The following is a 58247-nucleotide window of genomic DNA, read 5'->3' as shown; positions in this document are numbered from 1 at the left end:
TCATGTTTTTTTTCTCTGTTCCTTCTATTTTCTCCGAACCCAAACCTCCCTGGGATCTGTTCAGGATAAACGGCAGCAAGAAATAATAATAATAATAATAAAATGGTGAGATTTCAAACGGGTCAAGGAATGCTGATCTGCGGTTGTTTTTGCAACTCCGTTATATCGAAGGAGATATTAATACTGTGAACAGTTGATCATAAATAACGCGCAGCAGCCCACTGAAAAGCCAAACAATTAAATGAAAATTAAACCGAAAGCCTCATTGATTTTCTCTTGCCAACGAACGCCGCTGGGACTTCATTACTTAACGCTGTGGGTACTTACATATTAATATTTTATACAGTCTGAAATCTTCTCATTGGCCTACTGAGTCACATCAAATTTTAATGCCGCTGGTAGCCAATAGGTGCACGGACCTGGAGCCCTCGGTTCAGACGTAGGCCAATAAATGATCATCCGGGACAGGAGTGATATGAAATGCAATCATGCAGTATAAGGCGGTATTTGGAGACAATCAGCTGGTGTTTACCATTTATCTTCTGCATAATCGATAACGTTCATTTCAACGACCAACCGGTTTTATTCGCTGAATTCAAAACATGACGGTAATTCTATTTTACCGGGACGTTTTAAATCCTGTTGAGCTACAAAGTTTGTCGGTCAAATTCAGCTCAGAATGACATGTTTTGTTTTTTTTTTTGTTTGTTTTTTGTTTTGTTACAAACGTTGTACTTCGTAACTGTGAAGTTCAAGTCAGAGAGAAAAATCCAAGGGGATTTGTATGTAGTCTTTAACAAATACAACAAAGCTGTTACACCTCTTCCAATTTTTAAGTAAACAAAAGTTGTATTATTTGAGTCACACTTAAAAAACATCTTACACTTATAGTTTTGCCCAAATGACCCAAACCAAAATAGTACAAACCAAATCTGCATACCTCTGTCCGAATAAAAGTACTTGCGAATATTTCTTCGTCACTCACAGGCACCCCTTCACAGATTCCATACAAGTCACAAAATATAAAAGCTCTGCTCTAATATTTTAATATCAAATTTCACTCAGTCCAGTATATTTGGAGCAAAACTAATTCAATCAGTAGACACATTTTTTAAAATATTATTTTTCCTTAACACAGACACACAAGTCAGTAAATGCGACTACACGCGAATCTGCTGATGTGAGTCCCAAATCCTGCTTTACGAGCAGAATTTATTCACGCGCTACGATCATAGACATAATGTATATGGCTACTATAGTTACACCAGAACGTCTGGCTGCACTTCCGGTGTGTAGCACATATTAAATGGTCAAAACACTCCACCAGCTCATAAAGATGCATAAATTAAAATCGTATGCGCTAAATATTGTTTTAAGGTTTACGTAGCCTCTTGGGATCACCTAAATTGAGTGACGCCACGCTGAAATTACAAAATTATTCACATCTCAGCCAGAGTTCTGACATAAATTTGTTGTCTTTTACATTCAAAGTTACAGTTATATAAAACAACTAAAACAAATGAGATGTACTATCTCTCAATTCCAAGGTCTTATGTAGCCATCATAAATATACTCTGTTCTTAACCAATTTCAACATTTGTTTAAAATCTGTCCTCAGGTGTAAAAAAGACCCCAATGTCATTATGTAGAGAAATGAAGTGAAAACAACATAGCCTCTGTCCAAAACTAAGTACACCCTTTGTGGTTCCACAGGCTTAAAGTTTAGCATTCACAATTTTACAGAAAGAAAGATTATTCACAAGAGCAAAAGATTTTACACAGTTGACAACCTTCCTAGCTGTGGTCCCAGCAACCTCATCTCAAACAAATGCAGCGTAACCCCCCCCCCCCCAAAAAAAAAACTTTAGGTCTCCATCTCTTAAGGGTGTTAGTGGCTGAATGTTAAAATTCAATACAGCAAGTTAGAAAAATGCTGAACCAGTTTGACTGCTTGTAAGGATTGAAGGAGAAAGTATTTTCTTCAGAAACAATAGGGCAATAGGACTTGCTGACCTGCAATCATCTCTGTCAGGTGTGTTACAGCAGGGATGCATCTAGAACATTCGGGGTAATGTGCCTTGAGGACCAGGATTGGAAAACACTGCTCTAGACAGACAGATGAGACCAAAGTAAGAATGTTTGGAAAAGATGCAGAGCTTCAATTCTGGAGAACACAAAACACATCCTTTCAACAGAAATGCCTCATCGACTTTCGAGCACATCGGTGGAGGGTTGATGATTTGGGCTTGTTTTTCCATCTATGACAAAGTGTCAGAAAATTAAAACAATGTGATACAGTCATAGTCCAAGACGTCAACTTGATTTGAAATGCTGAGGCGGGAAGCTGTGAGGGAATGAATGTCTGGAAGTCTCGATGAACTGGAGCAGCATCTGGAAGAAAATTGGGCCAAAGTTCTTCCACAACCTCCACAGTATACTCCACATGACTTCAGGCTCTTACACGTACCATTCCAGTTTGACTTCTTTCATGTTAAATCATGACAAAGTGGAATCAGTCGGGTTAACTGAGGTTAAACAATATTGGCATTTGGTAAACACTGATTCAATCTGATCATGTCCTTATTCGTTTACTTCATTTTACACCGAGTGGTTATCACACTGTCAGGGAACTTGGCTGGAATGGTAGTTAGCTGCGGTCTGCTGCTCTGTTTGTCAGATGCTGACATCACAACTATTAAAACTCATGCATCGCTCTGGTATATTGAGGTAATTCGCCTATTTTACCAGTTATGAGTTCTGTTTTGTCTGATATCCCATCACAATTACAAATAAATGTTATCTTTGAAGGACTTATTTTAGGTTTAGTTTATTTACGAATCCAGTTAGTTACAAATAAGTACAAGAAAACTACATTGCCAGAGACTTTTACAGTGCATGTGCCGCTGTGGGATCAGATTTTCTGCGTAAGCAGATGGAAATTTCCTTCTCAATAGCTGTCCAAAAATCTGTAAATACAGAAATGATGTACTTCCGTCACAGTCTTTCACCAAATTAGTTTTTAGTAAAGGTGCTAAACTAAACCAGCATCTCTGCATAGTTAATATTCAGGTCACAGTGTCACACTGGGTCAAAAGAACGGTGAGACTGGGGTGCTGATATGAAGAGCTCAACATCCAGGTAATTTGTTGGCCAATGCCAAAGGTAGCATTTGGATTCTGATGGGTTTTTTTCATCCAGTCAGATCATTTCTAACAAAAATAGCAAAAGCATTTTTGTAAAGACTCCACACAACTCTTCCTGCTCTCTTCGGACATTTAATTTTCCATTTGGGTTCAACCAAAACAGCGGCGAGGAAGTCTTCCCAGAACTGCATATACGAGCTCTTCATCTCTCTAAATGTCACTCTAGACATATCAAAGCACATACAGAAGATGATCATGGGTTTAAAAAAACCTGACTGTTCAGAGAACAGGAACAATAACAGAAATTATTTTAAGTCATCCTATTCCATAGGAAGAGTACACATCGAAATTCAAGACACGCCTTTCATGCCTTTAGGTGAAGTTAAGTCCAAAATTATTCATACCCCTAGCAGAGAGCAACATGCTTCTTCCAACTGGAAGTATGGATCCGTTCAGTGAAGGAAAATTTTATTGAAAGGTTCATTTGTTTCAGTAACTCAATTCACTCAGTGAGTGACATTAAATGAATTCCATACAGACTCATTTAGGCTGACTTTCTGCCAGTGGAAAAAAAAAACATTTAATTGAAGATTAGACCAATAAAAACATTTCCTCAACACAAAAATGTTGTTTTTTGAAAGTATTTTTAATCTTAAAATAGTATTTCTAAATAACCTGCACTCTTACAGCACTTTATCAAGTCCAGTATATGGAGGACCAGAACTGACATAATTAAAAATATAAACTGAATTATCTGTACATAAGTATATATATATATATATATATATATGTATATATATTCTTTTCTTTTCTGCTCCAATACTAACATTGGATACTTGATATGTTTGGTCGCCATTTCATTTGAAAAGCATCAGAACTGGGGTTGGGCTTTCCTCACAGAGGCCGAGGGCTACTGTTTTCCTTCCCACTGTGTGACTGACGGCTCCCTATCAGAGCACTTATCAAGTGAAAGTCAAGGACTTCCAGAAGTCCCATTTTCAGGTGATTGATGGAAGCCAGTGAGTGAATAAGGAGGCAGAGTGAAAGAGTGAGTGAAAGATGAGAAATTTACCAACACAAAGAGTGAAGTGAAAAGAAACTCAACACAGATCTAAGGAAACTGGCATTGAATGGACTAAATTTGGTTGAAAAGAAACTGTAGATGTTTTGATGATTATTATGACGCTCACATTTAATCGTACCAAACAGACATTATGTGACAGTTTCCCTTTTCAACAATTAATTACATTACCAGATTTTTCACAACGTGCTGAAAACAATGGGAAAATAAGAATTATGTTCATTTTGTGATGACCAGCACGAGAGTGTTTGAGCTCAGTTCAGACAATGTAATTTTTACAAAGTCCCCGTGATTACCACTGATAGTTTATCATAGCTGAATTTGGCACCTCCCTCGCCTGGTATAACCCAGGCCCTTGTTCAATGCCGTTTGCTTTGTATAGAGGTTTGAGTAAAGATTGCTTCCTAGAAATTTTACCAGAAGGAATCCAAGTGACATGGACAAAGCCCAGACTGAGCTGTAAGTGAAATTTATTCAAGCAGAAGTACTATTGACGTATTGCCTGGCTGTAAAGATCTCTTCAATCACCCAAGGAGGACAGTGACAACATTAGTGGTATGGTAGACTGTGGTGGTAACAAATGTCTTTCTTACATTTGTTTGTAAGAAAGACAAATGGAGAGTCTCTTCTGACTGTGGAGGGATTGCATTCTCTGCCTCTGTGGAAAAGCATACTCTAGGGCAGAGACCCTCAAATTCATGATTTGAGGGTCGGTGTTCTGCAGGATTTAGATTTGCCTTTTATTCAACACACCTAAGTTAAATAATCAGGTTATTAGCAGGATTCTGGAAAACTTGACTGCATACCTCAGGAAGTAATTTTATTGAGGCGTGTTGAAGCATAGACATATCAAAAAGTTGCAGGACATCAGCCCTAGAGACCTGGATTTGTTCTAAGGTGTTACAGTCCAAGTGATTGTTGAATTTTTGATCCCTGGCTGTGGAATTACAGAGCAAAAAAAAAAAAAAAAGCTCTACAGAGACCATGAGGTCATGCCTACATGTGTTCTGCAGATTTGGAGAAGATCGGCTACATATCAGTTAGCATCATTACTGACCAAATATATATCGACTTACTAAATTTATATATAAAATTTTCAGTGGAGATGTTTAGAAACAGAAATGACACTCATTTATCAAACACTGTCTAAAAATACATTATTTATTAGTATTAATCTAAAACATAATTACAACTGTGTATTATTTAGCATGTTTGATACATCCAACCTTAAGCCTACAGTAGCACCAATTCATATAATGAACACATTAAATATAATTTGTTAAATCTAAAACAAATAGTAGTTTTCAAATGTTTGAAAGAAAGTTTTCCTGTGTGTGTTTGAAAAAAACACGCTTACAAACTTCTGTTTTTTACAGTATTTATTGGCATACTGTTTGTTGTCGAATATAAGTTAATACAAGTAATAAGTAAAATGAACATAAACAGGTTCTGTAAAACAGGAGAGAAATAAAACATTTATTTCATCATAAATTAGTCTTGACTGTGAATTCTGCATGACTAACAGGGACCACCAAATGGTGTAGTGTACCACACACACAGGTAAGCCTGTAGTAAAACCAGTGAAACGTCTTTACCCATACATGGCCTCTAAAACACACACACTGACTCAGTAGTTTATACAGCTTTTCCATAAAAGGCCCTTTTTTTGTCAATTGGAGCTCAGCTTGTTGACGTCTTGAGGAGAATAGACGAGTGGTCGATGGGAGGAATTACTGGCTCTGTGGGAGGAAACTAAGAATGCTTGATTCTTGGCCTCGGCGCTCAGAACGGAAGCTTGAAGGTTTCAGTATTATGGAGAAAATTTTTCATCTTCTGTTCTCTGACTTGACACGCTGTGTGAATTTCCACAGAGGAAGAGCCATGTTGGCATCGTTCAGTCAGACGGACTGAAAGCAGAAAGTAGATGTTACGAAAGGGACAATGGTAATAATAACAACGACAATGTTAACTTAGGTTCTCATTATTGTATGAATCACTACTACTATGATGGAGCTTCACTGGCTGAAACAGTCAAGCCTCTACTCTCAACCCTTCATAATCGGACATACTGTGATCGAAACATTAATATTCAGGATAAAACTTTTGCCTCTCTAGTTCTAAGAAGGAAGGATTATAAAACATACCAAGGGCTCTAAAGAACATGGCTAGAGAGTATAAGTTTGAATTTATTTTTGGGTCAAAGTTAAAGACACAGACACATACAGCTAGCATTTTTAACTGTATGTGTCAATTTTGGAAGCTTTCTTGTCTGATTCTGGATAATTGCTCACTCTTTTTGTTTTGATTTTTCTGATTCTCCTCTTGGCATACATGGCTTTTAAAAGGCTTTTAAAATAGCCAAAAGAAAGGTAAGGTGTGGAGTTTAGGAAGGATATTCCAAAAGTTTGGAATTAGTCTGCATTTTCCTTTTCATACCAGGATTACACTGAAGGTACTATATATCCCCCCTAACCCAAGGAATGCTTTGGGAGCCCACAAGATGAGTCGCACAGGGTATCAAAGATATATGGGTTTCCCTCCTGAACCTGTTGCACCAGTAATGTAGTCGCTGATATAAATGGATGAATGTTTGATCCATTTCAAAACCAATTTTCATTGTATTTTAGCTCTTCCTATAGATTATCAGAGTCAAATCAGGACTCTGACTGGGCCTCTCCAAAATGTAGATACGGTTGAAACCAGATATCTGCACACACAGAATAGAAAAGACAGAAACATGTTTGTTTCTCACTGTCTGAAGTGAAATCTGACCAACTCAACAACCTGCCTCAGTGATGACACACTCAGAAATGATTCATGGCAGAGTTAAGTTTTAGGCATTTATATCTGGTCTGGTTTTATTTAAAAACTCACAATGTATGCACATATGCCTTTAAATGAATTATTATCTATATAAGCTAGTCAAATCTAGAATGTATTAATTGTAATTAGTTAATATATACTAACAAAGTTTAAATAATTAAAGCTGTAAAACATACAAGATTCTGGTATTTAAATTTTATGTGATTTTGGTTTTCATTCAAGTTATGAGAAGTGAAATGGGGACTCGGACACAATGTCCTTCACCAGTAGGTGGCGGTAAAGTCCCTTTAAGCTGGCTGCCTCCCGTCTTAAGACGGTAAAAGACGAAGAAGATGTACTTTACCTAGCACTCAGGTCCGTGGGATGGTTATGCGGCTGTGGATAGCGTAGTCATCTTGTGATCGGAAGGTTGTAGGTTTGATTCCAGCTTCCTTGTACCACATGTCAATGTGGAAAGGTACTTAACCCCAAATTATCTAGTGATCTGAATATTGGCATATAAATCTGTGTATGAATGGATGACTGTAGTGCAAAGCAAAAATTATTGGAAAAGTGCCACATGAATTTAGCCCATTTACCATCACAAAGGAATTGCATAAATTAGTAATTTGGTTTATCGCATGAATGACATGCAATTCAAAGAAATATAGGCAATTTCATTTACACAGGTAACTTGATTATTATGCAATTCAAACAATGTTTGAATTGAATTTGAAATAAACACACTTATTATTATTTTAATATCACTATACTTTAATAATACCAAATACATACATTTAATTGCATTGATTATGCAATTAAAATAAATAGGCTTCATTACACTGATGAATATGAATCACATAAGGTTTATTTGATAGCTTTGAGTTAATATCTTAAAAAAAAGGTAAATGAAAATTTGTCATGTAATAAAATCACATAAATCATAGGGTTAAATATTTTTGTGAGTGTAGTGGTGAATGATGAATCTAAGTGACGTTCTTAGATCCCGTCACTCACAGGTGAGGAAAGTGAAAAAAGTCTGCTCGCAGAGGGCTTTCACAAACAGTAGCAATCAGCAAATTGTCATCAGTTGACAGTTTCGGTGGCACTGCTTTATCAGGAGTGAATCCATCAGCAGGGTAACAACATGATACAGACATGAGCTGTTAGAGCCTGTGGTCATAGACACAACAGAGCTGTGATACTGCGGTCCATTTCTGAATCCGGTGTGAAACAGCTTATTTCAGACCAAACATGATCTATCATGTTACCTTCCTCTGAAAGAAGCCGCAGTCCGAGATAATGACTGACTCCTTTGGAACAGAACCTGAGACTGCATGTTCAGGTCCAACAGCAACAGCAGCCAAATTTACTCTAATAAATTGTAAGGAAGTAGCAATTCTAGTTTACGATGGAGTTCATCTACCAACATCCAACAGGTGGAGTGTGTCTGTTGCAGCAGTAGCTCCTGTCAGCAGTCTGAGGGCCCCAGCCGTCCCAACCAGAGCGCTGCGGCGGTCTCTGCCCTGCGTTAAGGCGCTCGGGGTCGAGTGCCTGCTTCCTGCTGCCTGCTGTCCAGAGCAAAGTGAGAGGAATGGTGACTCTTCTGGCTTCCATATTTGGTCCATTCATCTTGTATGTTCAGTTGGGAGACACTGATGGGATCGTCCTGCTAAGTTTTCCGTGTAGTGCGTCTGATACTAACGCTGATGTGTAAAATAGATGGAGTCTTTATCAGACAGCATCTCTCTTTTGGAGATTTTTTAATGTGTTTTGATGCTTCTGGTGTGTTTTTTCTTCCTAGCTCTAAGGAAAAGAGCTCCTTAATAGCACACATCTATAACATATCCTTTGTTATTGAGGATACTGCAGTTTTACTCAATTTAGGATGGATTAAAGAGAGCAAAGATTCGGTAAGCTGAGCAACTTGTTCATGCAAAAAAAACCAAAAAAAAAACAGCAAAGGTGTGAGCTTTGTGGCTCTGGTTAAACAGAACAAGATTTCCTAAAGAGAAACCAACCTTACCATTATTTAAAATGTATAAATGGGTTGCTTTCTTTTTTAATTTCTGGCATTTAAAGTGCAGAAACATGTGCACAAGGAGAGTTTTATAGAGAAGCAGTTCTTCACTTCATTTGCCGTCGCGTACATCAGGTCAGAATTGTAGTTTATTAAAGGCCATAAATACATAAATTAGTTCAAATCAGATTATTAACAGAATTAATAATGAACATAAATCAAATCCACAAAGAACAGACACACACATACACACATAGATGCACTTCAGAATCAGACTGGCTGGTGCCTGCGTGGCCCCAGGGGTGAGGACTTGCTGCTGTAATGACTTGCTCAGATCCACATTAGGCTGCTGAGGCTCCGCGGTCTCAAGCAGGGAGGAGGAAGGAACAACAGCAGCCGATCCACGGCCGCCCCCCTCCTACTTCTCTGCTCTTCCCGTTTCTCTTCCTCTTTTCTTTTTTTCTTTTGCAAAATTTGTGTCACATTTTCTTTTCAATATCTTTTTTTTTTTTTTTTACCTGCACCATCTGCCAAAGGGCTCTCATTCCTACCTCTTCTCCATTTGAGCAGACATGTCTGAGTGTGGCCAAGAATCTCCCCACCACTTCATTAAATTGCACTCACTCTGACAAACTCAAGTGGAGCAGCGACTGTTTTCCACTGTCTCGTGTTTAGACAGTTGTGCTTGCTATGGGTTCTAGTTAAACTGGATCTCAATCCACGTTCTTAGAGCGCCACGAGAGACACACAACCCACTTCAGCTTCTGCTTTCTGCTGTTTGGATTCATAAAACAAATATGGTCTGAATCCGGTGTGAAAACAGTTTTCTGTTGCCCATGAACAGAAAACTGACAGATATAAGGCCTTAACAACTATGTGTGTGTGTGTGTGTGTGTGTAAACTTGTTTATAAAGCTATTTGTAACCTTTTCTGGTCCAATAGGCCTTATAGGGACAAAAGCCTGTTTCTAATATAACAGACCCCCATATATGGAGTGACATTTACTCTGCAAGCAGGTGAACTGGTCAGACAAGCAGAGGCATCTGCACACAGATCAGAAGGTGGGACTTTTAGTAGATGTTTGTCTTGAGGCTGAATACTGAAAGTGTTTTTCCCTATGAATCATGCTCTCCTCTTCCAGAGGTCAAAGGTCGCTCTCTAATTGACTTAATGGACTGGACAGATCTCAGGTCAGTGCTGATCAGAGACTAGCGCGGACCTGAGAGGGACAACAAACCAGCAAACACACACGTTAGACACAACACCACCATCCAGCAGCCAGATAGAGTTCCTGAGCTTATCCCTGCTGTGTCCACAGGGACTTTAACTTTTAACAGATAAAAGACCAGAGTGGAAACATGCACTGCTCTTTTCATTTTCCAGAATGAGAACAAGTTTTTTATTACCCATAGTGAAGCAATTACAGTGCACACAGAGCAGTCCGGAACAAATGTTGGATGTAAAGATGCCAGGAAATGCCTGGTAACCCCAAACTGATTTAAGGAGAGACGACCAATTTTCATGTCCTACCACAGATTCTTAGCTGAGTTTAAGCAAGGGCGCGTGGAGTGTGACAGCTGTGGTTTAAGGTCTAGACTTTGACTGGGCCATTCTAACACATGCATAGGCTTGCCCTGACCGATTAATTGTAGCTCTAGCTGAATGTTTTTGTTTATTGTCCTGATGGAAGGTGGACCTTCAATCGAGTGTCAAGATGAGTGTGCATTAGAGCTTTTTTTTTAAAATAATGAAATCATTTATGCATTACTTAATAAATAGGTCAGTTAGATATATTTGAGCATTAATTAATTTAAATCAGATGTGAACTATTTTCCTTTATGTATTAAAAAAAAGCCTAGCTTTTTCTCAGAACAGTATCTTATTTCTTCTGGAAACAGACGGCTGGTGTTTTGCAACTGTTCTGTTGTTTCATCACAGCTGAAATGAATAATTCAGTCATTATGAGGTCTCTGGAGAAGGCGATTACATGCAAAGAGGTAATTTAGCTATTTGTTTCAGGTGCAACAAACCAGACACATAATTCAGTTTATGTCAGATCTTCACCAATTCACAGCAAATGTCCTCTCAGAGCACTTTACGAAAAAAAAAATCATTTCAATTCAATAATACATACATTCCAATTAATCCCAATGATCAAACAGTAGAGCATGTTCAACTATTCAAAATAGTTGAAACATAAACACTAAAGAAACCCTGCATTGAGTCATTGACTTGCAGCATTGTAGTTGTGACAATCACTTTATGTTGTTCTGTTGACTTTACAGCAATCCCTCATATCCAGTATGCATGTAGTGACAGAATGGACTGAATGGAGGAAGAATATTAGATCAGGACTTCTATATGTGTGACTTGTAGAACAGAATCTGAGTACCTGTGCTGAGGAATCTTTGAAGACATAACAATTTTTTGTTTATGAGTGATAAAGAAATGTTCACAAGTTATTTTTTCCCAACAACGATTTGTTTTGGACCATTTGTTTTGAATTATTTGGGGGCAAAATTGTAAGTATAAGATTTTGTGTGACTACTACTATTTGTGTACCTATACCTAAGAATTTGGAGAGGTGTAGCTGTTGTTTGGTATTTGTGAAATACTGAAAAAAAAATCTACAATTCCAAAACTCTTATAGGAGACTCAACGTTCAAATACTTTTTTACGAAATATAACTCCATAATTTCTCATGTAGATTGATAAGCTCATTTATCTGCTGCCCTATGCAGCAGATTAATAAGACGCAGTACATCTTAGTCCACTTTTTATGTATGTTGCAGCAATGGCCAGGAAAGAATTGGAACTCTGGACTTTCCAGCTCATAAATATCTTTGTGTATGACAAGCCAGAGAGGCGCAGAGACAAGAACTTCCGACCAGCTTCAGGAAGCTGCAGCAACTGGAGGTATGATGACTTCTGACACTTGACCCACACTAAAAATGAATGGTTGTTCTAAAGTTAGAAAAAAAGGGGCTTGCTGTTTTTCATCACAAAAACACTGCTGACAAAGGATGTCATTATGGCGCCGCACTATGAAAGAGAAATGAATGAAAATAGTAGCCCCCTCCTCACATTTTATTTTTATATCCAAGGTAACTTAAAGTGAGAAACTACTTTTAAAATCTATTATATTTAAAAATGTATAATGAGTTTTGCCAGCGGAGGGCGCTCAGTGCCAGTGTGGTTGATGCTCTGGTCGGCAGAAGAAGTTGGCCATTGCTGAGGAAGCAGTTTAGATCAGCTATGACCCGCTGTATGGGGGAATTTTCCTGCCATATTCCAAGTACACACATTTTCAGTCTGAAAACTGGATTTGATGTCTTTTGTTATCAAAACTTTTAATACTTTTGCTTACATTTTCATTTTGAAAGCAGGACTTCATGTCTTTCTTCTCAAAACTTCTCCTCGTGCTCACACTTAGTTTCTGCTTGCTGTTGGAAACCCCTTTTGGCACAGTCGCCTGGCAACCTCTCAACCAATAGAATGAAAGTGTTGTACTGGGTGCGTTTGTTTTCTTCTAGCGGGTGTGCCTGTGTGGCCACTATTGATTGTAAAAACCTGAGCCACCCACTGCATTTTTGAGTGGTACAGCTATAATGAACCATGGGAAAAGCCAGAACAGCATTGGGTTAAATTATATTTTCACCTTCATTATTTTGCAGCTGCTCAGAAGCACCCAGTTTTGAACCCAGACCAGGTGATGTGTGGTTTTAAGGTCCAGCCATGATGATGTTAATCTATCTTTAGTAAAAGTTGATGCTATCAATTTAAAAAAAATTGTATTTGCTCTGCAGGAGACTGTTTACATGTAAAAATACTGGTCCAGAAGTCACAAACATAACTCTTGCTAAGCATCATGGGTTACAGGAAAAATGTGAATACAAATACAAGAATTGCATGCAGTTATCAGTGAGTTTCAAGCCCCATATCCAGCAAGTCTGTCCCTGGCTCCACCCCTCTTTGCACACATTCACACATATGGGCAAGTGTGTCAGTAGGTGCAGGATAGACAATTTTTTTTCAGCATTAGTGGCCTTTATTTGACAGTAATTTGACAGGAAAGTGACAGAGAGAAGTGGATGACATGTGGGAAAAGAACCAAGGAGGTGTTGGCCGTGTCGAGGTGTGGAGCCTCTGCCTACGGGGGCTGCTGCTCTAACCACTGCGCCACGCAACGCCCCGGGATGCTGTAATTTTAACAAGCTTTAATTGACCAAACTTTTGTTTGACATGCTCTGCAAACACGGCCACATCAATCTAGCACCAATTACAAGTGGCCTCATGGCGACCAGCCCCACCAGTCACTGTGACAACCCAGATGATTGATCACCAACAGCAGCAATCTTCTAACCTGATCAGGCAAATTACCGTGGCGACTGCCGGGGCCATATGAGTCCCCATGCTGCAAAATTAAATTCACTGAGCTCATCAGCTTGTCTTTGTGACAGTCTCACAGAGACAGCGCCGCAAAACGCGTCTCACTCACATCAAGTCAACACGCTGGGGGCTTGCTGTATTTTTCACACACACCCACACACACACACACACACACGCACACACGCACGCACGCACGCACGCACGCACGCACACAAACACACACACCTAGTATGTCTTTCTATCTTTACAGGAACTTCGCATTGACTTCCATTAATTTTTCATTCATTTCTATAGACTAACCTAGCCTATAAAAATTTTACAGTGCATGATGGGATACCTTGTTGCAACAAGCCCACGAAAGGATACATCCTAAAAACTGCAAAACTAGTTTAGTTTAGTCTAAGTTTAGACTAAATCAGTTTATTTTGCACTTTTTGTTTAGTTTAAATTAAAACGTAAATTGGGACTCTTTCTCATTCAAACATTCAAGTGTTTCTCTCAAGGATACTTGAATGATTATGTTCAAGGATTTAGTTTTTTCCCTTTTGATGTAACTGAAGTCTGTTGAATTCTACAGTAGTTAGATCCTTGTAAATCTGCTGAATTTGATAAACTTCAGCCTTTTTTAGATCAGCTGCAGACAGAACCTCTATGTTACATCGTTAACTTAATTCATTCTGAAAATAAAAGATTCTCTGCATATGGAAGTCTGCCTATGTTGTTCCCATGTTAAAAGGTGGCGATCTATCTGTAGTCAACAGACAGATCACTAAATTGTATACTTTCTGTTCATGCTGTCCAGTCCCGTCAATAAATGAATCTATAAATAAGTCCAGAGTAAACTTAGACATAAAGACATTCAGAGTTGGGCTACATGCAGGAATCATCTCCTTTGGCGCTCTGTGGCGCATTTAGGTTTTATCAGTCTGTAGCTGAAAGGGCTTTTGACTGATCTCCTGGTTTTAGATGTAGCCCTGCGCTAACACAGCTAATTAACCTCCTCAGCATTTCTTCAAGATCTGCTGGCGCCTGGTGATGGGTCATTTGATTCAGTGTTCAATCATGAAGAGACCCATAACATGTAGGACATGGCCTTTAAGGACTGACTTTGAACACCTTGATGCGGACATAACAAGATTTAAGCTCCGGTCAAAAGGACTGTCATGTCAGAAATATGCATCTCGTTTCTATTTCATTCAGTTTAAAACATTACAAACAGACAAAATAAAGAACTTCTTTTCAACCTTATGAAACTCCAGAGCACACACTGCTCACTTCCTGTTTGTGTGTGTGTGTGTGTGTGTGTGTGTGTGTGTGTGTGTGTGTGTGTGCGTGTGTGTGTGTGTGTGTGCGTGTGCGCGTGTGTGCGTGTGCGTGTGTGTGCGTGTGTGTGTGTGTGTGTGTGGGTGCATGACTGTAGGTGTGTGGCTGTATAAAGCTGTGGCCAGCTTTGAGAGGGTAATCCATCTCTATCACTTAAATGATTATCCCCATTAATCTGTTGTAAACTAATAAAGTAAACACCCTCCCTCCCTCCCTCCTCCCTCTGCTCATAGGCCTGTGCCTCTACTCTGAATGCAGGTTCATTAAGTCTTCAGTACATTAATACGTCTTCTTGTCCCCCCGTTGCTCCTGTCACCTGGTGTTTTAGGTCCCCAGAGGCCCTGGAAGAGATTGGTTCTTTTTCCATGTGTGAAGAGGTGTAAAAGCATGTAGGCGTGTGTGCGTGTGAGTACCAGGTTTTTATATCCTTATGAGTACCTATTTCTGTCTACAGTGTGGGGTTTCTGGGGACCATTACTCCTTTGGGGACATTTTCTTGAACCTCATAAGGGGAAAATGATGTTTTTGGGTTAGGGGTTATGTCTGTGATGGTTAGGATTAGGTTTATGCATCTATTGGTAATGATTAGGATGTGTTCACACCTGACACATTTGGTCTGCTTTAAACAGACCAGAATTTGTTTCCCCCATTGGTCCGGACATTTTGTGCAGATGTAAATACACTCATACTGGTGTGAACCGAACAACCAGACTGAGAGCCATTTTTGAGGTGGTCTTGGTCTTTTTCCAACAAACCGGTGAATACACAATGACCTCAGTGCGAACCAACTATATATGAAATATACGTCTCCATGAGTTAACGTTGCTGGGCATTATGACAGTAAGCCCTTTAGTGTTGCTAATGCTACTGCTTTCGTACTGTTGTAATGAAATTGTACCTGATCTTCAGTTTTCTGTTTAGCAATACTGCTGCCAGCATGTTGTGTGGTTCAGGGGACGTGGAGCATCTTGTCTCCTTCGACTAGCATCATCCACTTGCTTATGCCGTTCCAAATTTAGAAATATCCCATTGTGAAACCTGAGTTTAATGAGCTGCTCTTGACATTCTAAGTGGCATCGCAGTTAGAATAACACACAAATACAGGAAACAGGATTTTTATGTTTGTTTTTTTCTGTCTTTGATCTGTCATTTCTGTCAAATGGGAGCAGTGGCTTTGTTTATAAATTATAGTATACTTTCAAGAAAGCACAAAATGAAAGCAAACTGCACAAAACAAAAAAATAAAGTTTGCTTTTTGTACGGACCACAGGACAGGTGTATTCCTGGTTTGAATACACCCATAGACTGAAGGAAAAACAAATAGAAACCAATGCAAAGTCTATGTGAAAGACAAACTGTGTGTGTGTGTGTGTGTGTGTGTGTGTGTGTGTGTGTGTGTGTGTGTGTGTGTGTGTGTGTGTGTGTGTGTGTGTGTGTGTGTGTGTGCGTGTGTGTGTGTGTGTGTATGTGTGCATGGTTGTTTGTCCTATGTGTCTCTGTGTTGCCTTGTGTTGAATTGGCAACCTGTATTGATCATCCCTTAAAATATAAGAAACAGAAACACTGAACAAGGGAACTGATGGTAGTGGTTGAAAGGCGGCTGAAACGCTTTGGTAATAAACTTCAATATTTGGACATTGTTATGGCAATAATTATTAGCTGACAAAGTAATATGCACCTCAACCTCACTCATTCCTGATGGATCAGCCATTAAGTGTAAATTTAGCTTTGACCAGTTGAATTCAACTGGAGTCTTTAATTTACCTCAAAAGGACTGTGACTGAGAATGTATTAGACTGAATTGAACTCAATGACCTTGGATGTTTCATCAATGTGCCTTGAGACGGCTTTTGTTGACATTTAACACTTTATAATTAGCTGAGTTGAAGATAAACCTCTATCCAGCAATCACTCATGAGGTAATGAAACCAACTGCTGCTGCCAGTGAAGACACTAATACCTCTGACATCTACCTTGTGTGTTTCATCAATGTAAGAAAATGTGCAGATTTAAGTAAAATGGCCAATATTACATAAAATTAACTTTTTTTTTAGCTTAACATCATGTTATAATGATATCCCCTCATTAAAAACATACCTGGAGTGTTGCCTTGATTCTTTCATGCATGTTTGAAAAATCCTTTAATCTCCCGTGGCAACCATTCAGCTGCGCAAAAAGCCTGGGTGGGCCTGGCCGTGGCCCTGCCTTCGGACACAGCTCCTTCTCAGATCTGCAGTTTCCAAGCTTCAGAGCTTCTGCTTCACAGAGAACCTCGTTCCCACTCCCACACCCGGTGCAATATATGAGCTACTTCTTAGAGTGACACAGGTAAAAATGTTGTTAAAAGGTTAATAGAGGAGCAACGTTGCCTTCAGGGTGATTTTCTAAAGGTGGAATTTCAGAAAGATCAGGAGTTTCAAAGAGACAGACTTTGGCATCATTGTTGATAAACTACAAAAACGGCCAAACATGTGAAAAGAAAGGATGTAAAACCATGAGTAATGTTTGAAATATACTATATTTTTATAAGAACTGATGGTAAGATATTTACTTGACTGTGCTATAAAATGGCACTGAAAAATACATAATACTGTCTCTTTAAAAACTTTCAAGCACTCTACTTTTCTGCAGCTGATGCCATTTGTAGAGTGATCACTGAATAAACCCTCCATTTCTGGACGGGTTGGAAAATTCTGCGGCACTGTCATCATGTACTGAGATGTTATACAAACCACATGTAGGACATCACAGTCAACAGAGCTAGTACTTAGATGGAGTTTTGACACAATAATAGCATCACTTGTTTCTGTGTTAAATCATGCAGATGCTCAGTTTGCACTGATGAAAAATCAAATCCCCTTGATATGCTGAAGGTCAAAGTAGCTTCATCTCAAATTCCCTGACCTACTTTCTAATCCATTTGCCTCAAAGCAAAGTAATATCCATCAGGTGTCATGTCGGCCGAGAACAGATTTGAAAACTTAGCCTCCTGGTGCTGCTTGCACCAAAAATCACTCCACTCCTCGAGGCAACCTGCCCCTGACTTCATTACAGTCATGCAGAATGGGATCTGTAAGCAATAACACAAATGCTGCAGGGTTTGGAGTTGTAAATAAATATTAGACTAATGAAAATGTGAAGCGTGGCCTGTTGCTCGAGCGCTGAGTGACTGAGCTTAACTCGGCCGTAGACATGATGGGGTGAGTGACTGCTCCCTGAAGAAATTAAGACAACATGCTGTCACCTGCATCTGGCTGTTGCTGGATGAGATATTGCTTCTATTGGCTGGTAATAAAAGTGTCAACAAGCACCTTATGCCCACACAGAAACACTAACCTGTTCTCATTCCAGAAACGTTGACTTTATTCAAAAGCAGACTCGGATGCATGTAACCCTGCTAATGTGGGCAGAAACATAAACTGATCCAAATGCACCTAATACCCAGCTCATAGAACCACATGTTGAATGTATTCTTACGTCTACATAGACTAAAAAAAGCCTTTTAGAATTTAACCTACAGACTGCTGAACGTACACTGTCCATAGAGAAGCTTTAATTACGTCAGCTTGGCTTTTCCTGCCTCTCTGCTGCCTGGTGCTGCACAATAGATCTCTGTCAGAGCATCTGACAGATTAAGACAGAGTACAGGTACTATGGCATATTCACAGCATACACACACACACACACACACACACACACACACACACACACACACACGCACACACACACACACACACACACACACACACACACACACACACACACACACACGCATACGCAACCCACCCACCCCCGCACACACACACACACACACACACACACACACACACACACACACACACACACACACACACACACGCATACGCAACCCCACCCACCCCCGCACACACACACATATGAGCATTGTGCTTTTCGGTTTTCAGCAGTTCCCATTTTTCTCGGAGTTCCTCTCCCTTTAAATGAAGGGATCATTTCTAGTAATGAAGGGATCATTTCTAGTATTCTAGTTGTCTTTTCTCTCCTGTATGGGTCACCTTGCGGTTAACCTTCTGGTACCACCGCCAGGATGGTACCAGGATTGGTGATGGGCCCAGCTTTGGTCCTGGGCAGCTCTTGCCCAACTCTTTCCTGGCCCACACAATTTTTTCTTTGCAGCAGTACTTGCTTAATCTACCTGTTGTTGGTAATTCCAGCTGCCAGGTGATTTCTTGTTTGTTTTTGTTTGACATGTTATTTTTTCTCAATAAAGAGCTTAATTATTTTGCATGTCCTTGTCTCGCTGTCTTTTGTTGCGACTGAATGAACCAGGTCATAACATTCTCCAACACAGACATTTGTTGCCTCCCCCTCCTTGTTGCTGCGTCTCGCCCGTTCTGCTATGGTCACAGAAAACACGGGGTGAGTAAATATTCTGAGACTCGCTCGATGGTTTGTTTCAGAGTAAAATAAGTTTTACCACTGGCGGAGCTCAGTCTAAAACTGAGCATTAACATAGAAGTGCTCACATAAACACCACTTGAAGGTTAAAGAGGATAACATTGGGCTGGCTGGTGAAAAAGAAAAAAAAATTCTTGGTGGGACTGATGGGCCAATAAATTTCACTTGGTGTAAAATTGAATCCAATGAATGGTAGAAATATGACTACAATTCCACAATAATTTGACAATCTCCATGCAGTAAAATATAACACAAAAGCTTAGATTGGCTAAAAGTAAAAGATTGGTTTGGTAACTTGCAAAATATGAAGTATTTAATCATTAAATAGGTGTCAACAACTTTGCTGATGCAATTGTGGATCTCAATAAATACAAACAAGACTTCACCTCTTGTACAACGCCACAATCCAAATGGCCATGCTACCCAGAAAACATCATGACATCTGATCTAAAGACTTGATTACTCTCAGTGAAAAGCTGCAGGCATCATCCTGTCAAAGATGAGGTTCACCCACAGCGCCAAGCAGGCTGGGAACCGCCTCTGATTCTAGCTGCAGACACACAACTTCTGTCATAGTGTGAAAGGTGTACTTCAGGATGTAGTACACAGAATCCACCACAAGATGTCAGTAGAAGAACAAATGAGGATGACTTGATGGTCAGCAACATGATGTGCAGACAGCCCTCACAGATCTGAGGAGTCTCCCTTTCTCACACACACATGTGCAGACACACACACATGCACAAGCAAACACAGACACACATCTTTGTACTTCTGCGCAAACTGAGGACTTCGTTTTGAGTCCATTAATTTTAGTTACAACACTTTTGCCTAACCCAGACTTTGTCCCTAACCCCAACACTTACTAGTCTATTCTTAACCCGAACCTTAACTAATTCACACCATACCTTTAAATCACAGCAAAACTGCAAAATTGTGAGGACCGGGAAAAAGTCACTTTGGACAAGTGACCTCTATTTCTTGGCAAAATGCTATGAAAGTTGTCCTGAAATTGTAATACGCGAGTACGCATGCACAAGCCAGCCCTCTGCAGGGGCTCTGTAAATCTAAAATTTCTGCCACATTATTAAGAGGATGCTCAGCACAAAAACATTGTGGTAGACACACTATTTCTGTTTTCAGCCGAACTCATTCTGCTTCTGTGACTTTAACACACTCAGCAGGTAGCTTAGCAGCCAAGGAGCTCAGGCCCCAGGGCAGATGTAGGAAAAAATGTCTTTCAGTACGAGTGAATTATGGTTTTCAGCGTTGCTAAATACATTTCTTTATCAAAATGATCAACTAGAATTTGATTAATGTGCAAATTGAAAAGAGGAGGGAGGGGAGTCATGGATATTTGTGAATACCAATTAATCACCAGTTAAAAGTAAATTAATACACATATCAATTTTACCAGGGACATGCTCGGCTCAATAACCCATAAAATTGAAGTTTGTGGTGTTAAGGGGGCTCTAAAGGAATGTAATAACTAAAATTTCAAATCAACCCTATTTAGTGATCAATCAAGCTGTGCCCTGCAGCACAGACAGCTCATTTCTTCTGCTCTGCTCTAGCAAATACAACCATAAAACCAAGATGGCTGCTTAACACCCTCTGCTACAGTTTGTCACAGTTCAGCACATCCTTACACAGCACCGGGTTTGTACAGCAAAACCCAGTAAAGGCTTTGTTCTGTATGAAAAGATGATTAGCTATAATCTGCCTACTGATAAATTAACTAAATCTACTCAAGGCATGAAAATGGTAATAGTATAAGTAACTATCATTAGGCCAGTAAGCAGAGAAGCGATGCGAAGGCCTATTGTATAAGCAGGATTGCTTATTATTTTTTCGACAAACTACGCAGCTTTTTGGAGGCCTCAACATATTCAAAAACTCACTAAACTTCACCCAAAATTGTCCACCAGCTAAAAGTTTTTGGATTCAAGGGAAATCTCAAGTAGGCGTGGCCAAACTGCTCTATGGCGCCCCCTAACGTGAGACAGAACAAACGCTTTATAGTTATCCCCCCTCCCCCAAATCAAGAAAAAAGGTCTCTAACCCCCAAAAATGCACAGGAAGACGGCCATTTTGGGTCAAAGATAAATCACATAAACTCTTCTGCTTGCATGCTCACCCTTATATTGTTCATCAAAGAACACCAGGATTTCAAGAGGTTTCAGATGTCACAGTGAGACTTACATGCTACTGTTTTACTGTAATTTAAGGGCTGCTCTAGTTCCTGGAGGGCCCTGGAGAAACTAGAGGGCCCTCTAGTAGTGTCCCTTGTTGGAGAGAAGTCTGTCCACGGGACCCCAAAGCGCTTCACACTGCTTTCAATCAGTTAAAAAAAATTTATGATCATTATACATTCTTAGAGTAGAAAGGAATCATTTTAAAAGACACAAAATATGGACGCAAGTGAAATGTTCACAAGAAACTGAATCGGTAACAGAAAACCAGCATAGCCTGAGTTGAGTCCAGCAGGCCTAATTACAGCAGGTCCTCACAATTTGTGAGCGTTGGTCCTTTGGAAAGGTCCCACATGGCAGCAGCCGGGTCCAGCAGGAGGAAATGAAGAGAGGTGGGTGGGAGTAGCTGGGTGGGAGTGGGGGCGGAGGGTCATGTTAGGTCTGGTTGTTCAAGCGGGGTGGGGGTGTGTGCATCAAACTTCAATTTTCCAGTTGAGTGAAATCATATTTCTTCTCTGTGTGTGTCACATGGCGAAAAGCTACGTTTCCCTGTGGTCGTTTGCTGTGCAGCCTTCTGCTGTGGCAGACTGACGAAGACAATTCACCATCCGCCAGACGAAAAGTCAAAGGAAGGACTTAAAGAATGACTCATGTCATCTCCATTGATTGTAGTAAGGGAACACGATTGTGGCAAGACACACAGTAAAAACACAATACATTGTTGTTGCTATGTAACAACATTTTGAGACATATTTGTCTTTATTTTGAGACATATTTGTCAATATCACAGTGTAAGCAGCAGAGAGAATAGGTTTGGTGATTCTCTTAAAGTAATGAAATGATTTCATATTATGGAATACGGAGGTCCAAAAGTGTCAAAAAATAATAAGTACAAGATTGAATCCTTAAATGATTCACTTTGTCAAGGGCAAAAAAATGTGTGTTTGTGTGTCTGTACGTGTTTGAAGTCTATGTATTGTAATTCAGAAAGCAATTTTTCATTTTAACACTACTTTCTTATGACAAGAACTCAATTTTGCACAGCCACACCTAAGACTGTAAATGAGAAATTTTGTCAAGGGATCACACACCAGTTTCTGTCTGCCTGCAGGTTTCTGCATGGATGCAGAATGAGAAATTCTGCATCCATGCAGAATGAAAAATGGATGCAAAAAAAAAAAAGAATACATTTCCAAGAAATATATGTTTAGTACAAAAAAATATTTGTGTGATGCAGGAATCAATACATGAAACTATTTTTTCAGTCTTTATTAGTTTATTAGAAGTCAGGGCTACCATCGCTCTGTTCACATTTATTGATGGGATGTTGACTTGCTGTGGTTAAAACCAATCAGATGCTAGGATCTACTTGATAGATTTCATTTAAAGTTAAGATTATTTTATGGTGCACTGTGGCAAAGCAACCACAAAACAGCTCAATAAACATCAAACTACAACAGTTTTAAATTTGAATCAGTGGATTTTACCAGTTATTGTACACAATGCATGAAATATTAATTGCTATTTTTTTAAGATTCTATTTTATTTTATTTATTTATTTTTTTTTAACTCACAACACTGGATCTTTTGGCACACCATACTCACTCACCAGTTTATTGTTCCCATGGCTGCAGTCTACCAGGCCGTTCCTTGGAAAATGAAGCAAACGGTTGAAAGTTTTGTACTAGCTGATACAGGGAAGCTTTAATCCGGACAAAAAGCAGCAACCCGCTGAGGCACATTTATATTCATGGCCCCAGGGAGTGTGTCCACAAACAGGGTCTAATTGTTCAATAGACGGGTTTAGTTAATCCATCAAAGTGGCTCACAGCTGAAGACGACAACGCTGGAACCATATGGACTCCAATCCAAATCACTGCAGGGGGACATGGCGGGGACACGTGTGCGTCATCTTACCGAGGCACACATTACATAGCTGCAGATTGTGCATATTAATGAATCGATTAAAAGTAGGCTGACCAATGGACGACCCTTAAATAAAAGAGGTCTGGTTTGTTTTAGAGTGTTATAAAACCCCCAGGAGTTTTGAAGAAAAATATTAATAAATGTTTTCAGGCCACCCGTCACTTCAAGGCACTTTGGTGGAGGGGCTCACACACCTTCCAGAAACACCCCAGAGCTCCATGGATCCGGCATCAGTATACACAGGATTTAATACAAGGCTTCGTTTATGAAGGTATTTTTAATGCAAAAGTGTTTTGTGGCTCGAAACTGAAAAGTTGAAGCGGCAGAGAAAAAATCGTAAAGGACTCCTGTAATCGTAGATGTTATACGCCTCTTTGGATTCTTAAGAAAAATATACAAATTGTATTCTTTCAGTCAAACTTCAGTGACTCAAAGAACTTAAAGTGCGACTTAAGTCGCACAGCCCAAATGATCCAAAACAAATCTGCATATTTGTGTCAGAAAAAAAACAAACTTGTGAAAATGTATCACTCACAGACACAAAACTACCACTACATCTTTATAGGGCTGTTGTTCATGTTATGGAATATTTACAGTAATTTCACTTCATTCTTTTGGTTTAGTGATGATGACAGCTGACTTTTTTGTGTTGAATTAACTTAAAAGTTTTTTTTTTTTTTTTAGCTTAAAGGAACTTTTTACTTTGACTTTACTTGAAACAATTAAGTTTGATGCCACATTAGTGTCCTACGTCTGACGTCATGACACTAGCTTCGCCAGAGACACAACCTGTACTGACCAGGGCACTGTGGTGGGCCAGGGGTGAAGCACAACCTACATAAAGAGGCCTTAGTCCTCGACCCGGCCAATGCAGGTTCGAATCCTGGCCTGATGACCATCTCTTCACCCTCTCTTCTCTAACCCAGATTGTGTTTTTGAAATCTTACTTTCTTATGCAGGCTCTTTGGAAGCTGTTCACAAAATGTTTTTTGCTAAATGGACATTTCAATAGGCTACATAACACTGTTTCATCTTCTTAAATGTATTAAAAATGATATCTTTATTAATTTGGTCTATGGACGGATTTGCCATGTTTTAAAAATTCATACTGATTCTGTGAAATGCAAAACTCTTTATGGTTCTGAGCTATTTTACAATTTACTGGGCAGCAAAAAAACATCACAGCAGGACTTTTGTATTTGTGACTTGTAGAACTGAATCTGTGACCCATATGGATATCTGACACAGGTATGTGGATTTGTTTTACACCATTTGGGCAAATTTATAGATGTAAGATTTAAAAGGAAAAAAAAAAGGTTATATTGGCTCTAGTGGCCTTTATTTGACAGTGAATTGACCTGAATGTGGGTAATGACAGAAGGGGAAAGACATACAGCAAAGGTCACCATGTTGGGAATCGAACCTGCGATGGCTGCATGGAGGGCTGAGGCCTCCGTAGGTGGATTGTCCTTAACCCCTGCAACAACACAGCAACCCAAGACCTTTTTTATTTGTAAGAGTGGCTCAAAAAAAGCAATTTGTATCTCATACTTAAGAATTTGAATCTGAAGAGGTGTAATTGTGGTTTTGTACTTCGTACTAAAAATAAAATCTACAGTTACATAGCTCTAATGAGATTTTTCTTTCCAACTTCTCAGTTCCAAGCCACAAATAATTTGGCACCAAAAAAATACCTTCATATTCAGTCAACCACGCTCGTTAGTGTAATTGAGTTAAAGTAGAGAAACCACAACAGTCACTCCACGCTACGTGGGATGCTTCAGTCACCCACATCGATCTCCTCCTCCTCCTCTTCCTCCTCCTCCTCATCCTCATCATCCTCCGAACCGCACCTGCTGATCGGTCCGTCTCTGTCCCGCGGCAGCGTGATAGAAGGAAGAGTAGGAGACGCATGCGGCCTGCTGAGATCTCCTTCAGTCCTGCCGAACCTCTGCTCCGGTCCTCCGGCCCGGCTCAGCGCAGACCGCGCCACCAGGCCCAGACCTTCGGCCGCGCACTTCTCCAGCTCCGCCAGCTTGGAGAGCTTCTCCAAGGCCACAGCTCCAGCGGCTCTGGCGGACTGCACGTCGGCCTTCATTTCCTCCAGGTCCCGCTTGAGCTTGGCCCGCCTGTTCTGGAACCAGGTGATGACCTGCGCGTTGGTCAGGTTCAGGTGCTGGGCCAGCTGGTCCCGGTCCGCCGGGCTCAGATACTTCTGGTACAGGAAGCGTTTCTCCAACTCGTAGATCTGATGGTTGGTGAAGGCCGTCCGGGACTTCCGGCGCTTTTTAGGGGCGTTCCTCTGTCCGAAAAGGCCCTGACCGTCCCGGCCTGAGAGGAAGAGAAAGACCGGGTCCAGATAATTACAGAGGGAACGGAACCAGGAAAGTGACTCGATCTTTGACAATAGACTAATATTGTCAAAGTCCAATTTACGAAATAATCCAATTTATTTAATTGGAACATTTACAGGACGAGATTTGATTATACAATTCCACATATATGTACAAAAAAATAAAATGAAATGAATTAATAGAAATATTCAAATACAAAAAAATTTTTTCAATAGGAGTCACATTCATTTTATTGTGTTGAAATCTGTTTTTATGATTATTATTGTTGTTTTACTGTAAATTGACTGTCTTGTTTAGCAAAAATACATTAGTTAAAATGTGTATGCTGAAATGTTTGAATCTTTTAGGTTAGGTTTAAACTGAATCATCTTAAATTCCCATATAACTTTCCATAAAATAGATTTTAAAAACCTGCTAATTTTTAATGTTGTAATAAATTTCCACAACAGTACCACAGTAAAAGCATCAGTAATATCAGCAAATTGTGAAATGAAATTCAAATCTATGCGATTTAAAAGATATTCTCCAAAAATATCGACGTCCCATGGAAGACAATATATCCATCCTCCTTTTATTTTATTTTAAAATTTAAAAACAAAATGGTTCTTCTTCAGTAATGAATTCCCTGCAGTAAATCTTTATCAAAAATGATAAGGTCACTTTTTCCAAAGCATCATGTAACATCTGTGGTTCTGAACTAGTTCTATTTAACTGGACCGAGGCAAAAATGTCTCTTCAGACGGTTTCGGTTCTGGTTTAAAACTATTAAATATTGTCAAAACCATTGATAAATATTTATTCATTACTGTCTGTTTTCTTCCTGTATTATTGCTTATTCAGTCTGTAGCTCAATCTGTATTTCATACGCTTTCATACAACCATGTGTATCCATCAGTTTTTAATTTGAAGCTCATCTGCGAAGCAAACGTTGAGATTTTAGGTTTAATTTTATCATAACCTTTTTGTTTCTTACATCCTCCAGCTGTCGACGTGAATGTGTGTTAAATGCTGCAGATTCATTAAATGCTAAGATTCATTCTAAGATTGAAGGATAAAAATACCACATGGTAATAAAAAATTAGTATAAAAGATGAGTTACAGGTTTTTGTAAATAATATTGTAACAATATAATAAAAACATGAGCATTGCTGTGTAATAATTTAATATAATTAGAATGTCTAATGCTTTTATGTACATAGATGGATGTTATTATGCTGGATTGCACTATATGCTTCTGTTCTTTGTGGGTTTTAATTATTATATATGTATATATTGCTATGAATTTCTATATTCCACAAGAACGCGTGGCATTAAAACCTTTTAGACTCTACAGGACAAAAATCTGAACATATAGAGAAGGACAGTCAATAAGTGGATATCTATCTATTACATACATATTTAACATAAACAAAAAAAATGACTAAGGCAAACTGTTGATATGTTTAAACATAATAAAATACATAGACTATTTTCCACCTGAGAAGTTGAATTATTCTGACCAAATTCTTGAAGAAATTATTGTCCCAGAGAAAAAAAAACAGTTGGCAGAAACACTGAAGGCGGTTGCAGAAAACAAAGAGCAGAGCAGGGATTACCCTCTGCCGCCTGCAGGACGCTGACCTCCAGGCCCCGGAAGGTTTTGCTGGCCAGCTCCTCCAGCGCGCACAGCGGGGAGCTCAGGCCCAGCAGCGGCCGGTCGGACGGGCTGCTCTCCCGCTGAGACGTCGGGAGCGGCCGGCTCCTCTTCGCACACGGCTTGTTGAGGATGTCCTCGATGCCGAAGGGCGTAAGCGGCTTGCTGGAGGCGGCCGGCGGTGGAAGCTGCCCCACTGGACTGAGTCTCCTCTTCCCCGGCACCTCAGAGCATTTCGACTCGACCTTAGAGGTCATAGCAGTTCGAGCTCTTCCACCTGAACGGAGGTAACTTCAGAGCCGTGGGGTTCGGGAAGAGGCAGCCCGCTGCCCAGAGAGTCGATTCCGAAGCTGCATGATGGTCAAGGGGCTACACTTCTCAGTGGATGCGACTGGAACCCGCCTGGTTCCAGTGATGTCCTGACAGAAGCCACTCTGACCCAACTTATGGTGTGCGGATCAGTCCCTCCCCATCCTGTGTGCGTGTGCTCAGAGAGAGAGTGAGAGAGAGAGAGGGGGGAAGGTGGTGTTTCACAGAGTGACGCTGTGATCGCAGGAGACCAATTAGGAAGAACGACTTCAGCTTATTGGTCATCAGTCATTTTGCCTGGTGTAGAAGTTCTCATCTCCATCAAGCATGAGAGAGAAGAAAGCTCCATGTTTACTGAGTTCCAGGCCACCAGAACACTCTGCAGGGAAATCAGATTACACACTGAGTGAGAAAACAAAACAAAAAAAATGTGTTGCTTGAGATGAAAAAACATGGCTGTCACAGCACTGGCTTGTTTGGAGATGTTTGGAAGTGTGAACAGGATCAGCACAACGTAGCTGCGTTTAATTAAACAAACCATATTTTCTAGAACAACTTCTTTTTGGCAAAATGAGACCAAAGAAGAGATCTTTGCATTTATCAGAAACAGATGTCACTGTAAAGTCCTAAGAACTTCCCACCCGTGGAAGTTGTGAGTGTTATGTTAGAGCGTAAGCGTGAACATGATCCCATTGAGCAGGCGGCGGTTATCCCAGACTCCATGACTAAAGTGATTCATTTGTTCTTAATGATTAATGACGAAAGACCGACATGTTCAATAACGCCGTTTGGTGTCGCGCAGCTCTGCCCTCACCCCTGCTGCCCAGCTGCGTACTGTGACTAATAGTCACTTTGATGAGAACATGTGATACTTCAGCCTCTAGGACTGAAAGGTGAGGACTTGATCACTCTAACATTACGCATTAAACTCTTGTTACATTAAAGGTTTTGGTGTTAGACAGGATGTTTCCCTTGATATTTTTTTTGTGGTTATTTTCTTGTCTTTTCTTTCTTAAAATGACTCTTAAAATGATTTTTTTCCCTCAGTCAGTTTTTAGTTAATTTGATGCTGTGTCCTAAACTGCATCCTTATTTTTTCAGCTTAATATGTTCATAAGAATTTATGGATAATTTACTGGATAGGCAACTTTTCAAAACATGTTTTTGCATGTTAATCATTCATAATTAAAAGAGATTAAAACAAGTAACCTGTCTTGTATTTTGTATAAAGCTATAATGCTAAACACACCACTTACAAAAATTGTTGAACAAAGTGTTTGTATTGAATCAGTATTGGAATCAGATCAGACAGGAAACCAGTGACTGCACTACAGGTGTTGGTATCCTGCATCCCATGGTGTTGTCTACAAGCATGTGTGTGTGCGTGTGTGTGTGTGGCATTGTGTTTTATACACTGTAATGATCATTTCCCCAACAAATACTACAGTGTGAGGACCAGCTGCTCCAAAAGCCTGTATCTTCAAAATAAGAAGTATTTGAGTTAGGGGTGGTTCGGTTTCGGACTAGGGTGTGAATTGGGTTAGAGATTGGCACGTGCTGCTAATTGTTAGGTTTGACCATAAGAGTCAAGGGTTGAGCTGAAATGAATGAAAAATGAATGGAAGTCAGTGCCAAGTGCCTGTGAAGACAGAAAGATGTGCTATGTATGTGTGTGTGCGTGGATGTGTAGTGCGTGTGTGTCTGTGTGGCACATCACAAGTGACTACTTACAACAGTGTGTGCGCTTCAGGGTGTTAATTTCCTGTGATGGGATGAGTCCGTGGCGTCCCACTGTGATTCATATTAAAAGTCAATTGGCCTTAAAATTTGGCCGGACCCCCAAAGCCTGAAGGAGTGAGATACAGCTGTCAGCTAATGGAAGAGCGGCGCGCAGGCATACCGGCTGAAATTGAATCTGACCACAGAGGCAAATGGACCAGAGACAGAGTATCACAACAACTGACCATTAGGTTGATGACAACCTCTTTGCTAACTGTCCCACAGTTTCGGTTTGGCCTCTCCTGGTATGTGACCCTGTGCTGCTGCTGGTGGCCCGTGTGAGTCTGCATCTGCTTTTAATTTGATACAAAGTGAAGCTCCCCCCTCAAAAAAAAAAATAAATAAATAAAAGAAAGCTCTCAACTCTTCATATAGTATGAGTGAGGATGTGATTGCGTGATGTACGAAGGTTTTGTGTGTTTGCCAATAACTTAAGCAACAGCTATCAAAGATTCTTCACACTTGATTTCTCACCTGTGTGCTTGTGTGGTGAGGTATGTCAGCGCTGGCTGGGAAACAGAGATAAAGGTAAGAGGTCCATCACCCTCCTGCTGCTGTTTTGATTTCACTGACACTATAATTACCACACACACTTTTATTTTCCGGCAGCAAACTTTGCCACTTAGGAACAAAGCGACAATTACTGTCTTTCGAACTTGTAACTTGTAACAACAACAAGCTTTTTATTTATTTTTCACAGAGTTTATTAATTAAGTTAATGAATCTGGTTCTGGATAAGACAAAATTGGAAACCCCTTCATAATCAGAGCATGAATTATTATAAGCAGAAATTTTAATCCACAGCAAAGATAACATAATCTGTGTAAGAAATACAGATGACAAAAATATACACCCAATGGGACCACTGAGTGGGTGCACAGATATATAAATCAATCCATTTGTAAAATCATCATAATCACATAAGTGTTTCCATTCAAAGCCAAAATTGTAATATATTTATATGTAGTGAGGTTGTTGTGGACACAAACGATCACACCAGAATGTAGGGAAAGAGAAGAAGAAGAGAAGACCAAGACCAAGTCCCTCGTTCTTTTCTTTGGTTATGGATGTTAGAAGACATTGAGAATAAAGCGAGACAACTGCCATAAAAAGAAGAAGTGCTCAGCGTTTGCAGAAGTAAACATGGATGCTGACAGTGGAACATAGCTTACATGTTTGAAGTTGTTCTCCGACTGGAGCCAGCACTTTAACAACGTAATCCTCATTATAATCGGTCATGGTTGTTGTTTTTCTTCCTGCTTGCACGTTTCAGGATGCAGAATAGTGACATTTGTCGAGAATCAGTGACGTTCAGGTCGGATGAATGCGACCTGGACGTTAGGTCACATTTGAATCGGATACATATCGTACACCCAAGTGGCCTGGGTCACATTCGAAAAATCTCCGACATGTGTTGTCTGGATGACACAGACACAGATGTGTAACCCACAACAAAACCACCCCCAACCCCTCACCGCCTGTCGACATCTTCGAGGAGGGGGGCGGAAGAGGGAGGACGGGGTGACGCCAGAAAGGTGGTTCACCAAAAAGGCTAGGGCCGCCTCTGCTCCTCTACAGCAATCTGTTACCATTACCATGCCTGAATTCACCCTGTAGACATCAGGTTAATAATGATATGTTATGATGATAATATTCTAAGTCTCCTTTGCTAATATGCCTTTATTAGAGGATGTTTATTAGCTCTTTGTCATTATCTAAAAACTACAGGAATACTGTGAAACCCCTGTGAAGCTTTGTGATTACCACACACACACACACACACGCACACACACACACACACACACACACACACACACACACACACACACACAGACGCTCTCCCAGCATAATGGAAATGGTTCACGGTGATGAACCGCAGATTGTGTGTGTCTGTGTGAACATTATGGCTATTGGCTAAATAATGGGAACAAATGAGAGTCATCCATTTCCTGCCTGGCTTCTCATTGGTAATGACAGCATGGATGACTCTGCCTAATCCATCTTCAAGCTCCTCCTTTAAACTACAATTTTGCTTCCCTCTGGGAGAAGCTTCAGCTAGTGGGACCAGGAGATAATGGAGGCAGTTTAGGCAGAGTTTAGGGCTGGGGTGTCAAACTAATTTTCATTTTGGGCCCTATCAAAAATTTGAATGTTCTTAAAGGCCCAGAATGTATTGATAAAATCCATTAAACTGTTACAGTCTAACGGTTAGACTATCAATAAATAGATGTTTGTTTCAGCATTCAATAAGTGTTTCTTAAATTTAAATAGTCACTGATGAGTCCTTCCAGAATTTTGTGATTGTTTTTGTGTTTTTTTAAAATCAAATTCACAGATTTTGTGGTGCTGATTTAGAAATATTTTCTAAGGAATTTTTTCAATATTTGCCGCTATTATATGATGTTAAATGTGATTTTTTTTTTTATTGTTGTGTCAATCTTTGACTATAACTTGACAGCAAGAAAGACCAAAGTATCAGTGACTTAAAACCAATGTTGGGTTTTGAGGAACCCAATTTTGAGGAAAAAATTGCAGTAAAATCAGAAAAAAATGTAGAGATCTGTTGATTTTGTGTGAATTTTGTGGAATTGTGAAAAACAGGAGGGATTTATTGATGTAATTTGGAGCCTGGAGGACCACATAAAGAGCTGCGGTGGACCAGATTTGGCCCACCGGCCTTGAGTTTGACACACGAGGTTTAGAGCAAGAATGGAGTAACCGAAACATGATTTAAAATCACAATTGACAATATATTTTAGTAAAGTATACTAATAATTATCGCAGTTATTTTAGATACTAGTAATATAAAACATATAACTTTTAAAATGCAAATCTAAACGATCTGTTATTATTTTTGTGCTTTTATAACTTGATTTCTGTGAGATTAACTATTTATGTAATATGTATTCTTTAAAAGCCATACTGTCTAATGTCATTTTCTTGGGCCCTGACTTTGACCACTGGGGGGCCTCCAAGATCTAATGTCAGAACATCCAAATGCAGGAAAACGCCATGAAAAATCTTTCATTTCTACCAGAAAACTTTTCTAACTTTTCTTTGGTGTCCATAATTGTTGCCTGTTGACGAACCAGCACCCCTGGTGACCCCTCTAGTGATAAGCATACAAAGATAATCCATGGTTGGATGGGCATTTGGAGGAAAAAGTATTGATAGACTATTGTGGATGTTTCATGTTTGCTTGTCTTTGAACAGTCACCCACAGGATAGCCTGGTATACTTGTTTCAGTTTCCAGACCTCATTTTACAAATGTATAAAAATCATGATGTAGAATAAATGAGGATATTGTTAGCACGGAAAAATAGGCTTTAATGAACAAAACCAGTCTTTCATGCTTAATCAGTGGAGGTAAATCATAGGATTAGGAAGTACATAATGCTAGGCGGGTGGTTGTAACCCAGCGACCAGCCATAGGAAACACACTTACTGCTCCATCAACTGCAGCCAAAATTATGAGCACATGACCACTGAGAGGCGTGACGACCGAGCTGTTTCAAATGAATCTCACCATGTGCCAGTAGAAACCATTATGATCAAAAATAGCAAGAATATATTTAATCAGGTCAAACTTGAGTTTGAGAGCCATATGATTGTGGGAACTTTCCAGTAGTGCTAAATATTCAATGTCTGAAAAAAAAAAAAAAAATATATATATATATATATATATATATATATATATATATATATATATATATATATATATATATATATATATATATATATATATATATATATATATATATATATATATATATATATATATATATATATATATATGGACCCTTCTATAATAATAATAATAATAATAAACAGGACCACCAAAGCATGAGTGAATTCATCCATTCACTTCCACATTCACATGTTAATAATAATCAGAATCATAGTACATAAAATTTATATAGTACTTTTTAGGACACTCAGAGACTCTTTACAGGAGTAAAAAATAAGTAAAAATGAGGTACTATGTTGGTACAGGGGTTAGGCACAACCCACATAAAGAAGTCTTAGTTCTTGACGTGGCCGTCACAGGTTTGAATCCTGTGCTGCACTTGAGCTTGAAACACCTGGAGAAAAATCCCCATGTGTGAAAACTGTTTCTGGACTTCAGCTCAGCATTCAACACAATCCTCTCCCAGCATTTGGTGAGTAAACTAGTTCCCCCTGTCTGTTGGATTTCCTGACAGACAGACTCCAGTCTGTGAGGTTTGACAAAACTACCACAAGGGTCATCTCCCTCACCACTGCCTGTCCCCTCCACTCACCCTGACGACACATGACTGCCATCCCAGATTCAGTACAAATCACATCTTTAAGTTTGTGGTGGGTCATTAGGGACAACGGTGAAACGATCTACAGAGAGGAGGTGAAACATCTGGTGGACTGGTGTGATGCAAACCATCTAAACCTGAATGTCGACAAAACAAAAGAAATAGTTTTTGATTTCAGAAAAAATCTGCCAAATTTTTCTAAATTAAAATGTTCTAAAGTTTTGACTAAAATAACAAGTTTAGCACAGAAATAGCATGTTATTTGGGGGACGACAGTGACAGTGGTAGGAGTTTGCCCTGCAATCGGTGCTTTGCCAGTTCAACTCACCCACCGTACCAGGTAGTGTTGGTCAGAAGGGCAGACGCCACAAAATGGCGGCCTTGCCTACTGCCTGCTGTAAGCTACACTCTATCACACTATCGGGTAATAATTAGAATAACTTTTTAAAAGTAACAGTGTCATAATTAAGTAACGCTACAAGTGTTATTTATCTGAAAAAGAGTAAAAGTATATTAACAATTGTGAGTGTTACTCAAAACTTACTCTATAAGTGATTATAGAGTAAAATTGACTCTGACAACTGTAGCTTTGTTCAGGGTGGGACCTTATGTGGCTCCGTGTTGACCTAACACTGTTCATTTCACTGTGTACTTCGTAAGTTCCACTTTTGGTTCAGTCCTAATCTCTCCTAATCTCTTCCCTTTGGCTCCGTTTTTGCGCTTTAAAACGTCTGTTTCTTTGTTTCTGTCTTTACTCTTCAGTCTTCTCTCTTTTGACTCTCCTCCTCTCACCTCTCCTGCTTGTCTGGTTTTTTCTTTTCCCTCAAGTCTCATCTGTCCTTTATTTCATTTTTATTCTTCCGCTCCACTGCTTTTTCTCCTCGTCTTACTCCAGCTCCAGTTTCACCATTAATTCATTCGCTTTTCAGTTCTTACTTTCTTCCTTACTTTTTTTTTTTTTTTATTCGTACCCTCTATTCATTTTGTTTCCCCTAACCTCTAAAATTTTGTTATGGCTAATTGCTCTCAGCAGGCTTTTCTCTCCGTCTGTCACGCTGCTTCCTATCATGTGATGACACTGTGGTAGCTTGTTATTAGTGGCCTGTGGACTGCTGCTCAACACACTTCCAAACTAACAACATCCCAGAATTATTCATTTGGAACCAAAGTGACCACGCCTGCTATTACAGTTATGACAGACGCTGCTGTGTAGACAGGATCTTTTTTTTTTCTTTTTCTTTCTTTCTTTCTTTTTTTTTTTTTTACTTTTTGTTGCTTTGGACCAGATACCAGAACTCCTAAATGGCTGAGGAGATTTTAATTCCATCATCGGGGAAAATCACTTCGGTAAGTTCAGTGTTCATGTCACATGAGAAGCCTGGATGGATAGTTTATGATGTTGTTTTAGACACCCTCTTGTCTACCTGCCAGCTTGTGCCGTTAAGAAAAAAAAATGCTCGGCTGTCAAAACTGAGTGATTGCAGTAAATAAAGTGTCAAGTCTAAAGACGTAGAGCACAAATACATTTGGCGAGTGAATTGGTCGTTGGAGTGTTGCATGAAAATTATTCAGCAGTTTCCCCTCTGGCCTCCTTTGAGCTGGCTGCCAGCCAAACAAATGAAATGGCTCAGTTGCAGTTAGGGATGTGAGCAATAAATACAGGGTGTTTGAGAAAGGCAAAACAAACTTCCTCCAACGTGGTGTCATCTGATGTACTCTGCTTCAAGATATCTGCAAACTGTCCATTAGAACAAAAAGATCTCCCTCTCTTTTCTCATCACTGACCCCTCAGTGTGCTTTGAGAAACACCAAAGGGTCAAACACGTATCAGGGAATGGCTTTGTGATATGGATCTTGCCATTCACGTCTCAGCTTCTGTAGTGTGCTGTAAACTTGTGTGAATTGAGGTTATACGGACAAAAAGAGTCTGCAATTAGATCCACCTTAATCTCCATCTTTTCCATTGAATAAACTTTTATTAGACAAATCTGTGTGGATATTGGTTTTCGTGTGGGTTTATTGGTTAATGAAGACCATGTGTAGTGTTGTCCTGTCAAGCCCCTGATTGGTTCCGGCTGTCTCGTGTTCCCCTAATTAGCCCCTGTGTATTTAACTTCACCTGTGTCTCGTGCTCCCTGTTGGATCCTTGACTTTGTGGAGTCATTGTCCCACAATTCAATAAGCAAACTGTGGGAGTGTGTGTGTGAGATTCTATATCCTATGTTTCTCTGTTGGACTGGTGTGCCCCGCCTCTTGCCCGATGACCGCTGGAGATAGGGACCAACCTATCTGTCACCCTGCAAGGATAAGTGGGTATAGACAATGGATGGATTTACTTTGATCATGCCTTATTAAAGCCACATTAAATAGTGTTGTCTTACAGTAATAGACTTCGTCAGAAGTCTATTACTGTAAGAGTCAGAATCAGAATTCCTTTAAATGTCATTGTGCACAAATAGAGCGCAACGAAATTGAAGAAAAAAGAAAGAAACTCTTTCAGAAACACTGCTGTTGTATAGCAACCTCAAGAAGAGGATGATTAGAGTTGTCTGTAATTTTCTTAATTTTACAAGAATCATTCTTCGAAGAATTTCCAGATGTTCTGTAACATTGTGCACATGCTCTTTGGACAGTATCAGAACCAAGCAATTACTTTCCCCACCATTTATGGATGCAGTTCTCTTGAACACCCGTATCTGCTTCTGATTGCAGCAACTGACTGGTTCTCTGCTAGCAGTGGCATTCTTGACTTCATTTGGGAGCTCTATGTTGTATGGCTACAACCTGGCTGTGGTCAACTCCCCTGCTGCAGTAAGACACACGCACACACACGCACACACATGCACACGCACGCGCACTTCACAGAAAGCACACTCACATTCAGAATGTACCTGCCACAGAGGAATTATAGCCAACACTGTGTTGAATACATGACGATCTGTCTGCCATTATCAACAAAAGACAATAACAATATATGTAATGTTTTTTTCTACCTGACTCACAGAGCCCATCGTCATTCATATTTAGATATTCTAAAAAAAAACTCGGTGGTATATATAATGGGATCAGGTCAAATTTGAAAATCACTCTTAAATTAACGAGATGGATAGATAGATGGATAGATCTCCTTGGTGAAATTGTCATTTCTCTCCCACACAGCTCTCTCAGATAATACATAAAAGACTTAAAACATTAACAGCAGTTTAATTGCACAAGGGACAAAGGAGTCCCTTAATCTGTTGGTGTTGTACTTTGGCAGAAACACTGAATTTATAATAATAATAGTAATAATAATAATAACACATAAAGCAGTGATAGGTTTGATAATAAATATCAAGCCTGCAAACCTAATATTGTAACGGACTGAATGTTATGTCTTTAACATAATCTCGGGTCGGCTTGTGGAGCGCAGGAGGTTGCCATAGCAACGACTGTGCTTAAATGACAGAGACGGAGAGTAAAATGGTGCGAGTGGTTTAGAGTTGATCACCTGTTCGGGTTGTTTTACCTTTTTTTACTTTTGCATTGGCTCATCACAGCCGCTGTAGTTTCTGAACGTTCAATAAACGACAAACTCATACTAATTATCTCGTTCTTTGTGAGTATAAGTCATTTACAACAAACATCAAACATGGTAAATGTGTTTCATTAAGTATTTAACAAACAAATGGCTTCTACCGCGATAATTATGTGAAATTAAATTAATTGTATGATAGAAAAAATAGTTTGGTGCTTTGAGCTCTGTTCTGCCCCAGGCTGGAAGTTGGAAATGTCTTATTAATTAGTTTTAGAAAGTTCTATAGTATTAATTTGTCTGTCTTTTATTTTGAAAGAGAATTTTGAGATATTAGTGCATTGTGGGTAGCAGAGGCAGTTGCAGTTTGGAATGAATACCTATTCACAGAGAGAAAGCCTGCCTGTTCATGTATGAACTTCACCTCCTGTGTTGTCAATCTTTTCTTACACCTCCGAAAACAATGGCTGTTCAATCTGTGTTCTGTTTGGTGTTAGATGTTTTGTTAGTTTATTTTGAGATTGTTTTCCAAATGTGTTTATTCTAGAAAAGCCATATCCTGATAGTTTTTGTTTACATAGCAACAGTTGCTACGTGACTGTTTCTTAACTGCAGCTAAGGTTAATTCTATTCAGACACTAGAAGTTTATTCTGTGTATCTAGTGCTGATGCATAGTTTATTTTTTGTGTTTCTTATAGTTTTACTCAACCTTTCATTGAGCTTTTCTACACCACTGCTCAAAGTTGTGTCAAGAAAACGTAATAAAGGAGCAAGACACTCAGCTTCCTGGCTCATGGAATTGAGTTTGGCTTGCTGTTGATCTACGTTAACATACACAGAGTATTTAACACGTAGTGATAACAGTATAAGCTCAGAGTCTGAGAGCCTTTTCCTTTATCAAACAAATGTCTTTGCCTCTTATTTAGTGGAAATATTGATGCTGATGAGATTTTCTCCAAAATAATAACATTTTTCAACCTTTATAGCTCCACTGTTGAAAATGAGAAACATTCACAAATGACACTGAAATAAAATCCAGTCCAACATCTGGTTTGAGGTGATTCCTCTGGAACCTGTTGGAGGAAAAATATCCCAACATTGCATTGCAGCCAGTGGGCTCAGGGAGGAAATGCAGCCTTATTTTGTAGCAATTCAAGAGCTACCAGCTTTTATCGCTTCAAAGAAAATTCATCAGCACAGAAACTCCAAAGCACACAAAGCTTTAGTTTGGGGACCATAGCCCCCCTGTTAAACACATATTTAGTGAGGGCAGTCATTAAGCTCACTGATCTATCTGCCCCATCCAGGCTCCCTTCAGCCTTCATCAGCGACGCTGATACCTACCTATCTATCTATCTATCTATCTATCTATCTATCTATCTATCTATCTATCTATCTATCTATCTATCTATCTATCAAAAAAGAATTTACATATATATATATATATTTCATATTTCGCCCACCAGATACAGTGGGGTAACAGTATCTGATGGGTGATTTTAAAATATGGGGAACGGTATCTGATGGGTGAAATATTGCCATCAGATAGGGGTTCCCCACTGTAAAACAAGGGGAATTGTATCTGATGGGTGAAATATGGCCATCAGATACCGTTCTCCCACTGTAAAACAAGGGGAACGGTATCTGATGGGTGATTTTAACGTAGAGGGAACGGTGTCTGATGGGTGAAATATGGCCATCAGATACCGTTCTCCCACTGTAAAACAAGGGGAACGGTATCTGATGGGTAATATCGAGTATTAAAATACATTGCCCTGTTTTTATTTCATAAATATATATAGATGTATATATAACTAAACATATATATACATTTATAATAATTATAATATCTATGTTACATATGTATTTATCATCACTATTATTTATTATTATTGTTGTTGTTGTTATTGTTATTATTATTAGTTTCCCGCTAAAACGCGAAGAAAGTGACAACTTTGCCGAAACATATTGTTTGAGCTTTCATGGTGTCCGTAGTTCCCTAGGCGCGTGCTTTCTCAGTGCTCAGCACGAGCACAGGCGTATTTTGCCGCGTGGGCGGAGCTGCAGGGGGAACCGTATCTGATGGGGAAACTCGGATTGGCGTAACACCGGCTAGCTTTACCGCGGTTGTATAAGTCCTAGGCACATTCGAACCCTCAAAATCATGAATGCCCAACTTACCCAGCCTTGCAAGAACAATAACCATCAGTGATCTTGTCCACGGCTATATTTATGCTGTGGGTGTGAGGATCTGCTGTTTTTCTCATCGACCATTAGCATTTAGCTGTGACGCGCACAATGTTGGAGGCATCGCGTGGCTCAAACACCTTGATGTCGTCCAAAAAAGATGACATGAACTTGTTGGTTCCCTTGTCCATTGTCGTGGCTGATATTTTGTGAAAATCCGGCAGAAATGCTACACTAATCGACTCAGAAATACTCTGCAGAGAACGAAAAATGCCATGTTTAGACATTGGAGCTAAGCTGTTAATGTGAGATATGAGGTCACGTGGGACTTTCGAGGGCGTTTCTGGGCGGAGCTTGGTAAGGTCCATGCGGGGTCTACTCTTATATTATGTCTGTGCTCAAAATGGCCAAGTACTGTTCATGGCTTTATCGTGACCAGTCACATTTACCAAACAGCACCACTCTTCTCATTAGTATGAACAAAGAAAACAACAATAGTTGAGACTAGTATTTTCATTTCAGGCTGCGTCATACACTAAGATGTGTTATGTCGGGGTCAATGTCAGATCAGGTGATCCGTGGCTGTTTGTCAAATGGGTTAAGTGATACTCGGCGTGAAAAAGTTTGAGAAACATTGATGTGAACCAATGGCATCAAAATAATCAATTACTGGAACATATAAAAACAAATAACTTGATGAATTGTGTTTATTTGTACATCAACTAAAGAGCAAATACATCTTGACATTGTAAGTTATAAGCAAACAAGCTATTTGGTGAAGACTTTTCCATGATAAACAATATTCTTATGTTGATCTATTTAATCACAGTTTTCACAGTCTAATCGAGATTAATCGCTTATCATGTGATCCTACCAAAATATTTTTATGTTTGTAATATTCTATCAATCATTGGGGTAGACAGATATAGTTCAAATGTGTGATTATAATTGCAACATTTCCAGATATGACAAATATTATGAATACATTTCTGGGGAAACTGTGTAAAGGCATTGCATTCTCTAAAACATTGTCCAGATGTGCTCTTCTGCATACAGTCCCACAGAAGATAATTGTGATTTAACTACCATGACGGTAAAAACATACAGCAAATTTTAATTGGATAAATACAAGGAAACAAATAAAGTACAGTGAATAAAATGTTAAGTGGGCAGTGCTGTTTTCACATGTCACATTTATTTGACCCCTCTAAAAACAAGAGAAAGATTAGACATTACAGAGGAAAAAGTTGCCACTGACAACAAAACGCCTGGATCTTTTCTGCTTGTGCTTTTTCAACATTGCAAATACAAGATTTCCTTTTCAACATATTATCGCTTCAACGCTTTCAATATCTTTTTTTTATGCATAATTTTATTTTGATCACTAACTTTACTGCCACTTTGCTCTTTCAGTACATAAAGAGTTTCTACAACAAAACGGTTGTGAGTCGTAATGGGACGGGACTCAGTGGGGAGACCCTGACGCTCATGTACTCTCTCACTGTGTCCGTCTTTGCCATCGGAGGTCTGCTGGGCTCCCTCATCGTCGGTATGCTGGTTTCTCGCTTTGGCAGGTAAGATTTGTTTCCTAAGGAGCAAATATTGAAATCTCCCTATGGGGGAATTTTTCTGCCATAATTCGAGAGCACACATTTTTAGTCTGCACACAGTACAACACTTGCCAGGCGACGGTGCACTTTTGTTCCAGAACCAAGCAGAGAATGTCTTGTAAATGAGCAGAGAGTTCTGCGAGAGCGCAAGGACAAAGGTTTGAGTGCCAACATTACAAGTTTTGAGAAGAAAGACAGGAAGTCCTGCTTTCAAAATGAAAATGTGTGCTCTTGGATTATGGCAGGAAAATTCCTCAATAGTCTATCCCTTTATGATCACAGTGGATCCATCCTGCCATGTTTGATCCCAGCAGGATGGTGCTCTATGTCGCAATAGATCTAATCAATTCACACTTTTTTCATGAAAATGACCAAGGAATCATCCATACTGTCAGTTTTTATGAACACACAAACCTGTTATTCTTAAAATTTAGAATTCTTAAATTTGAAGATCTGGTGGGATTTAAAAATTGATCAAATTATGTTTAAGGCATCTAATAAACTGCCAGCTGAGCTCATACAGAGCATGTTTTTGAAAGAGAAAGGGGGATATAACTCAACAGGTTACTGAGACTTAAGGATTCATAGTTTAGGCACAATAAGAAAGAGCTTTTGTATTTCAACTCATGGTGTAAAATTATGGAACAAGTTAAATGAGGATTTAAAACAAAGTCAAAATTGAATACAATTTAAAAGGAAATATAAGGAGACATAGAAATATGGGTGAGAGTTAGCACTAATGTGTAAACTGAGGGTTAGAGTTAGGATTAGGGTGTGATTTTATACTTCTGTCATGTTCAAAATAAATAAAAGGAGATCACTGTTTGTAATAGCCTCATTTGGGCTGGTGAGTGAATATTCATATTTATATATTTGTATATTTCTGGTTTCATTTTCAGGAAGGGTACAGTGGTCAACACAACAGTGCTGGTGTTTATAGCTGGCTCCCTTATGGGCTTCAGTAGGATTTGTGGTTCACCTGAAATGGTCATCATTGGCCGCTTCATCACAGGGATACATTCAGGTACCTGCACACACACACAAGCGCACGCACGCACGCACGCACACAACAGACAAGTACACATGTGTGCCCACTTATCCTGTTATACATCAGCTGAAAAAAGTCCTTAAAACGTAACATCAGGGCTGAAAGTAGGGGGGTACGGTCAGGTACTGCGTACCCCTAAAAGATTTAGGGGACTAATTACCTCATTTTTGTGAGTATAAGTCATTTACAACAAACATCAAACACGGTAAATGTGTTTCATTAAGTATTTAACAAACAAATCCTGTTTTTTGTGGTGGTGAAGAATTCATGTGTTTATGTCAAGCTTATTGACAGCTACTCATTAAGTAAAACAATGTTCTGTATTCAATGTCCTATTGAATACTAAAGGAATGTGGAAGTGGCATAAAAACTTCTACATGGAGAGACAACATGTCCATTTTCTCTGCTCGTGTCCCTGCAGGGATCTCTCTCAGTGTCGTACCGATGTACCTTGGTGAGATAGCGCCAAAGAACCTGAGAGGATTTCTGGGTCTTGTTCCGAGCATCTTTATAGGAACCGGAGTCTTTGCTGCCCAAATCCTCGGCCTCCATGAGCTCCTGGGAAAGGTAGTGCAAATGCTTCTGCTGACAACAATGCCCGTCTAGGAGGTTAATAGATAAGAAAGAAACTTAAGATTTTCACCTTTTCCAATATGTTTACAGTCAGCACTTGTTTCCACATGACAAGAGACAGACGGACAGACAGACAAAATGACAGACGCCAAGATAAACCAAACCTCTCCTGTAATGCTCACTCTCCCATGTTAAACAGTTTTAGATATTTTTGGCTTTTTAAGAAGCTTAAAAAAAAACCTTTGACACGACTGTCAATTATTTTTTTGTTGTTTAGCATAAAATTGTAAATTTGTTTTGTATGAATTTACCAGAAGTTACTAACATTGTAATAACTGAAAATAAATTAAACCCCCCTATTGAAATAGTTGCCCCCCCCCCCCACACACACACACACTATACCTTGTGGAATAATTTCATTGAAATCTCCCTTCTTGATTGAATGCTTCCTTCTGCTGACAACAATGCCCGTCTAGGAGGTTAATAGATAAGAAAGAAACTTAAGATTTTCACCTTTTCCAATATGTTTACAGTCAGCACTTGTTTCCACATGACGAGAGACAGACAGACAGAAAAAATGACAGACGCCAAGGGTGAAAAATCACACTAGGATTTTTCACACATCCCAGTGTGAAAAATGGCACTACCAAATATTTTTTTCCTTATCAAAATTTCCGCCCTTTGATATTAGTATTACACTCTTGGGGGTGCCTGAACAGATCTCTGATCCTCTGTGTTGCTGCTCTTACAGGAGGAGTACTGGCCTCTTTTTCTTTCAGTGGTGTTTGTGCCGACGTTCATCCAGCTGCTGCTGCTGCCATGGTTCCCAGAGAGCCCTAGGTACTTGCTGATCGAGAAGAATAATGTTCATGCCACAATTACAGGTCAGTATTGTTGCACCGCTTCTATTCCTACAGAAATGTTGAGAGGCTAAATTAGAAAAGGCATCATAAAGTCCATACATCTGCGATTCTTGTAATGTAAGCGATTTACAAAGAATAAGGTCAGTTTGAGACAGTCGTCAAAAGCTGCATATAAATCACAAGATTTGATGTTTCACAAAATCTTCCTTTTGTGAATCAATTTTTTCACCAGTGTGTTCAGTGTGCAACAGTCACTAGAAATAGAGACACTGGAATAAAGCACTGAAGATATTACAGTAAAACTTTGAGCAACTGGGATCTTGTGAAGTTTTTAAACACTTTATTTGACTGGGTGTGCATAAGACTGACATGGCAGTGTCATCAACATGAAGGAGTGTTCATAAACATTTTCTACTGTTGTTATGAAGTGTCATTGGGTAAATGAAATTTTTAGAGCAAATGTGCATTAAAAGTACATTAAAAGTCTCCATCTTGCATTATTTGGTAAATAATCACAGTTTTAATGCAAAGTTGCATTAAAACTTGCAATAAAAGTCTATTAAAATTGTTAACTTTGCATTAAGAGTGTCATTATTTACCGAATGACGCTTCATGACCTCAGTCGTAAACATTCATGAAAACTCCTTCATCTTTATGACAGTGTCATGTCAGTCTTATACACACCCCGTCAAATAAGTTAGATTTTTTTTTTTTACATTTAGACTTTAAAAGCTTCTAGACACATCGTTCAAAAGATTAAGTACCACAGGAGCTTCAGCCACTGAGAAACAAGATAAGACTAAAGATTAAACATCATTACGCTTGACTAAATTTTAACATGATGATGCTAAAATCGGTAGAAAGGAACAATAAGAGTAAAAAAGTTAATACACTAGTGGAATTTTTCAAGTGTTTGGTGAACTCTGTATGTTCCTGGTGTTGACTTGATACATGCCGATATGATTCAGCTCTCTGTCTGATGCCTTTCAGCTCTGAAATGGTACAGAGCCAAGTGTGACATCCAGGCTGAAATCGAAGAGATGCAGGAGGAACAGCGCTCCCTGTCCTCCGTAGAAACGCTGTCGGTCTGGAACCTGTTGCTGGACGATTCGGTCCGATGGCAAGTGTTGAGTGTGATGGTTATCAACATTGGCATGCAGCTATCTGGGATTGATGCTGTAAGTACTCTGTACAGCTTAAGAAACGGTATGGGTGACGATTTTTCAGCGTTTTACGCAAATCTGTAAGGTGCTTAGCAACAATAGAAAAGATCTTGAAGCGTCAGAACTGTCGAAGGCTGGTGTGTCAAAGAATTAGCATCTCTGGATAAGACAGATTATGTGGCACTACAATAACTTCGAAATTTAAGTTATTTCTTGGAGTGCTGTTTGAGAAGCATGGCTGTCGCACATTACATTAAAATACTGATTTTGACACTTGCTAAAAAACAAAATTCTCTCCAAATAGCTTCAGAAATTTAACTCAAATACAAGTGAAGCCAAATGGATTAAGAGGAAACAGCTGTTGTGTGTCTGGGCTGGTTACCCTGAGACTGCAAAGCTGTTCAATATTCTGCAGTTTCTCTCTATTTGGAATTATAAACAAAAAAAAATATCAAAAAAAATATTGTAAAAAGATTAAAGAAGATCAAGATGAATAAAAACAACGCAGCAATATTTAACAAAAAAGTAGATTCAGGCCTGATTAGTCCAAATGTCCCAGACATGGGACTGGTAGTTCCCATGTCTTCTCCATCTGCTTATTTCACCATCACACTCAGCAGCCCACTATGTTGGAGTTATCATAAAGTGTGTGTGTGTGTTTTTTTTTTTAAATTATTATTATTTGGACCAAATTGCAAACAAGAACTTGGGATTGTCATTGAGTGGATCATTAAAAAATAAAAAGACAACCCTTTTATTAGATCAGAAATGAACAAAATGAGGCTGGAGGTGGAGGTCTCACACTTTGTCCCTGTAGTGTAAAGGACACAGTGGGAGGTTGCAAGAAAATCTATGCACAAGAAAAAGCCCCTCCTTTATAGACAATGTAACGGTGGCAGAGAGTTGAGGGGCGGTATGTTTTATATGTGTGTGGATGTGTGTGTTTGCAAGTAAGTAAGCCCATGAACACTCCTCCAAAATCCCCCTCAGCCATGGTCCTTGACTGTCACGATCCGTGTTTCTGTGTATTTATTTTTAAGGGTTTTCTGTGTTCTGTTTCTGTCCTGAGAGTCTCTATTGTCTCTGCGTCTTCCCTGTTGATAGCTTCCCAGGTGTGTCTAGTTACCTGATTACCCTCCCTGTGTATTTAAGTCCACCTATTGTCTCTGTCTCTTGTCGGGTCCTCGTCTAACGTACGAGGACCCGGTCTGTCGGCCGTCCACAGTAGAACTGTGAAGTCCTGTGGCAACCTCAGCTTTCGTATAACGTCTTGTTGTACCTTGAAGCGCTCCAGTTGAACTGTGAAGTCCTGGTTTGCTTAGCTCTTGTTTTTCAGTCTTCAGTTGTCAGTTGCTACCAGTATTAGCTGTTTACTAACTCTCTGCCGTGCTGCCTGTTCTGGACTGTTGTTGAGCTTTCATTAAATTCATCATTTTCACTACACCTGGGTTCAGCCTGCGTCTCTCCTCAACAACCACAACCCCACCCCCTGACATTGACAAGTGATGGAGCGTTTTATCAGCAGCCTTGGTAGCACTTTGGGTCAAGTCCACAGATGTCATGGAAAACGTACGAGAGTGGGAGCAGAGTATCTTGTTTGAGTAACATCCAGGAGAATTTGAGCTAGCCCAGCCATCCAAGGCCCAAACACAGGGGGAGCCAGTTCAGATAACAATGATCGTTTTGTGTGAGGCCAACTCCGTTAATTTTGCATTTGCCTCAGAGTCTCACTGGTGCATCTCAATGGCGACTCCCAAAACAGCCAAATTTTTGTTGTCCAGTTCCTCCAAGCAAAGCTGGTGACTTCTCCAAAGTTTTCAGGAACAACCACTGCAACTCTCTGAGCGTTCACTGCTCTGCACGCTCCCTCGTGCATGCTCCCTCGTGCACGCTCCCTCGTGCACGCCTTCAACATCGTAGACAGACAATATGGACAGACACTTCCATTGTTCTTCCTTAGCCTTGCTATGATCTTGAGACAGTACTGGCAGCTCCCATTTCTGACTAACTTTAAAATCCATCCATAGACAGCAGCTTTCACTATTACATCTGTAAATGGTGCTCTGCTGTGTGACACTATTTTCGTCTTTGTCAGTCAGACGTCTGATTGCAGTTGCGTCATTCAGTAGTATGACCACACACACGCACACACACACACACACAAACGCAAAAATCTGATCGAAAATTGGATTTGAGCATCAACACCTACTGTGTAAACACAACCAAAGGGAGCAGAAGGGCTAATCACAGGTGAGTGGATGCAGCAAAGGGAAGGGAGCAGGCAGAGGCAAATGGGAGAATCAGAAGCAAGGTTAAGAAAAATCTAGTTCCTTTTGTAAATAGTGAGTTTATGATCCTGTTAAAAAAAAATTCCCCCTCATCTTTGAAAAAAAAATCATGCAAATTGCTAATTAATATATATGTTTATCATGGTATCAATATATGTACGTATAACAACATCAACCTTGTGTGATCACGTACGTGATAGACGTACGTAGGCAGCTGGTCCTCTAATCATCATCCTCATTGTCTTTTTACACTAAATGCACCACATGTTCTGAGTCGGTTTCAAATCTCTAAAAGCTGCTTCATCTTTAACTGTTGCACCCATTCTGTACTTTAAAAAGCTATGTGATATTTATCCAACCGGACATTCAGAGTTTGTCTCCCTGGCAGATCTGGTTCTACACGAACGACATCTTTAAGAACGCCGGCATCCCAGTGCCAGAGATCCAGTATACGACAGCAGGAACAGGAATCATAGAGATCATCGCTGGGCTCATCGGGGTAAGAATGCAATAATGAGACATGCTGTGATGGAGCCGGTATGATGACTTGTTTTATGTGTTGTTTCTTTAAGACTTGATTCCATTGGACGAGTCAGGGAGACTGTGCTGTTTTACATTCCCTTCCATATGTTGCTTGTATTAAACATTTAAAATTTCTTATGGATAAACTGTGTTGATTAAATGATAATAAAATGTTCACTGAAATATTAGTACAAATCAGGACATAAGTACCTTTTAAATGAGAAAAGCCTCAATATACACATTTTTTGCTAGGTTAGATAAAAGCTATGTACTCTACTTCTAATAACAATAACAATACCAATAACTGTAGATAATTTCATTTATTCATTCATTTGGGGTCACATTTACCCCGACTGTGTTCTCTTATATATATTTATGTAACATGGCTGACATGAGGTGTGTATTTCTTAGTGTTTCACTATAGAGAAGGTGGGAAGGAGGCATCTCATGATTGGGGGTTTCACCATGATGGGGATCTGCAGCGCTGGAATCACATTAGCCCTCATTCTACAGGTGTGTTCACAGAGTCATCAGCACAGCACTGACCATCCAGCTTTTATGGGTATGTTTGAATAGATATCGCAAAGAAAACTCTAAATGTGAGAAAAGACCCTACTGATGCTACATGTTAAAATATATGCTAATCTGAATCAATCAATCAATCAATCAAATTTTATTTGTATAGCACATTTCAGCAGCAAGGCATTTCAAAGTGCTTTACATAATTAAAATAAAAACAGAAATAAACAGTGAGAAAGAGAGAAATTTAAAAAATAAAAATAAAAAAACAAACTCCCGTTGTCCTTTGCGGAATTTAACTAACTATAGAGGACACCGCCGTCCTTTGCGGAATTTAACTATTTCATAGAGGACTCCGCCGTCCTTTAGCAGGGGACGCCGCCGTCCCACACAGAATTTAACTAACTTAGAGTTAGGGGAGTCTGCCCTCCCGCGGACTTTAACTGCTTTTATTGTACCTGACAGTGCCTAGGATTCTCAGGATTTAACTTCTTATTTAACTTCTTCTGAATGTTTAAATAGAGGCACAACATGGATGTTTTGTTTGAGTGTCCACAGGTACCTTCGTTGGTAGTACTGTGAAAAGCTCAAGGAGACAACATAAACAAAGTTCACACTTTTACACCCATGCCCTCATTGATTTTTACCCGGCATTTTACTCAAGCAATACTTTATTCGTACACTATATATTTGTCAAAAACAGGTAAAATGACATTTAGTGGTTAAAAAAAAGTCCATTGATGATAGGGATGTAGAGGAAAACAAAAATTATTTAAATCATGATTCTGTACACTTCAATTAAGTTATACTTTGGACATCAGTAGATGACTCTTTTTCTACTTCTGTAATTAATTTGATTCAATTATGTTCTAAAACTTAAACGAGTGGAAAGCACAGGTCTACGTAGTTTAAGCAGACACAGCCAGTGCCTGAATAGAAGGGGAAAGCACCTCCTTTATGAACATGCCAGGAATTTCCTTTGTTATGATGTTCTATAGTTTTTTTTTTCTTTCCAAAGTTTTATTTGATATTGTGAAATATACGTGATTTTATGTTGGAAGCTGGGCATCATCTACATAATTCTGTTCACTTGTAAACATGTCGCACCAATTCGTAACATGTCAAAAGACTTGGGGTTTGAGAAGACAAGAGTACGCACACAAAAAATCACAGAAGCACCGATCTACTTTCACTTTACTTGTTATCTAACACAGAAATCTACTTTCTGTGTTAGATAACAAGTAAAGTGCTGATGACAGAATAAACCTGGACTGCAGTAGTACGCTCTGGTCACAGATAAACTCATAAAATCATGCTGTTTGATCTCCTCACAGGTAAAGTTACTATTTATGCGCTACGTCAGCGTCTGCTGTGTGGTTGGCATCATTGCTGGCTTCTGCATCGGACCAGGCAAGTTTCACACACTTCATTCAGACATAATCCATCCATCCATTTTCTTTACACCCTTGTCCCTCAGTGGGGTCGGGAGGGTTGCTGGTGCCTATCTCCAGCTAACGTTCCGGGCGAGAGGCGGGGTACACCCTGGACAGGTTGCCAGTCTGTCGCAGGGCAACACAGAGACACACAACCATGCACACACACAAAGGGACAATTTAGACAGACCAATTAACCTAACAGTCATGTTTTTAGACTGTGGGAGGAAACCAGAGTACCCGGAGAAAACCCACGCATGCACAGGGAGAACATGCAAACTCCATGCAGAAAGACTGGGGCTGGGAATCGAACCCAGAGCCTTCTTGCTGCAAGGCAACAGCTCTACCAGCTGCGCCACTGTGCAGCCCATTCAGACATAATAATAAGAACAAATTGAGTTAAGAGTGAGAATCAGAGTCCTGAGTAATGGAAACTTTGACATGTGAGGTGGGAAACCAACAACAATCAGGGTGAGAGGACAATGCAGTGTGAAAATAAACTCGTAATATTTTGAGAATAAAGTCATGCGAGAGTGAAGTTGAAATGATCCGAGAATAAAGTCGTAATATTTAGAGAATAAAGTTGCAAAATCATGACTTTACTCTCATAGTGCTGCTTTATTCTCGTAATCCCATGACTTGAGTTCTGTAATTTTGATTATTCTTCTTTTATTATTTTTGTTTTGTTAGTGTGACCCTACTACTCCTTTGTCATTTTCCTGTGGGGTTGAAAAAGAAAGTATTTCTAAGCGCTTTAGCGCCTCCCAGCGGGCAAAAAGTGAGAGGGACATTATTAGTTGAAGTGTTAAACTCCAATAAAGAAGTTGGGAAGTTTAATTATGTCTGAAATTATTCTCAATGAAAGGATAATTCAGATTTTTTTTCTGTAATTTTGTATTTAACCACTTTTTTAATCCACTTTTTCTCCACTTGTAGTGATTACCAAGAAAATAAAAAAAGTGTTAACAGGTGCTTTAAGAGAAGAAAGCACTTTAGGGAACTCCACATCCATATGTTGTGGAGTTCCAAAAAAATATTCACAATAGATTTATGAAAAGTCAAAAAGCAAGCAGAATGTTTAACACGTGTTATTCCATTCGCAATAAGACTGCTAGCTCTCAAGTTTTTACAGGATTTTTCTCATCGAGTCAAAACACTTTTAGATTTCAAGGTTTCCCCCGGCTAAGCCCAGTGGTTGGGCACTAAGACAGTCATTCATCCAGAAAATATCACTTGATAATTATGTGTTATTGGAAGACTGGAAGATGAATACCTGAACGCCAACTATAAATTCTTAAAAAAATGCAAACGTTTAAAATAAAACAAACAAATAAATAATGTAAAGACCTGCCAGGCTTATAATACGCTGAGGAAACTCTGGATTTAATTTGTATTGTTGATGAAATGACCACAACCTTTCACTGCATTTCTGTTCTGACCAGAATATTATTTTCCAATAAATCCACGTTTATTGGAACCACTTTTTTTGTTTGTGTTGCAGCTGGGGTTCCCTTCCTGATCACAGCAGAACTGTTCAAACAGTCCCATCGTCCTGCAGCCTACATCATAGGAGGCTCCTTGAACTGGCTCTCTAATTTCACCGTGGGCTTCGTCTTCCCCTTCCTACAGGTGATCGCCGAACATCCCCATACGATCCTGAGTCCTTAACATTTCTGGAGCGCATTGATGCATATTGATGCTGAGGCTCTGATTCAGTAGCACAGCCACTTCTTGCCTTTTGCTTTCAGCTGCTTTCTAAACAACAACAACAAAAAATCTACTGCAGAATTTGTAGCATGTTACAAAAGTATCCATTCTTTTTTAACTTTTCCCCCCTACCTTATGACATTTGAACTTCAGTGTGTTTTGGAGCAATATAAGCAACATAAGTGGAATAACCAGAAAATCTCAGAAGTGCTAAATGTGGAAAAAAAAAAGAAAAAACGTAAGAAAACAATAAGATAAAATCTACAAACACTGTTTAAGGTAATAGTGCAAGGTGTAGGTGTAATAAATTAACCTTTCTGTCAAAATATTTTACTTTGAAACTTATCTCCGGTTACATTTTTATGTCAATTCAATTAATGACCCAAAATCAATCAATCCATCAATCTATTGCCACCACTATGTTTTATAATGGGAATCAAGTTTTCTGACAGTAGCAGTGTTGGGTTTCTACCCCACACAGCTGGTTGACCAATGTTCTACTTTATTATATTAGAGAATTGGATGCTGTATACTAAATGAATACTACACAGATGTCATCTGATATTGTTTTTTAAAATTTTGTACTACAATGTGTTGGTCAGTCACACGAACCCTTAAATTGAAATAAAATGAGAAAAAGTAAAAAGAGATACTCTTTCAAGGCCCAGAACAACATGAAAATCTGACCTGTTTTTTTTTTTTGGTCCAGGCACTCTAACATGACAACTCATCTCTTTGCTCTCGTGTCTCTTCCACTGTCAGATGTCTGCCGGCTCCTATTGCTACCTGGTGTTTGCCACAGTTTGTTTTTCGGTCGCCATCTACGTTTATATTGTAATCCCAGAGACGAAAAACAAGACCTTCATGGAGATCAGCAGGATGTTCTCCAAGAAGGAGTCGATCCTGGAGACCCAGGGGGTGTTCCACGTCGACCAGCTGAAGCTGAAGAAGATGAACGGATACGGCGGTTTGGATCACACATCGCTGGAGTTCGACAGCTCCTCCTCTGTACCGTAACTCAGGTTAAGGTTCTGTGAAGAATTTATTCTGCTCACCAAATCACCAGTCATTAGGCCTCTGTGGTCTTTCCCTTCTCTTTGGCACTGAGATATTTACGACTTCTGTTAAACTCTGGGCTCAAAGCCCGGTTCGGTTTATCCAGTTCTATTATATGTGCCTGGTAACTTTCACATTGTTCCTGTATTTTGTCTTAGCTACACCTCAGAGTGATGCTTTCACATGTCAGCACAACAACCACTGACTGGCAGATCTGGATGGAAGTGTGTAAGCTAATATAACAGAGACATTTAACAGCTTGAGACCTTGTTTATCTTGTGAAACTCAAGAGTGTATTTGTTATAAAGTTAAATTAATCTGTAACAGTCAGTTGACCAAATTAAGCAAGTGGAGCTCCCAGTTTTTAATTCATGTTGATTCTCCTGACATAAGAAAACTACGGAGCCCCTAGAAGACATGGAGGGTATTTTTTTTCTTTTGCGTTCTCTCGCAATCATCTACTGATCAGTTCATGTGGCATAATTGAATAATGTAATACTGTAAGCCTTTCTTACGGTGGCCATCGCACTTTCTGCTATAATATAAGGTTTTCAAAAAGTTGTTCCATGTATGTTAATATCTGGTTGTGAAATATCTGAAGTTTCATATCTTTTTCTTTAGGACAGAAATGCACCACAGACCTGTGACAAACAGAAACTTTCCATAAGAAGGAAAGAAAAAAAAATACATCCAAGCTATTTTGATTATTTCATAATGTAAAGTTTATTAATAATAATAAATCATCTGACAATCTTGATTGTGTCTGTTTGTGTTGGTCTGAATGGTTTAACGGACCATTTCCATGTGCAGATCCATCTCAGCCTCACACAAACAGACATAAACATGTAGTGAATCATTTGATTTTTAATCAGTTTTGTGCACCAAAGAGTTAAGAATAAACACAATTTCACTGAGGCTCTTTAAAATGACATTTGTGACTGTATGCGAAATAGACCAGCAAATATTGCAGTAAGAATATTGCAAGGTAACACAAAAGAAAAAATGTCCCTCTTGGGGGCTCCGTAGAAAACAACAGTGTGGTTGTTTTGTCTTTTAGTCTGTTTTGGGTGTGATCTACTGGCTGTGTTGGTAAAAAGGTGCTGAAATGTATCTCTAAATTTAATTATACATGTTCATAGATCTTGAACTGTTGAAATGGAACAACCTGTATTAAATGATATGTGGTACTGTAGTTTATTTGTGTCAGTAGAGGAATCTTCATCTGTGTTTCCAGAAAAATTTGTATCCATCATGCTTAAAAGTTGAGTGTAAAATAGGCAAATGTTAACAGTTGCTACTATTAAATATATTCAATTCTATACATTTATGAATAGGTTGTCCTACATGTTTAGATAATAATAATGACAGTAAGCTGTACCACCTGTTAACTTTACAGCAAGCTAAAAATAACACTTACCCTGTTTTCCGCACTATAAGGCGCACCGGATTATAAGCCGCACCTTCAATGAATGGCCTATTTTAAAACTTTTTTCATATATAAGGCATTATAAGGCGCATAGAATGGACGCTACAGTAGAGGCTGGAGTTACGTTATACATCCACTAGATGGAGCTGCACTAAACGGAATGTCAACAAAACAGTCCGACTCCGGTCGGCGAGGAGAACCTTCCACGACTGGGCCGGGGCGTGGCCGGACGATGGTCACCCTTCTCCATTCACGCACAGCATGTTCGTGGAGAACTTGGTGCTAAATGACCTCCAGACGACCTGATTCTAGATGGTCGGTAGGTAGATAGGTCAGTCAAACTTTATTAATAGATTACAAACCAGCGTTCTAACAACTATCCAAGCATGCACCGTGCGCTTATTCTTCTATGGACGAAATGAAGTCGGCTTATCGTAGTTGCTAGACCTGTTGTGGCTCAATAATAGTCCATATATAAGGTGCACCGGATTATAAGGCACACTGTCGGCTTTTGAGGAAATAGAAGAATTTTAGGAGTTGAAGGAAATTGAATGATTGTGTTTTTTTATATCTTAAAATAATCTCACAGTGTGTTGTTCTCCCTTTATGACATACTAGGTTAGTAACATAGCTTTGTGTAAAGTATAGATATTTCAGCTTCCCACATTGCATTTTTCATTATATATATTTTAGACATGCTATTTGAAAATAAATATCACAAATAGGCACATTTTCCATGAATACAGAACAGGCAGGAGTCTACTATAGTTTTGTCTCGCAATCCTACGTTTAAGTTCAGAAAAACTGAATGTTGAAGTTAAATCAATTGTTAAAAAAACCAACAAAAAACCCCATAAACTTCAGACTACAAACATCCCCATACCAGTGTTTTCTTCCTTTACATTACATGTGGTAGTTTTTCAAGCTCACCTCCTTGATGTCTCTTGTAATGTTTCAGTTTTTCTGCTCTTTCTCGTGCTGTTTTCCGTTGATTCTTCAGTTCTACATCTTCAAGAGGTTTAACAGGTTAGTTATCGTTACGATCACTTGTGTTTTCGTCTAATTTCTAACATCACATGCAAACTTGCTTATTTCAGCTCATTCGGCCCTCAGAATACCTGCCTGTGTTCTCTCCTGTCCTTTGTGTCTCCAGGCCACCAGTGATGATGTTTAAATGCACCGACACGTATCTGAGAAAAGCGACACCCGCTTGCTACCAGCTGTAAGCGTTTATGAGTCAGAGAGTTACAACTTGGCCGGCCTGATCTTCAACTTTTAGCACCGCGCAGCTGCCACACAGAGAGTTTTCTACTCCTCATCAAACCTCACTCTGTATAACCCTCCTTCCTGTAAGCTGGAAGCGCCACCACTCAGGAACTGTACACACAGGAAGGTTTTTTTTGTTTGTTTTTTTAGAAAACTAGAACATTTTGACAGAATTTGCCCCAACATGTGAACACTTGTTGACCACTGGAGAGACAGTCAACAGCACCCCTCATCACCCTATTAGGGATAATGGTGTCAGGAAATGGATGGATGGATGGATGGATGGATGGATGGATGGATGGATGGATGGATGGATGGATGGATGGATGGATGGATGGATGGATGGATGGATGGATGGATGGATGGATGGATGGATGGATGGATGGATGGATGGATGGATGGATGGATGGATGGATGGATGGATGGATGGAGACTAAAGGACTGAACTGAGATCAAACAGAAACAAAACTGACCTAATCAAAGAAAGATTAGAGTAAGGAATATCAAGGAAACTAGAATCAAACCTCCAAACGATCCAGAACCTGACAGATACTGTATATAGTAGCACTATAGCGTGCACACATTGAGTGATAATTTGAGAAAATTGTATGATAATATGATAATTTGATAACAATTACTGTCACTGCTTCTTTGTAGCAATGACAGTAAAGTGACTGGATACAGATATTCTCTCCGTGCATGGTTGGCATCAGCATCATCAAGATCAGAAACTGTAGCAAGTGTGTATGGCAGGTATATGTGATTAATTTGAATAAACTTTCATCATTTTGGCTTTGTGGGTGGATGGAAAGTTAATCTGCAACTTTCCAGATTAACTTTAACTGTACAGCTCGGTTTATGTACATTGCAGAAACCGCCACTAGAGGTCACTTTTCATGCACTGATGAGTGCCTGCTGTCCCCAACCACAAAACGTGAGTCTGTTTCTTCTGACCAGATGAGCCAGTCTTCAGTATAAACCTTCCAGGGCTCGCATTATTTGTCTGAGGGTCAACAAAGCGGTACCCGTGACCTCTTCTGTTTACTCTTTTCAATAGAAAACAAAGCACTGATGTGTTGTTAGATTGTCGTACAGTTTTCAAAAACCAGAAAACAATAAACGACCAATACGCAGCTCAATACACAAGATGTCCTTCAAGGGTCTGTGCCTTTCTTTAGTGCAGAGGGAGTTTACCATGAAGCCTATTTGAAGTCATTGTGCCCTTCAGCAGCTCATTGTATACTAGACCCTCATCTCAACAAGCAGCAACAGTTCGCAACTACCTGTAATAGTGGCTGTCCTATCAAGACTCAAAAGGGAGAGCCAAGAGTTTGTCCCTATGAATAACAATGTAGCAGTTTCCCAGTTGCGACCCCTATGTTTGGTCCCTGGGGGACATAGTCTATTGACCTTTGGTAGACTCTTCACAGTTCAAATACACACACAAAACATCTTAGTTTCTCCAGATTCTAAAAATGATTGGCAGAGCTTTAGCACAAATCAAGATGTTAAGGTTACTCTTCATAGTCTTAATTAGAGGTAATGTTACTAGGTGGTAAACAGCAACCTGCTCTTTTTTGGTTAGAAGAATTACTAACATGTTCAGTCTTTAATAAAACTTTTGTGGAAAGTTGTCATAAAAAAGATGTTCCAGTAACTGTCATTATCCAAGTTTCTTCAGAAAGTTGTTGTGGATCCTGATGCCTCTGGACTCTTGTAGACGTCGGTATTACAACGCTGCTGAAGAAGGTTGTGACTGAGAACACCCAGCTGTTGCATTAAGGGCTGCGGGTGGTTGAGCCGAACTGCCAGAATCAGTTGCCATTGTCGCAGTTGCGTGACGAAAACTGAGTCCTTTTGTTTTCGGCCTTAAGGCGTCCACCCCTTCTTGTCAAAACCAAGAGCAGAAAAATCCATCGTGTGATTGGACTGAATTTCTTGGGTGTGTACGTATATGTGGAAAGAAATGCTACTCAACCTCCAGGAGTGGCTGTTCTACTTAAGCAAGGTAGGACAGACTGTCGAGTCACAGAGATATTCAGAACACCGTTTTTTTGAGGATCAATTTTCTTAGAGGACGTTGAGGGTTGATCATAAGGTTCTTCATTTTATGATGAATTCTGTGCACAGTGACCTCCAGAGGTTTCAGATCAGTCCCCAAAACAAAACCAGCTTTTGTTATCAGCTTCTTGATTTATTTATTTTTTTTTGTAAGTCCTGCTACCCCAATAGGTGACGGCAAAAGAAACTGCACTCTCTACAGATGTATAGATCTGCAGCATCTTGCTGCAAACGCTGAAGGACCTAAACCTCCTCAGCAAAAACACTGCGCTCTGCTTTCCGTTTTCACCGTTAGCCAGCAGTCACAAGAAATTCACTGTATAGCGCCCACCGCTAAATCCAAGACTGTTTCTCTCTTGAAATCACTTCAGTCACATCTTTTCTCAGTGTAATGAACAGAAATATAATCTTTCCGACTCCAAGCTGCATTTGTATGGATAGGGAGTCTTACTCTCATTTCTCTTTCTTACAGCTTTGAAACAGCAGCAGGTGTAGCTAATGCATTGAGAAAAATTAGGCAACAGCAAAGAGGAGTGGGACAGAAAAAATGCAGACATTGGGAAAATACATTACACTACAGTCATACTGGGATTTCCAGAAAAAAAAGAGGTATAAATTTTCTCCACTGACGACTCACTTTGTAAGCTGGAGGAATATGTGACCTCAAAGGTGTGTTGTGTTTTGAGCCGACTGGGAAACTGAAACCACTAAGTGCAGAAGATGTAGCTGAAATAGTAGCACTTCAAGGCAGAATGACAACACACACACACACACACAGACACTCTGTTAAAGCATAAAAGTCAGAACTCATGTCCGACTCAAAATACATCCCATAAGTGCTGGAACCAAAAGACCAAATAAAGCTGTATACTTGGATTGCAAAGTAATATTTGACTCATTAATTCTGCAACATAGCCATGAGAACAAACAGCTCGGATCTGTGGGGACGGAGGTGTGTTTAGCTAGCTTGGTGCAGCCTGGTCCACGTAGAGGTCAATGCACAGTGACCATCTGCAACCTGTGATTTCAGTGGCGGCCGCATTCTGGATCTGGCCCGGAAGATACAGCTGTAAGATTATGAGGTTGACCAAGGACAAACTCGAATCCAACAGCCTGTCAGAGACTGCTGTGTTGATTTAAGACGTCCAGTTCAACTATGTGAAAATGTGTGACACCCGAGACTACACCTGGCCAAGCCTTCAGACCTCTCCGTCAGGCTGGCCTACCTTCAAACATAAACATCTCAGAATTTTTTTGGATTCAAGTTTACATTTTACAAGCTTAGATTTTATGCTTGCATTAAAAAAAAACCTACTTTAATTTAGGATTGGCAAG

General features: G+C 39.5%; 2 protein-coding genes across 3 annotated transcripts; one reads left to right on the top strand and one right to left on the bottom strand.

Moving 5' to 3' along the window:
- Positions 1-22073: 22073 nt before the first annotated feature.
- lbx1a (ladybird homeobox 1a) lies at positions 22074-30034 on the bottom strand. Its single transcript, XM_008429007.3, has 2 exons — positions 27263-30034; positions 22074-25644 (listed from the first exon to the last, which is right to left on the bottom strand). Exons 1-2 carry the CDS (start codon positions 27555-27557, stop codon positions 25094-25096), a joined length of 846 nt encoding a protein of 281 aa, XP_008427229.2. The 5' UTR covers positions 27558-30034; the 3' UTR covers positions 22074-25093.
- Positions 30035-33937: 3903 nt separating this feature from the next.
- On the top strand, positions 33938-53480 carry slc2a15a (solute carrier family 2 member 15a). Of its 2 annotated transcripts, none has more exons than XM_008428933.3 (12): positions 33938-35022; positions 36388-36486; positions 40791-40951; positions 41887-42011; positions 42457-42602; positions 43360-43492; positions 44462-44649; positions 47311-47421; positions 47856-47957; positions 49298-49373; positions 50898-51025; positions 51866-53480. In XM_008428933.3, the coding sequence occupies exons 1-12, from the start codon at positions 34978-34980 to the stop codon at positions 52118-52120; spliced, it is 1569 nt and encodes a 522-aa protein (XP_008427155.1). In that variant the 5' UTR covers positions 33938-34977; the 3' UTR covers positions 52121-53480. The 2 variants fall into 2 exon arrangements, with proteins under 2 accessions (XP_008427155.1, XP_017164288.1); XM_017308799.2 differs by lacking the exon at positions 33938-35022 and adding an exon at positions 35066-35984.
- The last annotated feature ends 4767 nt before the right edge of the window (positions 53481-58247 follow it).

This window comes from Poecilia reticulata, chromosome 15, assembly GCF_904066995.2.
Source record: "Poecilia reticulata chromosome 15, P_reticulata-male-v2, whole genome shotgun sequence".
Taxonomy (NCBI): domain Eukaryota; kingdom Metazoa; phylum Chordata; class Actinopteri; order Cyprinodontiformes; family Poeciliidae; genus Poecilia; species Poecilia reticulata.
The sequence above is the reverse complement of the archived record's forward strand: the minus strand, read 5'-3'. Positions and strand labels throughout refer to the sequence as shown.

What these genes read in the sequence shown, in the direction of transcription:
- lbx1a (XM_008429007.3), bottom strand. Translation starts at nt 27,557, where the DNA reads ATGACCTCTAAGGTCGAGTCGAAATGCTCTGAGGTGCCGGGGAAGAGG. An exon ending in CGTCCTGCAGGCGGCAGAGG is followed by an intron (nt 25,645 to 27,262) that starts GTAATCCCTGCT and finishes TCTTCCTCTCAG; the next exon opens with GCCGGGACGGTCAGGGCCTT.
- slc2a15a (XM_008428933.3), top strand. Translation starts at nt 34,978, where the DNA reads ATGGCTGAGGAGATTTTAATTCCATCATCGGGGAAAATCACTTCG. An exon ending in CATCACAGGGATACATTCAG is followed by an intron (nt 42,012 to 42,456) that starts GTACCTGCACAC and finishes GTGTCCCTGCAG; the next exon opens with GGATCTCTCTCAGTGTCGTA. An exon ending in TGGCTTCTGCATCGGACCAG is followed by an intron (nt 49,374 to 50,897) that starts GCAAGTTTCACA and finishes TTTGTGTTGCAG; the next exon opens with CTGGGGTTCCCTTCCTGATC.